Source organism: Myxine glutinosa, chromosome 1 (genome assembly GCF_964187855.1).
Source record: "Myxine glutinosa chromosome 1, kmMyxGlut1.1, whole genome shotgun sequence".
Lineage (NCBI taxonomy): Eukaryota > Metazoa > Chordata > Myxini > Myxiniformes > Myxinidae > Myxine > Myxine glutinosa.
Window position 1 is genome coordinate 385,277,152 of NC_136261.1, and position 72,089 is coordinate 385,349,240.

The 72,089-nt window shown below is 46.7% G+C and overlaps 1 protein-coding gene across 1 annotated transcript; it reads left to right on the top strand.

Annotated features, from left to right (window-relative positions):
* The first annotated feature begins 24,562 nt into the window (after positions 1-24,562).
* LOC137415627 (uncharacterized) lies at positions 24,563-55,836 on the top strand. Its single transcript, XM_078770251.1, has 7 exons — positions 24,563-24,638; positions 27,739-27,859; positions 49,108-49,302; positions 51,205-51,315; positions 53,663-54,258; positions 54,378-54,920; positions 55,060-55,836. Exons 2-7 carry the CDS (start codon positions 27,754-27,756, stop codon positions 55,438-55,440), a joined length of 1,932 nt encoding a protein of 643 aa, XP_078626377.1. The 5' UTR covers positions 24,563-24,638; positions 27,739-27,753; the 3' UTR covers positions 55,441-55,836.
* Positions 55,837-72,089: the final 16,253 nt, after the last annotated feature.

Below are 72,089 nucleotides of genomic sequence, written 5' to 3' on the forward strand. Positions count from 1 at the left end.
GAAGAAATAACAGGAGTAAGAGTCGATAAAACAAATAAGCGAATACATTTAAATATGAATAAGTTAGAGGCTCGAAGAGGCAACATCCCTGAGTGGACTGAAAACTTTAATGGTTGCCAAGAGATTGAGGGGAAAATAATTTACTATAATCTCAAAATGGTATGTGGTTCGGGAGGAAGTCAGACGAGGTCATTAAGAGAAGTTTACCATTTCATATCAGCTCAATGGCGATACCTAAACCAAGAGTTAAATTCTAATATAACATTTATAAATATACTTGATGGTGATGAGTGTTGTAAGAGAATTAAGTTATTACCTAAAAATGAAACACAAATATTTGTTGGGTCTCTGCATGAGCATAATGAAAAATGGGGGGTGGGGGGGAGTTAATAATTTAAATGCAGGGACAAAAAGGGTGTAATTTTTCAAGCCTGGTATGCCTGGCGTTTCAAGCCATGGGAAAGGTTTAGGGAAAGTGGGCAGGGCTTAGTAAAAAGTGTGTGGGGCTTAGGTGGGAGGAAAGGGGCGCAATTTTTTGAGAGAAAAAAGGGGTGTAATATCAGTGGTTTTTAAGGCTTTTGTGTTAAAACAAATAAGACAGCCGAACCACGTGACCTATGACGTCATAATTATCATAAAAAAATTATACGGGTGGAGTTGCACCAGAAGGGGCGCAATATTTTGGGTGAAAATTTCCTGTCAATCGGACCAACAGTTGCAGAGAAAATCATATTTATTCTGTGTGGACAAACAGACAAACAGACTCAAATGCAATACCCCCTCCTCAGATGAGAGTAAAAAGGGGCGCAATTTAATGAGAGAAAAAGGGGTGTAATTTTATGAGAGAGGGGGGTGTGAGTCAATAAGTTTTTCCCTTTTTCCCCATTGACTTCAATGTTAAATTTAATGTGTCCCAGAACCCCCATTTTACCCCCTACTTCCACCCTTCCAGTCGAGGCAGGTGAGATGCTCCACACCTTCCACTGGGAAATGTCTCGGTTGTCCGCCCTTCCAGTGGAGGCTAGGGAGATTCTCCACACCTTCCACTGGGAAATGTCTCGGTTGTCTGCCCTTCCAGTGGAGGCTGGCGAGATGCTCCTGACCTTCCACTGGGAAATCTCTCGGTTGTCCACCCTTGCTAGGAAATCTCTCGGTTGAAATTCAGGGCTAAAATCACATGTTCTGCAGCCAACCATCCAGGTAAAGCCATTTTCGGAGATTGTTGTGAATACCATTTGTAAGGTATCTCGACAGACGACGATCGATTGTGGCACACGTTTATTGACTCTCCCGATACAGGCTCCATTTGCCGCAGCGCCATCCGAGCTGGGCCGTAACTTCCGGAAAAACGGAAATAAACCTGCGGTCACGGTGTGGGGATACAATGGTGAATATTTGCAGCTTCATACATGACATCCTCCCCATTAAGTCCAAAATTACCAAGAGCAATACGTGCTAGACTTCCAAAATTGACATTTCAAAAGCAACATTTCCAAAACATGTGAAAATACAGTCACGTGAAAAAGTAAGTGCACCCCATGTAGAGTTTTGACTTTTTCAACATATTTCAACATACAGCTATTTGATCTTAATTTCAACAATATTGATAGATAAAGGTGATATAATAGAACAAACATCATGAAACATTTACATTTTGTAGTCCATTGTACAATTTAAATAAACATAAATGCAAATTTCGCATGTGGAAAAAGTAAGTACACCTCTACATTTATCACTACTTCAAATACCTAAAATTAGAATCAGGTGCACCAGCTCAGGTACAAATGATTAGAACATCGTTAGAGAGGATCTTGGAGGAACCTGTCTTATTTAAACCTCAGACATTTAGTTTGGTTTGCTCTTTGTTGTTGAAGTGTGCGGTGTCACAATGCCTAGATCAAAAGAGCTCTTTGAGGCCTTCAGAAAGAAGGTTATAGATGCCTACGAGTCTGGGAAGGGATTTAAAAAGATCTCCAAACAATTTGAAATCAATCATTCGACTGTCCGGAAGATCATCTACAAGTGGAGAAGATTCCAAACAACTGCCAACTTGTTCAGGCCAGGCCGCCCCAGCAAGTTCAGCCCGAGAGCAGACCGCAAGATGCTGAAAGAAGTCTCTAAGAACCCGAGAATGTCATCACGGGACCTACAGGTAGCTCTTGCCACTGTTGATGTCAAAGTGCACGTGTCTACCATTAGAAAGAGGCTGCACAAATTTGATCTACATGGGAGGTGTGCCAGGAGGAAACCTTTGCTGTCCAGAAAGAACATCAGGGCAAGACTAACGTTTGCCAATGAACACCTCGGCAAAGACCAGCACTTCTGGAACAATGTGCTCTGGACAGATGAGTCAAAGGTAGAGCTATTTGGCCACAGTACCAGAAGACATGTTTGGCGAAAACCAAAGACAGCATTTGATCACAAGAACCTGATACCAACTGTAAAGCATGGTGGTGGAAATATTATGGTTTGGGGCAGCTTTGCTGCATCAGGGCCTGGGCAGCTCACCATCATATAATCCACTATGAATTATTCATTGTATCAGAGGGTGCTTGAGGATAATGTGAGGCCATCTGTTCGGAAGTTGAAGCTCAACCGAAGGTGGACCTTGCAACATTACAATGACCCTAAACATACCAGTAAATCCACCAAGGAATGGCTGAAAAGAAAGAAATGGAGGGTTCTGGAATGGCCAAGTCAAAACCCGGATCTAAATCCCATTGAGATGTTGTGGGGGGATTTGGAATGAGCTGTACATGCAAGAAACCCCTCAAACATCGCACAGCTGAAAGAATTCTGCATGGAGGAGTGGGCAAAAATTTCTCCCGGTCGATGTCAGAGACTGGTAGACAGTTATAAGAAACGCCTACTTGAGGGTGTTTCTGCCAAAGGGGGCAATACCACCTATTAGAGCCAAGGGTGTACTTACTTTTTCCACATGCGAAATTTGCATTTATGTTTATTTAAATTATACAATGGACTACAAAATGTAAATGTTTCATGATATTTGTTATATTATATCACCTTTATCTATCAATATTGTTGAAATGAAGATCAAATAGCTGAATGTTGAAATATGTTGGAAAATTCAAAACTTTACATGGGGTGTTATTACTTTTTCACATGACTGTATGTGTGCAAACGATTATGAGAATAATAAAAATACGTGAAAATAGAACATGTGTCACCGTGAAAATAGAACATGTGTCATCATGAAAATAGAACATGTGTCAACGTGAAAATAGAACATATGTCAACGTGAAAATAGAACATGTGTCAATGTGAAAATAGAACATGTTCAAGGATTCAACTGGTCGGGTGCTTTTCTCTCACACATTGAGCGTCGCGTTGTACCAGTGGATACAGAGTCCGAGGTGATTACTTTGGTCTCCACGAAGGGTGTAGCGTTCGCAGAGGTTTTCGGGGCATCCGAGCCGACTGGAGCGGCCATGACGATCTCCGGCAGTGGCGGGTCGAACTGTTGTTCTGACTGTGACGATGCTGCAGGCTCTATCGACTGACAGCTGGCTGGAATCCCTTCCATGCACGAGCTGCACGCTGCACCCATCGTGGGATCGACTCTGCGAGGCTGGTGTACCCGATCGCCGCTGGCCGGAATCGCCTCAACGCTCGAGGCTCGATCGGCATCGCTCGAGGACCCGACACTGTCCGGACGCACAGCTTGTCCAGCGCCGTCGTCCCTGTACCAATAGACGGACAGACAGCGAGCTTCATCCGACAGCACGGAAGGCCGATTCTGAGGACATCGTGCTGGATCTTCATAGCCTCCCAGGCACTCGGGCACTAAGGGGGAATGTTGTATCAAGCTAGTTAATGATAGCATGATGTACACGGATGTCCGCCTAACGGTCTTGCCCCTCTTTCGACACGATTTCCTCCATCGACATGGGCGGCTGGAAACGAATTTCGGTGGGAACACTACTCTCTCTGTGTGCGTTTGCGGGAATGGCTACCGAACTGTTGACGCTATTCCCGAATCTAACTCCTGACAAACGCGCCCCGATAGCTATCAAAACGAGACGCTATTTCAGGATGCGCAATTTACCTCTGAAGATACTAGCAGCAGCCTCCTGAAAGAAGGAATAATCACTCACGGCCGATCGTCTCGGCATGCCCAGTGTTGGTTCGACTGGTGGGACAGGTAGCCCAATATGCGGTGCCCATCACCTTCAACTCGCGTAGCACTAATCATCAGCGGCTGACCCAAATCAGGCGTTTGCCCTATGGCGACATTAATGTAATTGCATGCTTCCAGAGTGCGATCGATGACGTCACTGCCGGTATGTCCCAAATCATGCGTTTGCCCTACAGCATCATTAACGTGGTTGCTTTCAGAGTGCGATCGATGATGTCACCGCCGGAGTTTCGTTTATCCAGAGTATAGTTTCCATCTACCTTGGTAACTCCACGGTTTGTGAACATAATTAAGCTGATCGCTCAAGCTCAATATGGGCGTGTCATAATGTTACTTTGCTGCGCTTCCTACAGGCCACGTGCCCAAGCCGCCTATCCATCATCGAGGACACATACCGTTATCAGCTAGGACCATTGTACATTCGGGGAACACGGTGACCCGGGGGGGGGGGCGGGGACGGGGGGACGATAACACTGAGTGCGGAGCACCCGACTCCCTTGCCTCCCGTGCTAGACACGGTGGCGCCACCCAACTGTTCGCCCTTGACTCCCTTGAACAGAGCTCTTGGCTTGTTTTCAAGTCATTCGCGCCGGGACCGAGACTTTGAGACGCCTTGTTCGGTTGTTGCCTGCATAACATTCCCACTGACATAGACAGCGACGGTCACTCTACTTTGGTACACAGAGCTAGCACAACTGCAATTTCGGAGGAGGAGGTGGATGAGAAGAGAACATCCTCTCGGTTTTGTTGATAGGGGGATCCGTCCGGGACATCACGTGCGAGTCCACGGCGTCGGTGAGTCACCTCGTGTCGTGCATGGCTCCATGGCATCAGTGCGTCACTTCGCCATGGAGTGATCCAGCTAGGTCTGAGCCCAACGCAGGGATCCGGCTATGTGGGCTCACCGGCTGTCGCACCCGATTTGATCGGTATAGCTGGGCGGCCTCCATCGTCCTCCACTCTGCCGGCAACCTTAACCCTAATTTAAGTTCCGGAGGACAATTAAGGTTCCGGAGGACAATTAAGGTTCCGGAGGACAATTTAGGTTCCGGAGTACAATTTAGGTTCCGGAGGACAATTTATGTTCCGGAGGACAATTTAGGTTACACGTGACATCGCATGCCGTGCGTGATCCATCTGAGGTAATTACCGATCCACAGAGCGCTGTGTTGCTGGACGAGACGCGGCATGCCCATATGCGTGTTCGAGACGAACGGAGGCCTCGTGGGGCCTTCCCTTATCACCCGGTGTGGGGACCTGGTGTGGGGACCTCGCTGCGGATGTGACAATGTGGGCTGCATGAGTGGGCCTCACCGTAAGCGACATTCTCTGCGATTCTCATGAATTGCCATGTTACGCGAGTATGATGCCTTTGACGTTTGACTTTGACGTGCACGAGGACGCTCGTTGTTTGTGTCGAGAGAGGCCTGGTTGCGAGGGGCTGCGACCGCACGTGTATTAATACTTATACTCTGACTTTAGTTCACGCTAGACGGCCATGGGAGGTATTAGCTATGGGCTCCGAATGGCTCGTATCGTTACTCTCTCTCCCTCGATGTGTACCCTTGTTTGTCCTTCTCATTCCATGACGACATGGAACAACCCTAGGACGGTTCTTCACTGCATGCGGCTCCTGCTTGTTCGGTTGTGATTGTGCATCGCTGCCAGTGATTGGTTGTCATGAATGATCCGCTGTAGGCCTCGTACAGGTAGAGGCCGATGTAGAGGCCTGGATCTGCTTCCTGTAAATGAGCACGTAGAGGCCTGGATCTGCTTCCTGTAAATGAGCACGTAGAGGCCTGGATCTGCTTCCTCTAAGTGAGCTGTGCATCCACGCGATGACGATTCGTTCTTCGCCAAGGTACAAATTATCCGGCCAAGCTACTGTGCCTGTCTACCCCACTGTAAAACTACTGCGATGTTTCATCTCAAGTCTAGCGGGGAATTCGATGGGTCCGGGTCCAGTCCGAAGGTTCCGCCAACGGGCTCTCCGTCTTCTCCTGGGACGCATGGGGTGTGCACTGCTCGCTTTGTTCGATATATTTTTGTTTGGGATTTCCTTTCTCTATATACTGTATATCTAGAAACTGATTGCTAACCAGACTATGAGTGTGCGGCGGAATTGTAGTAACCCCATAATCGGGATCGATGATGCCCCGGGCGTTTTGGCTGGCAGTAACATCCTTTCAGATGCATTCCGATTCTTCGCATTTCTATATACCCTTCTGCTGTTTAATGATACTAGGGCATTGCCCGTACTATATCTATATCTAAAATTATATCCCCCCCCTCTATTTACATGAAATGGTTTGGTCCAAAGCGAACGGCTTCCGGAGTTTGGTAAAGAAATCGCCATCGCGTGCACAAACGCGCAGGAAAGCGAATGAATCGCAAATTCGTTTTTATTAGTTTTAAAACATAGTTTAACGCCAACATAGTTTGCAAACGTGAAATAAATGAATACGCTCTCAAATGTGCCATCCGAGGCAGAGTGTGTCCGCCACGTTCGGCACACGCGATAGTTCGCTGCTCTCTGATTGGTTGAATCGTTTTTTGGACATAGCTCGGTAAGTAATTGTCCGATTAATATGAAACCTTGAAAAGGCACATCCTCGGGTCCCCAGCAATATACCTGGCAAGTTAAAAGTATATCGGACCCGTGGTTGTCGAGAAACAGCGGTCACAGACAAACGTACAAACAGAGATTAGTAGAATTATAGATAGATGTGCCTACTGTTCAATGGCTTGCCAGTAAAGTTTTAAACGTGGGGAGAATGTGGTGAAATTGTCACCTAAGTTACGACCCTGGTGTTATCCTACTCATTGCCACTACGCGGCTCCTATAAAGAGACTGCCCGTTCAGCGCAGAAGGTAGTTCTGTGACATGTAATTCTATGGCATCACCGGGTCTCCATAGAATGGTAAGGATTCTACATTGCGCGCTGCATGCTCGCTTGAATAGACATCACCTGTATGTACCTGTAGTAATACTAATACTATGATTGCTGGTTTTCCTTTTCAGATACTGTTTGAGATCGATTACGATTAAACTCAGCTCTGAGACAATGTTGTATACCCTCATTTTTACAACACAGCCAACCTTAAAAAGCACATGAAAATTCACACTGGTGAATGCCCATTTTCAGTTAAAAACACATCTCTCGCTATGTGTGATCGGTGCTAGTTATAATGTGACTATATATTGTTGCGGTTTTGCCATAAAGGCAAACCCCCTATAGTTAATTGCATGACAACATGTGGCCTGCAGTAGTTAGTTATTTCTTATTGAATGTAAAGATTAGCCCTTTCCCATTGTGTAGTAATCAAGACCAATATGCGTTGAGAGTTAGGCAGGATTTCAAACCTTTGTGTGATTGAAGGAGGACATTTTGATGAGCAGGAAGGCGTGGCCAGAAGCACAGGCCCACGTGACCAATGACATATCGGGAACACGTCGCCAGGATGCGACAAACCTCAGCCAATGGGAGGCTGTGGAACATTTTGGAGGCATGGGCAGGTCTGATAAAACCCCCACCGATTGCATTTCCAGTCTCTTGATTTTCGCTTCGTCGACGACCTCTCTTGCATTTCGCCTCGCTGACAAGATTATTTTGCCTTTGTCCTTCACCGACGACCTTTCTTGCTTTGTGCTTTGCTGATCTCTTGCTCTGATCTGGTGGAACTGCAAGCGTTGGCCCCTCCCGTGACCCATCTTGAAGTGGTCATCCCACCTGCGAGAATCTAGCCCACCTGTGCTGAATCTCGCCCACCTGCACTGAATCTAGCTCAACCTGCACTGAAGTTCATCTACCTGCGCTAAAGCTCGTCTGCCTGCGTTGGAGTTCGTCGTCCAGACACCTCATCCAGGCTGCACGTCCGGATCGAGGATCAAACTGCGCACACCACGTGGCCACTTTCGAGTCAGTCCCTGCGAAGCACCATCGGTACCAATAACCAGCGTGTCATTCCCTGTGTGAGTGTCAGAGTGTGAAGGCACCAGTGGGGTTTATTATTAGGTAAGAGATTGATAAGGTGCATCTTCGTCTTTTTCTCTCTGCCTTCAAAATAAAAGGCTGCACGTTTGGTTATTACTTTCAACCTGTTCGGATACATCTTTTCTCCATTGGCCTAGCATCATCCAAGACCGAATTTGGTGAATTAGGTCCGTAAATCACGTGAGGTAATGCCGCTTTCCACACCGTGCAAATCCGCTCAGCAACCAATAAGGTGTGTGAAAGCGAGGGTTCGATCCCCGGTTTCTTTGGTCACGTGTCTTGAAGGTTTTCGGGAATATTTGACCAGCAAACTCTTCGGCGCATAGCTGGGAGGTTGGCGATCGGAATTGCTTTGCAATCTGTCAATAACGAGCAAAGTCGCTTGCGGTCGGCGGCCTCAGTGGAACTGGAGTTAGTGGGGAAATAGGGCATAACCCCCCCTTAGTATGTCGATGAACCCGGGATCCGCAACAATATATACAGTGGTGTACATATAGAGTCAGCGTGAGAGAAAGCGTCAATCGATAAAATATGATAAAATATGATAACTGTGCTGTTTAGTAAAATTTACAAGAGAAGCTCGGCCCTTCAACGGACCCTGGGCCCCGAGGCAGCCCCCTCCATACCCATTTTCTTGATGCCCCTGTCGAGAGACCATGAGATTGACGCAAAGCATTTTGGGTGAATACAAAGAAAGTAATGAGCACTTGGTTTTCATCTCTGTGTTTCAAAGTTTTGCAATGTTAAAACTGCTCATAGAAGATAACAGATCACAGAGTCTCTTGTTTGCCATCTACTGATCACTATCTGTTGCTTACCCTGTAAATTCCTTAATGTCAGCAGAAATAGGCATGAAGTGATTTCCCCATAAATTGGCACATCTCTGTTTATTACACTTTATTGTTACACTAGCAAGTATACCCGTCTACGACGGGTGCAAATTGTAAGGATTCTTAAAATTCATTAATTAAAGGTGAACGCTCTGACTATATCCTAAAATGCCTAAGATTGGGGGTATTGATATCAGAATTTTTTCAGTAAAACAGACCTAAAATATCAAAAAAAAACTTTGTACATACATTTTATATAAAATATATTCTATAATTTATATAAAATATAAACACTAAACAGCATTATTCTCTTTCGACTGGATGGGAAGATAGTCGGCCTAGAAGCACCAATTCTGGAGATTCGCCTGTTTTGATTTAAAAGTTTTTCCAAAATAACGTTTTTTACAAACTATGAAAGAGCATCCAGTCCAATATGTGCCTTATACAAAAAATATATAGTCACAACTTAAAGCGTTCGTCATCTGTGCCCTAGAGTGCCTCGGGGTAAACCACATTGCGTGTCTGATTGTTGGGTGCCAGGATGGTGAGTTTTACTGCACTGCCGGTCCGAGAGGCAGCCACATACAGCTGACCATGTGAGAAGAGGGGACAGAGAGGTCGACGCCTATTGTCTTGTATGTCTGACATTGATGGTCATCAATGTCATTACCATTGATGGCCTTGTTGATGGTCATCGCAAAGCATGGCTTGCAGGGAAACTGGAGTCTCCGAAACTGAAACGGCTGCTCAGAGTCTGACGGAATGAGGGGGATCCTCGGCAGAAGGACGACTTCTCCTTTGTATGATCCATAGGAGATGGTGGCCTCGATGCCATTGGCATGTAGGCGAGTTATGATGCAGCGTGTACCATTGGTGGTCTTGGGTGGTTCCATGTTTCGCAGGATCATGATGGGCACACCGAGTTTCAACTTGAAGAGGTGTGGTGGCATTCCTGACAGCTCGAGAGAATTGAGAAGCTCAACAGGGTAAGTGACTGCCTCCTTGTCACAGATAGCACTATCCACAGACTTGTAGATCCTCTCATCGCCGGGAAACTCTCCCATGAGCCAGTTGTTGAGCTGGTTGACATTGGTGTTCAGCGGAGAAAGAATTGCACGCTCAGCCAGCTATTCATTCGGACTGGACTCCATTTGTGGTCAAGCAAGGGTAGACTTCAGCCTTCAGCTCCTCCATTGTGGAGACGACCTTGCCTATTTCAGGAGGAATCTCGATCGTGTCTGGTTCAGCCGAAAATGGTATCAGTCCATTGCCAATTTCCAGGAGCAGCTTAGAAAAGTCAGTGGCCCCTTCATCGCCAGACAGGTGAGCTCGCATGTTGGTGGTCAGGTGCTTGACAGTCACATGGCGCCACAGGTGGGATGTCTTCAGGCTGGCGTTGACAATATTGGATCTGGTACCACTCTTGACCACTGGGAGGATCTGTCGGAAGTCTCCGCAGAGCAGTGTGGGAATTCCTCCCATAGGTTTCTTTACTCCTGTGATGTCCTGTAGTGTGTAGTCTACAGCTTCATAGGCTGACTTGTGAGTCATCGGGGCCTCATCCCCAATGATGACAGCAGCATCCTTAATGACCTTGGCCAATGCTGTTCCACGCTTGATGCTGCATGTTGGCTGCTCTTTGAGGTGCGTGTCGAGTGGGATCTTGAAGGTGCTGTGCAGCATTCGTCCTCCCTGGAGCAGTGTTGCGGCAATTCCACTGGATGCAGTAGCAAGAGCAATCTTGCCTCATGAGCGAATTTTCTTCAGAATCGTGTTGATGATGAAGCTCTTTCCTGTGCCTCCTGGTGCATCTAGAAAGATGACGTTGCTGCTCTTGTTGTCATTGTTGATGTTACCTTGCTGCACCAGTTCAAGGACTGCATTGTAGACCTGACGCTGGTCATCTGTCATTTGCTGTTGGAGATCATCAGCTTGGACAGCCAACTGCTCTTGGTTGTAGTCGACTTCCCTGAAGTATTTTCTCTCAAGCCTATCTTCTGTGCCCCTCTCTGGGGTAGGTAGGTTATACGAACTGAGATGATGACTGCCCATCATGATCAACTTGTCTTCGAGAGAGCAAAGCGCAAGGTTGTAGATGTGCTCGTTGTAGTCAGCAGCGGGATTGTCAACATTGCGACGGTGCTGAAATAGGTAGTCTTCAGAAAGGATTTCACGGAACTTATCCCATAGCATGCGTGGATTGCTAGGAAAACATGCGGTAAGGATGACTGCCATGACACTCCGGAGGTTTAGTGCAGACTGGCTGATGCTTGCCTCATCCATAGCAAGGTGGAGGTGCTGGTCGTTTTCCAGGAGTCCCAATGCGAGACAGGCTTCACGGAAGGACAACTGTAGGAACTTTGGCTGACCTGCTTCAGGTGGGAGCAAGCTGCCAATGCGGTGGAACACTTGACCTTGGATACGGAAGCTCGGGTTCCAGCCCTGTACTTCAGCTTCCTTATGCCCGAAGCTCGTCATCGCAAAACTGCCATTATAAGTTCGAATGTTGTCAAGGAAGTGTTTGCTGAGGAGACCTTCACAGAGAGAAGTTCCTTCAGGAAGGGAGGAAGGGCAGGGAAAGGCTCAAGGACGACTTTCCCATTGTTGCAGCACACACCTCTGGTCTCTCTTTCGAACTTGTAAGCAGAGCAGTGAGTGCAGACTTGGTCAATTCGGCCGATGTCTGCGTGAGTTGTTGGGTCAGCCGGGTCATACGTGAATGCCTCCCTTTTGTTCTTTGGTGTCCGGGCCCGAGCTCGTGCTTCTGCAGTGCAGTGATGGTTTGCCTCGTGTCTTGCATCACACTCTTCCTCAGTCTCATTTACTTGCAGTTGTTGTTGCCGATGTGCCTTTTCATTAAGCCTGGTCTATCGCTCATCTTGTGTCTCATTTACTCGCTGTTGTTGTTGCTGATGAGCCTGTTTATTAAGCCTGGCCGATCACCTATCTTGTGTCTCATTTACTCGCTGTTGTTGTTGCCGATGAGCCTGCTCATTGAGCCTGGTTGATCGCTCCTCTTCGTTTCCTGTTGTCTCTCAGTCTGTTTTCGCTGAGCTGAAGCTGTCTTTGGACCAATGCAGCTCTTCCTTTTTGGGGGCATTTCGGAGATTTTGATCAGAAACTGCGTGGAATTAGGCCTGGGTCATCTAAAAGCAGAAAATCGAAAATCCTCATGAAAAAGAAGAAAATAGAAAATCGTGAAGTGAAATTTCATTGAGAAACTGCGGCATGTAAAATCTGAGAATCGAGAATCAGAAAAATCGATCAGAAACTGCGTGGAAGTCGGAAGTCGGAAGTCATTGTCGTCAATTCAATGTAGAATTTATTTTTTATTCCCTGTCAAATGGCATTGGTCCCATGTCAATCGGATGAAGTTGAATAATTAACGTTACGCCTTTATGACGTCATAATTCCGAACCGGGAAGTCGGAAGTCATTGTCGTCAAATAAATGTAGCATGTATTTTTCACTCTCTGTCACATGCCGTTGGTCCCATGTCAATCGGATGAAGATGAAAAATTAACGTTACAAAATACGCTGATGACGTCATAATTTTAAAACCTGAAGTTTTTTTTTTTTACATTTAAGGTGTGCTGTAGTTTCTCTGAGACGTACTGATTCCGAATATGCCTTTGGTTTTGCTCTGCAATGATTAGTTCTCGAGTTATAAGCGGACAAACAAACAAACACACAAACAAACACACGTATTTTACTACTTTATATATATAGATTTGTTTGGGTCGGGGATTTAATACCATCGTGGATATAGAACTGTGCAGGGTAGCATGGACCGTGTGCGAGTAGGAAGCTAATCTCGATGTACATAAATAGAAAAACTTTGAGCTTAAGATTGTTTGCGTGTCACCACATGGACACGGGGGCAGGGGGGGGGGTGAGGAGGATGGGGGGGGGGGGGGAGGTGGTGGTGTTATGTTAACTAGGTAGGGTTAAGATTAGTTTCCCCAGTATGTCATTGTCCCCTGTGACCTTTTCCTACGTTATTATTCACAACTACCACAAGGCCAGCCATGCAAAGCGCACCATTAAACAACAACAATCGACATGAATGCCGACAGAACCCGAGCAGACCCGATCGACAAGTAAGCCCGCCCACATTAACGCGATAGGAAAACGGCCCCGCACAGTGAAGGCGGAGAATCGGTGAGCGGTCAGGGCGGCCTTGAGGCCCCGCCCCAAAGTGCATGATTGGACAATGTGATGTCAGAGCAAGAAGGTTCGAGAGCTCGGAGGAAGAAGAATCGCTCAGGATCTCTCTCGTTCTGGCATTGGTCTGAGGCGATCGCTCTTTGTCTTTTGTCTTGGGTGCGTCCGTGAAGAGAACTTTTTGGAGCTTTGGAACTTTTGCAACGTTGGAGGAGGGGTGTTGCTGACTGTGGTGCGTTTTAGGGGAGGAGGACTGCGTCTCGCTTGGAGGGGGAAGCGAGGAAGGACCGGTTGGCTGCTTGCTCAGGCCTGGGCATTTTCAGCGCCATTAGTTGGAGTTGGACCGTGCTGGCTGCATGGACTGCTGCGACCATCAAGCTCCCAGGCATAGTTTGGGATGCAAAGCTGAGTGCCGGCCAGCTTAAAAACGAAACCTTTTATTTTAATTATCATTCCCCTTGTCTGTTTTTGTGTCTGCGTGGAGGGTCCTCACAGTTGGAATTCTAGTTTTTACCTCACCATTCATTTTTTTATTCATTACATTTATTTTAATTAAATTTGTTACATTAAATTTGTTAAGCATTTGGTTCCTTCACCCGCCTTTGACGGACCAACCGTCAGTTTCGGCTACGCGCCTCGGAATTAAACTTGTTACGGCCATTCGTGACCCAGCGGTGTTAACCGTTCAGGCTGACACAACAGTATATAAGGGGTTCATTTGAAACATTTCACTGGAGAGCATGGTGCTGACCCTGTGTTGTTTTAGCACCTCTCTCTGTGTGCATGTATTTAATAAATGATTCTACCAACCTGTGAACTGGTATGACTTGATCGAGGTTCGAGTTATTCCACAACATCACCCTTAAAACACACATGAGAATTCACAATGGTGAACGCCCATATAAATACAAAAGTTATGGAAAATCATTTAATCAGTCATCCACCCAAAAATATACACATAATAATTCACAACAGAGAATGACCGTACAAATGCACAGTTGGTGGAGAATCTTTTAAATCGGCCAAACCTCCTGAAAAACACGTGGCAATTCACAATGGAGAACAAGGAGATTACCAAAAAGAAAATGTTTATGGAAATGATTTTTTTTTGTAAAATCCTTCATTAAATCATGTGAGCTCTTGAAACACTTTCTCTTGCTCTCCCCTCCCTTCAACACCAGGTCCTCCCACTCCCAACCCTAAGGAATCAATCCCTTCCCCACCACAACTTATCAATCCCCCCTTCCAAATCTTTCCAATCTTTTCTCTATCTTCCCTTCCCTCCACAACTCCTCAAACTCCCCACCCCACCCCCCCCCCTTCCAATCTGTCCAATCTTTGCTCTCTCTTTCCCTCCCCTCATCCTACTCCCGCTAATAAAAGCCAAATGGGCATTCCCAAATCGAAGCAGCAGAATATTTAACACATTTGTTCCTGTATCATGCTATCACCGACTTTACAGAAATCTGTCCCAGTCACCTGTCCAACTCGCAATTTTAAGAGAAAATAGTTGAAAATAATAGCAAAGCCCTGCGCAACTTCTGTGGTAAAAACGCTGCTTGAGGGAATGCTACAGAGGTCATTTGACCAGGCCAGTGTTGCCAACACCCCACCTTAGGTGCCAAATTGGGATCCTTTGGACCAGGCTGACCAGGTGTCCCGTATTTTATGGGGTTGTCCCGTTTTTTACTCAAATGTCCCCCATCCCGTTTCAAACCTTCCAGCGACGCCATTTGTCCCGTATTTTTCGTCCTCCAAACAGTATTTGAAAAGGGAAAGGAAAGACGGAATGCAGGGCTGGCACATACGCTTCCATCATGGCAACAATATGCTGTAAATAAGACCAAGCAGCAGCCGGAAACGAAACAATGTCATGGCATCACGGGACTCGTTACACGGGACTGGGAGTGATGAAACATTGAAGGGCTAAAGTTCACCACAAAAAGGACGTCTGTCTTTCATGACGAATAGCTGCTTTCCACCAGTTATGACTGGTTTATGAAAGATACTGAAAATTGTCATGGAGCTTACTGTACAGTTACAATGTTTCCATAGTTTCTTTCAGAGTTTCTCCATTTCCATGGCGACTTATGCGATATCAAGCAGCATGCTGCAGGAAGCACGCGCAAGTCTAAATTGATGGTTACCACAACAAGCCAAGGGATCAAAACCTTCTTCGCAGTAAAAGACTCTTCAGAAGCAGAAAAGGTAACCTGGATAATAAACAATCTAAAGAAAACTTGGTAATTATTTAATTTTTCACTTAAACATGTTGCGATTCTCATTTTCTCATCAGACTTTATAAGATGAACTTCCAGCATTTTCCCAATTTTTATTGCAAGTTTTCATTTGGAAACACGTTTTCACGTTATTTCAAAGAGTAAAGATGGAATTAACGAACTTTTTGCCTTAACATGTAAATATGGTGATGTTTATCCATTTGATCAAACGAGCAAAGAACCCGATGGACGGTATATTTCCCACACTTTTATAATGTCCCCTCCCTCCACCCCAAACTGCCAGGACTTCTAATGGGTTCAAAAGGGTAATTCTAAAAGGATCTAAAGGGTAATTCTAAAAGGATCTAAAGGGCAATTCTAAAGTGTAATTGTAATGGGTTCTAAAGGGTCATTCTAAAAGGTTCAAAAGGGTAATTCTAAAGGGTAATTCTAAAGGGTAATTATAAAGGGTAATTCTAAAGGGTTAATTCTAAAGGGTTCTAAAGGGTAGTTGTAATGGGTTCTAAAGGGATCTAAAGGGTAATTGTGATGGGTCCTAAAGGGTAATTGAAGTGGGTTATAAAGGGTAATTGCCTAAGTGTCCCGAATTTTCGTTTCCTCGGACCTGGTCACCCTGCTTTGGACTTACCTGCCGCGCCACAGAAAAGTCTGTCACGCCTCATCAAAAATTGGGCCACTTTGCTTTTCATCAAGGCGCGGCACTCTTTTCTATTTCAAGATGCTTTGCAATGCACTCATATACTCAGTGAAAAGAACGGGAGCAGCTCTTAAAAGCAGCACCAATCACGATGACATCACCATTATTGGATCATGTTATTGGGCGGTCTGGACCAAAGATATTGGAGCAGAGGAAGTTAAACCACTCGGCCGTGAACGAGAACTATCCAATGGGCGTGCTCGGCCGCCCAAGCAATTGCAATTTTAGCAAGAAACTGCCCAAGCAACTAAGAGCAAGGCCTGATACAACATTAGACCCTATAGGCCTACCTCCAATCATGTGTGTCCAGAGGGTACATGTCGTACAATTTTTGCCGCCCTTTTAATTTTTTTGCCCTCCCTCTGAAATTTATCTGGCGAATGCCCATGCCTACAACGTAAGTTAGAATCGCAATCTCCATAGCCATGCCATCCAGAAAAATAATAATAACTTGCCATATCTTGTGTAACAGTTGTGGGAGCAGTTTATATTTATCAATATATATCCACTTCTCGTCGGAACCAGGAAGTGTTAGAAAACCTCTTAACCATAAAGAGCCGATCAGTGCAGTTTGTGACATCTGTTCAGCACAGATATATCTAGAAAAAGAGCAATCAGAGATTGCAAACCCTCGCCAGGATGTATTTTCAGTGGTTTTTAAAGCTTTTGTCTTAAAACAAATATGGCGGCAGAACCACGTGACCGATGACGTCATCATTTTTTTTTCCTCCACCAATTTATGCCTACAGGATGCTCAAGAAATTTCATATTGATTGGATGAAGTTTTGTACTTGTCGAATTATGACGTCATAATGGAAGCACATATGACATCATCATTAACATATTTTATTCCACATGGAGAGTTCTTCACAATGAGCCATTTCTCAATTTTTTCTATGCAGTGCTTTTGGGGATATCAAGGTGCAACGTTTTTCGCTTTTTCCAAGATGGCTGCCGAACCACGTGACCTATGACATCATCATTATTTTTTCTCTCCACCAATTTATGCCTACAGGATGCTCAAGAAATTTCATATTGATTGGATGAAGTTTTGTACTTGTCGAATTATGACGTCATAATGGAAGCACATATAACATCATCATTAACATATTTTATTCCACATGGAGAGTTCTTCACAATGAGCCATTTCTCAATTTTTTATATTCAGCGCTTTCAGAGATATAGAGGTGCAACGTTTTTGGGGTTTTTCCAAGATGGTGGCCATACCACGTGACGTATGATGTCATAATTATAATTTTAAAATTATACAGGTGGAGGTGCACCAATGGTGAAAATTTCCTGTCAATCAAACCAACGGTTGCAGAGAAAATCATATTTATTCTGTGCGGACAAACAGACAGACAAACATACTCAAATGCAATACCCTCTCCTCAGGAGGGTAAATATGAAGATGGTTGTGTTCTGCATTATCCGAGAGATCACATCGACATTAAACAACATTTAATAAACTAGATGGTATTCATAGAATACTTACTCTGCTCAGTCAAATTGGTGTGAGCCAAATAACTCTGCTGTTCTTGAAGGATTTTTTTTCTTTGATCCAATATGGCTGCCAGACCACATGAGCGATGACATCATAAATTTATATTCTCCAATACAATTGTTGTGGAGATCATGCTCAATAAATTTCAAACTGATCAGACTAACAGGTGTTGTCACTGTCGAATTATGACGTTAAAGCGCGGCGTTACGCGCGCTGCTTGCGAGCAAGGAGGAAGCGGACAAGCGGTAACTTATAAGCGTCTTTATTTCAGGAGCTCACTGTAACACTGGCGCGCTCCGGGCTGCGCGCCCGGTGTATATCATGAGGCCACGCCTACCCCTCGGGCGTGGCCACCGCCCACTTGGTGCGCGGAATGATGTCACCACGCCAGTGGGCTTTTGTGTCTGCCACACGCGCCCCCCCAGAATTCCCGCGCACCTGGAGGGCCAGTTTGCGGGGCAGACGAATGACCCGGCCGAAGCGCCCCCTGGCGATCGGCGGCGTCCGGGGTGCAGGGATGCCAGGTGGGATGCCCCTGGCTGCCCCTGGGATGGGTGCAGGACCGGGGGGCGGCATGGCGGCGGGGCTGGGCGGTGCCGGGGGTCCGCCCGCAGGGGGGTGGCCCCGACGTGGGGGTCAGGCCACTGGCGGTGGATGGTCCACATCGAGGTGGGCCGGCTTGAGGCGGTCTACCGAAACGCGGTCAGGAGTACCGCCGATGTCTAGGGTGAAGTGCTTCGCCCCGGTCTCCAGCACGCGGAAAGGCCCGTCGTACGGGGGCCGCAGTGGTGTCCGGTGGGCATCGTGGCGGACGAAGACATACTCCGCCGTGCGAAGCTCCGGGGCGACGTGCGTCGGTGGGTGCCTGTGGCATGCCGTTGGCACCGGGGCGAACCTCTGGGTGGTCTCTTGCAGAGCTGAGCGCTGCTGTGCCGCGGACCATGGTGCCGTGGAGTCGGGGAGGAACTCGCCCGGCACCCGCAGCGGTTGCCCGAAGACCAACTCCGCCGCGGATGCACGCAGGTCCTCCTTGGGCGCCGTCCGGAGGCCCAGCAGGACCCAGGGGAGCCTGTCGACCCAGCCGCCATCGCGGAGGGTGGCCCGGAGCGCGGCCTTCAATGAGCGGTGAAATCGCTCACACAGGCCGTTAGCCTGGGGGTGGTAGGCCGTGGTTCGGTGCAGCCGGACCCTGAGCCCCTGCGCGACCGCCCCCCAGAGCTCCGAGGTGAACTGGGGGCCGCGGTCGGACGAGATGTCTGAGGGGGCGCCGAACCGGGCGACCCAGGTGGCGCTGAAAGCCTGCACGACATCGGCCGCCGTTGTCGACGCCAAGGGCACGGCCTCCGGCCACCGGGTGGTGTGGTCCACCATGGTGAGGACGTAGGTGAAACCCCGCGAGGGGGGCAGAGGTCCCACCAGGTCCACGTGGACGTGGTCAAACCGGCGTTCCGGCACCGTGAACGGGGCCAACGGGGCCTGGGTGTGCCGGTGCACCTTGGCGCGCTGGCACGCGAGGCACGTCCTGGCCCAGCCGCGGACGGCCTTCCGGAGGCCATGCCAGACAAACTTGTCGGCGATCAGCCTTTGGGAGGCCCTCGCGCCCGGGTGGGACAGGCCGTGGATGGCGTCAAACACCTGGCGCTGCCAGCCCACGGGCACGATGGGGCGAGGACGCCCGAGGGAGACGTCGCACAAGAGGGCCGCGCCCGCGCCGTCGAACGCCACCTCGGTGACGCGGAGGCCCGTGACGGCGGTCCGCAAGGCCTGGACGTCGGGGTCAGCGGCCTGGTCTGCTGCCATCCGGGCATAGTCGATGCCGAGGTGGACTACGTGGGCGACGGCCTGGGAAAGGCAATCCGCCACCGGGTTGGCCTTCCCCGCGACGTGCTGGATGTCCGTCGTGTACTCGGACACGGCCGAGAGGTGACGCTGCTGCCGGGCCGACCACGGCTCGGTGACCTTGCCCATCGCGAAGATCAGCGGCTTGTGGTCGACGAAGGCAGTGAACGCACGGCCCTCGAGCAGATGGCGGAAGTGCCTGACCACCAAGTGAAGCCCGAGCAACTCGCGGTCGAAGGTACTGTAACGGCGTTCGGGCGGGCGAAGCTGCCGGCTAAAGAACGCCAGCGGTTGCCAAGCTCCACGCACCCATTGCTCGTGCACCGCGCCCACCGCGTAGTCCGAGGCATCGGTGGTGAGGGCGATCGGTGCATCGGGTGCCGGGTGCGCGAGCATGGTGGCGTTAGCCAAGGTGAGCTACGCGCCTGTGAACGCCGTGTCCATCTGCTCGGTCCAGGTAACGTCGCCTTTGCCCGGCTTACCTCGGAGAGCTTCGTGCAGGGGGCGCAGAAGCTGGGCGATACGGGGCAGGAACCGATGGTAAAAGTTCACCATGCCCAGGAACTCCTGCAGCCCTCTGATCGTGTGGGGGCACGGAAACCCCTTCACCGCCTCCACCTTGGCCGGCAGGGGGACGGCTCCGTGCCTGGTGACACGGTGCCCCAGAAAATCGATTATGGTGGCGCCGAACCGGCACTTTGCGGGGTTCACAATCAGGCCATGCTGGCCCCAGCATTCGAAGAGCGTGCGGAGGTGGCGTAGGTGCTCTTCGCGGGACGCGCTGGCGACGAGGATATCGTCCAGGTAGACGTAGACAAAATCCAAGTCACGCAGGACGCTGTCCATCAGTCGCTGGAACGCCTGAGCCGCATTCTTCAGACCGAAGGGCATGCGCAGGAACTCAAAGAGTCCGAATGGCGTGATGACCGCCGTCTTCGGGACGTCCTCCGGCCTGACAGGGACCTGATGGTAGCCGCGTATGAGGTCCACCTTCGAGAAGAAGGACATGCCCGCCAAACGGGCGGAAAAGTCCTGAATGTGGGGAACGGGTAGCGGTCGGGAGTCGTGGTGTCATTGAGACGGCGATAGACCCCGCACGGTCGCCATCCCCCGCCGGGCTTCGGCACGATGTGCAGTGGCGACGCCCAAGCGCTCTCTGAGCGCCGAACGATGCCAAGTCGCTCCAGGGTAGCGAACGCCGCTTTTGCCACCGCCAGCTTCGTCGGCTCGAGGCGGCATGCCCGGGCGTAGACCGGTGGTCCGACGGTGGGGATGTGATGGGCCACCCCGTGCTTGAAGGCCCCCGCCGAGAAGGTGGGCCGTGTGAGGGCCGGGAAGCCGGTGAGGAGGCGGGTGAATGCGTCCGCTGCCGGAAGCGTACAGACCAACGTGGCCGGAACCGGACCGTTCGGCAAGCCGCTTGGCAAGCCGCTCGTTGAGCTGGGCAACGCACAAGCGAGCGAGCTGAACGTCTCGGCCTGGACAAGACGTCTGCGCTTGACGTCGACCAGGAGCCCATTAGCGCACAGGAAGTCCGCACCAAGCAGTGCCATGGGCACGTCGGCGGTGACGAACGTCCATCGGAAAACCTGCCCTCCGAACCGCAGAGAGAGGCAGCATTTTCCGTACGTACGGATGGGCGTCCCGTTCGTGGCAAGCAGCGCGGGGCCCCCACCCGCGGCGTGCTTGTCTGACGTGCCGGCGGGAACTACACTCACCTGCGCTCCCGTGTCGCACAGGTAACGGCACCCGGAGAAGGTGTCCGTTATGAACAGCAGGCTGCTCGAACGGCCGGCGCTCATCGCCACTATTGAGCGCCGACCCAGGCGTTTCCCGACCTGTTGAAGGAGCATGGCGGATGACACTGCCGAGCTACGTGGCCGAACTTGGCGTGGAACCAGCACCAGGTGGTGGAGTTGGAGTAGCGCGGCTGGCTCCGCCAGGCCGGTGGAGTTGGCGGGTTTCCCCACGGTGGCGGTTTTCGCCGCAGCGGTGGGCGGGGCGTGGCGGCGGTCACGAGGTGCATATCAGCATGCTGCGTATGCTGTATAAGCTGATGCTGTGGATCAGCAGCATCAGCAGCAGCATCAGCAGCATCAGCCACGAGGGCCGTGACGGCCACGCCGACTCTCGCCTGTGTGTCCGAAGCGGCAAAGTACTTGTCCTCCTCGGCTGCCAATGCTCGGGGTTCCGTTAGCCCGGTCCCGGCCAACGCGAGGCGAACCTGCGCTGGAAGTTGGCGACGGAAAAGCACCCGGAATAGAGAACCGGGGGCTTCGTCGCCCAACAGTGACAGCATATGGTCCATTCGGACCGACGGGCGCGTGTCACCGAGCTCGGGGAGATCCAGGAGGCGGTCGGCCCGTGCGTCGTCCGTGAGGCCGAACGTGGCTATGAGTAGACGCTTGAGTGCCTCGTACTTGTGGCCGTCCGGTGGGTGGCGAAGGACGGACACAACTCGAGCGGCCGTGCCGGGCCCGAGGGAGGCGACGACGTGGCAATAGCGCGTGTCATCGCCGGTGAGGCGCCGAAGCTGAAATTGGGCTTCGGCCTGGACGAACCAGACTTCGGCCTGAGCCTCCCAAAATTCGGGAAGTTTGATGAAGTTGGCCATGGCAATGGCGTCGCGTGTGGAAGGATCGCTCCGGCAGATCCAACGTCAAGGGGGTCACCAGTAAAGCGCGGCGTTACGCGCGCTGCTTGCGAGCAAGGAGGAAGCGGACAAGCGGTAACTTATAAGCGTCTTAATTTCAGGAGCTCACTGTAACACTGGCGCGCTCCGGGCTGCGCGCCCGGTGTATATCATGAGGCCACGCCTACCCCTCGGGCGTGGCCACCGCCCACTTGGTGCGCGGAATGATGTCACCACGCCAGTGGGCTTTTGTGTCCGCCACAACGTCATAATTAAGGGAAGGGAAGAAGCCAAAGCGAGAAGGGCAAAATGCTGGCAAACCAGTCGTTTTATCGCTCGGCGTCTGACGTCAGCTCTCTCCCTCTACCAACCAGTGCCTCGTTTACTCGCAACTTTTCGCATCTTTTCACGTCACCGGTGCTTCTCCTCCAACCAGTGCGTAGCTTGTTGGTAGTTCGTTCGTGCCTTTTGCACTGATTGGCCGAGCGTCTTTGGTATCACGTCATTGTGTGGCACGTTCTTCATCCTCCATACTCTCCAATAGGTGCTCCGGTTGTTGCTCGCCCCTCCCCCTCCTGTCAATCACGAGATTTATTCGAGGCGTGTCTCTCAGCCTGCCTGCTCGATGCCCATGCCGGCATTGTACGTGGCCGCTTCCGTCTGCTCTTCCGGTCAGTTTTATGGTCTTGTGGCGGAGGGGGGTTTATTTAATGTGTGCACTAATGGATCTAGCTTACGTATAAGAGTGCGTTGCCATAAGGGACATATGCAGATCTACCTGGATATATATATCCCCTACCCAACCGACATAATAATATCTTATTCTATATGGGGAGTACTTGACAATGAGCTATGTTTCAATTTTTCCCTGGAGCGGTTTCAGAGATATAGAGTAAATTTTTTCAAAGATGGCACCCGTACAACATGACCTACGATGTCATAATTATCACTAAAATTCTCCAGGAGGAGGGGCTCCTATGGTGAACATTTCGTGTCAATCAGATCAACGGTTGCCAAGAAAATGAATTTGAAAAATGCAGACACGCCATGTACGCCAAACACACAAACGATCGCCTAACCCTGCTTTTGGCTTCAGGAGCGCAGGGTAATAAAGTATCACTGATTAACTTGATGAGGAGCAAGATGAGGGCACCCTTGACGCGTGCCTCTTTCGGCAAGGTGAGCCCCCTGGATGAGGAGCAAGATGAGGACCCCTTGATGAGCAAGATGAGGACCCTTGATGAGGAGCTAGATGAGCACCCTTGATGAGGAGCAAGATGAAGACCCCCTTGATGAGCAAGATGAGGACCCCTTGATGAGCAAGATGAGGACCCCCTTGATAAGGAGCAAGATGAGGAACCCCCTTGATGAGGAGCAAGATGATGATCCCCTTGATGTGGAGCAAGATGAGGGCCCCCTTGATGAGCAAGATGAGGAACCCCCTTGATGAGGAGCAAGATGATGAGCCCCTTGATGTGGAGCAAGATGATGACCCCCTTTATGAGGAGCAAGATGATGACCCCTTGATGAGGAGCAAGATGAGGACTCTTGATGAGGAGCAACATGAGGACCCTTGATGAGGAGAAACATGAAAACCCCTTGATGAGGAGCAAGATGAGGCACCCCTTGATTAGAGCCTGAGTGGGATACGGATACAGCAGTTGCTGCTTCACGCTGGAGGAATTGTTCATTGATCCAAGTCCGTCCTCCTAACAACTCGTCCATTGTGTCGGAATTTGTTAAAAGTGTGAAAATACACATTACACCATCATGGCTTGTACTAACACTGGATCCGGAACCAATGTCCGTTCCGCGGTACATGCACGACCATTGTCGTTCCAGGGTTGAACCTGAAGATGTCATTCCAACATTCTCATGAAATTCCGAAATGTCATTCACATTTTGAAGATCGTTCTCCCGAATGAGTTCAGTTCAGGCTCCAATTGAACTTTCTGAACTCGAACATCGATCGGAGAAATCCGTGGATCGGGATTTGGGAATGATGTTTGTTTTGATAAATGATAATGAGATGAGAACGACTTTGCTTATTTAAAATAAACGTTATCATCACATGAAATAAAGGGTTTAAACCCCCGCGTGATGTTCCCTCATTCGGTTATTCTTTCACAAGAAAATAAACTTAAGGTGAAAAACATGTTGAAAATCCAGATTATGTTATGAGAATAACCACGTGACGTGTAGAGAGACTTGGAGTCCCGTCTGCCCCGTTAGATGGTAGACATTAAAGATTGCACGGAGAAGGCGAGCTATCGCCGGCATCCCGAATAAATTACAAATTCCTAACCTTTTGCCGAACGTCAGTTCCGAACCGACCGGTTCGAGAAAGATTCCGGCCGAGCTTTCCCGACCAAACCCAAAGAACATGGGAATAATTGTAGCGGTGAAAGAAGAGGAGGGCCGTGCTTGCTGTGAGATTTAATGACCGGGAGATCGCACTCGCGTTTTACGAGGCTACGTCATCGCGTTTTTCATGACGTCACGGGAGGAAGCTCCTCTCTGAGTTCAAATCGCGGGAAGTGTTTCAGTGTTTGTACGTTTCTCACAGTTCATCACCAGGAGAGGTAACGTGTGTGTCTTTGTTCGTCATGGGATCGAGTGATAATGAAGTTATTGGTGATAATGAAGTTATTAGTGATAAATGGACAATGATCGTGTTTCGTTCGTTCCGTCATGGAGGGTGGACATACATTGTTGACCTGTGTGCAAGGTTCGATTGGGCAGACATGTGCTGTCCGCAGGGTGACGGGGGATGTGTTTCGTCAGCAAACGTCAGCTTACTGCTTGGGAAGCGGCTCGCTTGATTCTGTGGTTTGTCAATTCAGTGGTCGCGGTGGTTGGGCCCCGTCGCGGTGGTTGGGCCCCGTCGCGGTGGTTGGGCCCCTTCGCGGTGTTTGGGCCCGTCGCTGTGGTTGGGCCACGTCGCTGTGGTTGGGCCACGTCGCTGAGGTTGGGCCCCGTCGCGGTGTTTGGGCCCCGTCGCGGTGTTTGGGCCCCGTCGCGGTGTTTAGGCCCCGTCGCGGTGTTTAGGCCCCGTCGCTGTGGTTAGGCCCCGTCGCTGTGGTTAGGCCCCGTCGCTGTGGTTAGGCCCCGTCGCTGTGGTTAGGCCCCGTCGCTTGGTTGGGCCCCGTCGCGGTGTTTGGGCCCCGTCGCGGTGTTTGGGCCCCGTCGCTGTGGTTAGGCCCCGTCGCTGTGGTTGGGCCCCGTCGCTGTGGTTGGGCCCCGTCGCTGTGGTTGGGCCCCGTCACGGTGTTTGGGTCCCGTCGCGGTGTTTGGGCCCCGTCGCGGTGTTTGGGTCCCGTCGCGGTGGTTGGGCCCCGTCGCGGTGGTTGGGGCCCGTCGCTGTGGTTGGGCCCCGTCGATGTGGTTGGGCCCCGTCGCTGTGGTTGGGCCCCGTCGCTGTGGTTGGGCCCCGTCGCGGTGTTTGGGCCCCGTCGCGGTGTTTGGGCCCCGTCGCGGTGTTTGGGCCCCGTCGCGGTGGTTAGGCCCTACCGTGGTGGTTAGGCCCTACCGTGGTGGTTAGGCCCTACCGTGGTGGTTGGGCCCCGTCGCGGTGTTTGGGCCCCGTCGCGGTGTTTGGCCCCCGTCGCGGTGTTTGGCCCCCGTCGCGGTGTTTGGCCCCCGTCGCGGTGTTTGGGCCCCGTCGCGGTGTTTGGGCCCCGTCGCGGTGTTTGGGTCGCGGTGTTTGGGCCCCGTCGCGGTGTTTGGGCCCCGTCGCGGTGTTTGGGCCCCGTCGCGGTGTTTGGGCCCCGTCGCGGTGGTTGGGCCCCGTCGCTGTGGTTGGGCCTCGTCGCTGTGGTTGGGCCCCGTCGCGGTGTTTGGGCCCCGTCGCTGTGGTTGGGCCCCGTCGCGGTGTTTGGGCCCTACCGCGGTGGTTAGGCCCCGCCGTGGTGGTTGGGCCCCGCCGTGGTGGTTGGGCCCCGCCGTGGTGGTTGGGCCCCGCCGTGGCGGTTGGGCCCCGTCGCGATGTTTGGGCCCCGTCGCGGTGTTTGGGCCCCGTCACGGTGGTTGGGCCCCGTCGCTGCGGTTGGGCCCCGTCGCGGTGGTTGGGCCCCGTCGCTGTGGTTGGGCCCCGTCGCGGTGGTTAGGCCCTACCATGGTGGTTATGCCCCACCGTGGTGGTTAGGCCCTACCGTGGTGGTTAGGCCCTACGGTGGTGGTTAGGCCCTACCATGGTGGTTCGGCCCTACCATGGTGGTTAGGCCCCATTGTGAATGTACATGTTATTGTTTGTACTTTTGAACATTTCTATTCTGTGTAATTCATATCCATAAAATTGTATGATTTTTTCCGTTAATATAAACGAAATGTAATTTCCTGAGGTACAAAATAATTTGTTCAATTTTGATTACTGTTTTCCATCATCCGGATTCAAATCTTCACCAAAATTAAATCATTTCTTCCTTGTCACACACACAACCTGTCCAACAAGTTTGTCCAAATCCATCCATAACGTTTGAGATATTGTTTTTGGCCCTATCTCCCAATGGTAAACTAATCGCTTAAGTCTTAAGACATTCTACTAGCCGGATCCGGATCCAGATCTTCACAAAAATCGCATCATTTCGTCCTTGTCACATACGATACTTCTCACTCAGTAGAGCATCCTTTTGACCTCAAAAATAATTGGTGGTTGAATTCAGTGACCTGATATGCAAATCGTCTTTAAAATTTAAGTTAATCGTATGAAAATTGAAAACTTTTCGAAACTTGGCCTATGTTGACCTTTTGACCTATGCTGACCTCAAATATAATTGGTGGTTGAACTCTGTTAGCTGATATGAAAATCCTACTCAAATTTCAAGTTAATTGGATGAAAATTGAGGATTTAAGAAATGTGAAAATGTTATTGACCTTTGGTGTTTTTTGACCTTTTGGCCTATGTTGATCTCAAGAATAGTTGGTGGTTGAATTCAGTTTGCTGATATGATAATCCTATTCGAATTCCAAGTCAATTGGATGAAAATTGAGGATTTAAGAAATTTGAAAGGGTTGTTTATCTTTGGCCTAGGTTGACCTTTTGGCAATGCTGATCTCAAAAATAGTTGGTGGTTGAATTCAGTTTGCTGATATGAAAATCCTATTCAAATTTCAAGTCTATCGTATTCAAATTGAGGATTTTAGAAATTTGAAAATGTTGTTGACCTATGTTGACCTTGTGACCTATATTGACCTCAGAAATAGTTGGTGGTTGACTTCAGGTCACTGATATGCAAATCCTATTCAAATTTAACATCCTTCGGATGAAAATTAAGGATTTTAGAAATTTGAAAAAAGTGGTTGACCTTTGCCGTATGTTGACCTTTTCACCTTTTGACCTCGAAATAAATCTGATTCTGTCGGGCCACCAACTCTACCATATGATGAAGTTTTGTGGGAATTAGTCTAAATTTGCGTCCAGTAGGCAAGTCCAGTTTATCTGTCCAGTTTATCTCTGTTCGGATAACCAACGATTCTAGTGTGTGTTTGCAGTTTCTCTATGTGTGGATAACCAACGATTCTAGTGTGTGTTTGCAGTTTCTCTATGTGTGGATAACCAACGATTCTAGTGTGCGTTTGCAGTTTCTCTATGTGTGGTCGTGTGGATAACCACCCATTCTTGTGGGTGTTTGCAGTTTGTTATGGTTATTATGAATGTAGGTAATGATGATGCATGGTTTGCAGTTTCTGCACGTGTTGATGACCAGCGTTGCTTGTTGGTGTTTCCAGTTTCCCCACGTTTGGATAACCAGCGTTGCTCGTGGCTGTTTGCAGTTTCCCCACTGGTGGATAACCAGCGTTTCTCGTGAGTTACCTGAATTAGCCATTAAAGTTTGTATGCCATCTTAACTCAGCTTTGCAATCGCTACATTTGTAAACATTGGTTGCAATGATCCTCTTTTGGGTTATCAAAAAATCCCATCGCAACTTTCATCGAGAATTTTTGCATTTATAAAGCAGTTAAACTATTTTCAAGAGCAAAGTAATTGTTTCCAAAATGATGGTCTGATGCTAAATATACAGTGGAACCTTGACTTACGAGTTTAATCCGTTCCGTGACCGAGCTCGTAACTCAAATTGCTCGTATCTCAAATCAAATTTCCCCATTGAAATGCATTGAAATGCTATTAATCCGTTCCAGCCCGCCAAAAACCACACCAATTTTTTTTTAAATATACAGTATATATAAAAATATCTCGCGCTTTATATTTCACCTGTATGCCAGCATACAAGCTGGCAGGATGGCCTGGACTGGAGGTACGCACACTTGACTCTAAAGTCTAAACTGTCCAGCCTGGGTTTGAATCCCGACCCAGCTATAACCTGTCATGGGTGAATCACAGGCAGGGTGATTCATCAATGTGTGTACCGCTAAACTGCAATGTGTGTACCGCTAAACTGGGCGCCCCGTTTGCGTCCCATTAGTTGTTGGATGTTAAGGATCTCACCGTGTTTTCCACAAAGAGAAGGCGAGCTATCGCCGGCACTCTGAACAAGTTGACGGCAGAGATACTGTACTTGCACGGCAAGATAACCACGTGTCGCACGATCTCTTGTCATGGTCCACAAGATTATCACAGAGAGGTGCAGCTTCCAGCGTTTCGAGATCTGATCCAGGCCTATCCAACGAGACCGGTCCCAGCGTTCTAGGCCCGGTGGTTGTCTCAGACGGACCCGACAACGGCAGTGTTCGTTTTAACTCGATTCGATTCGAGCACCGACGTGCCGGCGAACAAAACCGGTCATATCTTTTGAACGCGTGGCTCGATTTTTACAAAATAAACTTTTTCTTGAAGGGCTGAACCGTGCGCTCAAAACGATACCGAGTTTGACCCTGACAGAGCCGTTTTGCGTAAACTCAAAATAACCGAAATGCGAAAACTAAAATGCAGCGCTATACTACGACAGAGATACTGTACGTGCACGGCAAGATAACCACGTGTCGCACGATCTCTTGTCATGGTCCACAAGATTATCACAGAGAGGTGCAGCTTCCAGCGTTTCGAGATATGATCCAGACCTAACTTTTGAGACCAGTCCCAGCCTTCTAGGCCCCGTGGTTGGTTCAGACGGACCCGACAAAGGACGTGTTGGATTTTACCGCGAGCCGATTCGAGCACCGACGTGCCGGCGAACAAAACCAGTCATATCTTTTGAACGCGTGGCTCGATTTTTACAAAATAAACTTTTTCTTGAAGGTCTGAACCGTGCGCTCAAAACGATACCGAGTTTGACCCTGAGAGAGCCGTTTTGCGCCGGAGATACTGTACGTGCACGGCAAGATAACCACGTGACCGGGTGGCGAAAGCTCGTAACTCGGATCTCGGCTCGCATCTCAAAGCAATAAACTGCCAGAGTGACGGCTCGTATCTCGAAAAACTCGTAAGTTGGGGCACTCGTAAGTCGAGGTTCCACTGTAAATGTTATGCATTGGGAATTGAGGAGGCAATTTGGGATTTTTAGGCTGGAGGAGGGAAAGCTATCAAGGAAGGAACTCATGATATGATGTTATTGTGATTGGTATGGCCAGGTTGGAAAATGAAATTTCAGGAAGGGAGAAATTAAATATATTGTTGCGGATCTGGGGGTCAGCGCTCCCCTTATCAAGGGGGAGGTTAATCACATAATCCCTTGTCCTTTAAGCTGGCCGTCCCCAAGTCCTTTAGAAGATATCGCGCTCCTTCCGGTCGGAAGCAGGGTGATACTCCTGCCTGAGCCACGGACAAGATGGAATATTGCCGAGCGGTTTTAGCAATCCGAAGCTCGAGCCGTTAGCGGCAGTCTAAACCCGATTCTAAGCGGTTCCGATATCGTGCCACAGGTATTCAATTGGAAAAGACTAAAGCGACCGGATGAGAGGAAAACCCAAAGAATAAGAAGGAACAGGTGTAATTTATTAATTATATACAAAACCAAAACCAAAGAAGAAACGAAAGGGAAGTATGTACAGGAAGAGGAAGAAGCAGATACACAGGGCAAACCTTATACAGTCTTATATTATCACTCCCAGGACAGAACAAACACACTTACACGAATGGGGAATAGCAGGCAGAAAGGTCCAGCTGATCAGTGTGGGCCACCGGTCCAGTTCTCGTCCACGCTCATTCCGGCTCACGTTTCTGGTGCCGCGGCGAAACTCTGGCAGGCAGCGCGGTTGGTATGGTCGTTATTGAACGCCAGCTGACCGTCTCTCTCCAACTCTGCCAAGCGTCTCTTTCTCCAGCTCTGACACGTCGCGCCAACCCTCTCTCCTCTCGGCTGCCACGAACCACCATGCTCTGCGCTCTGCTCTGCCCGAAGCCACGAAGCACCAACTCACTTCTCTCTCTGCGACCCTGCCACTCTGCTCGGCTCTGCTCGAAACAGTCCCACACGGCCGCTTATATTGGCCGATCGCGTATTAAGCCGCGGTTCATCTGGATACGCCCACCGAGGCGCTGGCTTCGGCCCTGGTTGGGTGATGAGGGCTACTTGGCTCCACTCTTAACAGGATCCGCCTCGCTCGATAGCTCCTCCCCCCTTTTTCACCGGACTTGACCGCTTGCTTAATGGCGTCTTGTGCAGCAAAACGCGGCCAACAAAAGGCAGGGGAGGGCAGGGAAATGAGCAACCCCGACTGTAGGTGTTAATTGATGGCTGGAGAGAGAGAGAGAGAGAGAGAGAGAGAGAGAGAGAGAGAGAGAGAGAGAGAGAGAGAGAGAGAGAGAGAGAGAGAGAGAGAGAGAGAGAGAGAGAGAGAGAGAGAGAGAGAGAGAGAGAGAGAGAGAGAGAGAGAGAGAGAGAGAGAGAGAGAGAGAAGAGAGAGAGAGAGAGAGAGAGAGAGAGAGAGAGAGAGAGAGATAATGATAATGATAATGATAATGATAATGATAATGATAATGATATAATGTGATAATGATAATGATAATGAAAGGGCCTATCTTATTTGATTAATGCAAACGCAGAGTCAAACTATAGGGAACAGATCCTTAACTAGAACACATACTAATGAGATATCTAAAGAGGTTTCTATGTGTCCTACATGTTGCAATATGACCTAACTAGGGTGCGACCTTTGACCTTTACACAAAAATGGGAATATTTACAGGGGATTATTTAAAAGGGATTATTACAAATATTTACAAAGCGGAGGGTTCTAAAATCCGCAACAATATTTTAAACAAATGCCAAGAGGTTAAGTAATTTGAAAGAGCTTGAGGCCATTGTAGTAGCGATGACTATGATAATGCTAATATGAAAATAATAATCCATGCTAATATGAAAATTAAAATGTTGACATTTATCATTGTTTGCTAATTCTCTTAATTTCCATAGTTGACAGAAATGCCGAAGACAAAATCTTCAAAGAAGCAGGAACCATTAAAGCTATGGAGAGAGAGACAGGCGGCTAAACTGGGCAACGTCCCACCTCTGCCGGCCCACGTCCCACCTCTGCCGGCCCACGTCCCACCTCTGCCGGCCCACGTCCCACCTCTGCCGGCCCACGTCCCACTTCTGCCGGGCAACCTCCAACCTATGCCAGGCAAATTTGCACCCGTGCTCGGTAAAGCCCCTCTTCTACTGGGCCATGCCCCACCAATGCAAAATCAATATGCGCATGAGCACACAATTGAGTACACAAAAAAAAGACAAACAAAAGCACACCAGAAAGCACAAATGAAGTCTTTATTCCTGTAGGAGAGAAAAGGCATAAAACAATTGAAGGCAGGGATGCATTTTAAAGGTTTGCATTAAATCCAATATGGTCGCCATGTCACGTGACCTATGCCGTCATATTTATGATATGTGTACACAATTGGCACTGATTGTACACTGTACAATCACGTGCCATACCATAAGTGGTCAAAGTTTCAACTCAATCAATCGAAAAAGGAAGGCAGGGATGCATTTTAAAGGTTTTCAAAAAATCCAATATGGCCACCATGTCACGTGACCTATGACGTCATAATTATGATATGCATCCAATCAAGTGACGTACTATGAGTGGTCAAGGTATCAAGTTCATCTGACCAACGGTTTGGCCTGTAGGTTGATACAAAGTTCATGGCATCACAATATTGATTAAATAAAAAAATGTAGAGTCAGCACTTTTTTAATTGGCGCGCCGTAGACTAATTAAGCAAAAAATTAAAAATCGGAGAAAAGAGCATTCTTCGCCTTGGGGTGTACTATATGTGTGCCAAGTTTCAACTCAATAGGTTGAAAAATGAAGAAGAGATAGATTTTAAAGATTTTCACTAAATCCTTTCACTAAATCTTTCATACCTGCATAAAATAGTCGAGAATTTCGTGCCACGCGGCCTAGTTGTTCAAGCTTCCGACCTTGAGGCTTGGTTCTCTCCGGGCATCCAAAGCGAAGTTATTTTTTCATTCGTGTGTTTGTCAAATTTCAACTCGTTATTTTATCATCAATGCGTTATTGTTTGTTTATAGTTAGTTTTGGTTTGAATTTCCTGTAACTCATAATTAATTAATTGTGATTTGTGTTCTGCTCCGTGTGTGCGGCCTTGTACCCCTGTCGGTGTTTGTTAACTTAAGTCCCCTACATAGTGTTTTGCTTGGCTCTTAGTTTTTTCCCTTCTACCCCGAACATAATACTCTTTAAAAAAAACAAACAAAAAAAAAACATTTATTTTCCTTTCTCCACGTGTGCTGTTGTCTCATCCTGTACTTCTGTCCAGGTGTGCTGTTCGCCCCACCCCCATTATTTCCTTGCCATCCACCTTTTGCCCTGTTCACGTGATTTGTGGTTGTCCCTCTCGGCCCTCCCCCCGTTGGTATTTTGTGCATATAAGATTGTTCACGGTTCTGTTTAAATATTATTTAAACATGTTTAAACTTTCCCCTTCAGTGTTTTATTCAGTGGGATATCACAACAAGCTGTTTTTCTTCCTATTTAAAAGGCTTTTTCAATTTCCTCTCCAACTCATTCCACGTCAAAAAAAAGAAATTCAATCTCTTATGCGTCTCCCTCACTACATGTTCTAAATTCACATTCATTCCAACCCTCCATCGTTCTGAATCGGATTGCTAACTTGAAAATCACAACAAACCCAATTTGTTATCAATGTTCGTCTTTCATTAATCAGCCACTTTCTAAACTCCCCTCTTGCCCCTCTCCTCCAAATCCCCCCCCCCCCCCTTGCACCTACACTCCTAAACTCCCCCCTTGCCCCTCCACTCCTAAACTCCCCCCTTGCCCCTCCACTCCTAAACTCCCCCCTTGCCCCTCCACTCCTGAACTCCCCCCTTGCCCTTCCCCTCCTAAACTACCCCCCCTTGCCCCTCCCCTCCAAATCCCCCCCCCTTGCCCCTACACTCCTAAACTCCCTCATTGCCCCTCCACTCCTAAACTCCCCCCTTGCCCCTCCACTCCGAAACTTCCCCCTTGCCCCTTCCCTCCTAAACTCCCCCCTCACTCCTCCCCTTCAAAACTCCACCCCAACCCCTCCCATTCAAATCTCCCCCCCATACCATTCTTCTCCAATCCTCCCTCCTCTCCCCTCCTCCTCAAAGCTGCCTCCTCCCCACTTCGTCTCCCTTCTATCTCATATCTCCACCTCCCCCAACCTTCTACTTTCCTCTGCCCCCCCCCTCAAACAACCCCTCACTGTGCCTCATCTCTTCACCATCAAACCTTTCATCCTCCTCATCCTTCCCTTTCTTGTAACTCTTCTGTAATCTCTGACACACTATCAACTGCTCTCCCTACCTCCCCCTCTCATCCTTCATCTTACCATACCCCTCCCCTCCCCTCTCCTGTCCTGTACCCGATGCTCCCCCTCTCTCTTCATTAACGGTATGGACCTCAAACATCCGGGGCCTTCGCTCAAACCTGACTGATCTCTCCATACAGGTTGCTTCTGACAATCCAGACTTGATCTGCTTAACAGAGACTTCCCTCCTTCAAGATGTCTCTGATTCCTTAATATCTCTTCTTGGTTACTCCCTCCTCCGGTATGATAGACCTGAGCCTCGTCCTGGTGGTTGGGGTGGTTATCTTTATCAAAAACTCTCTTCCTCACTCTCCTTGCACTGCCCTCTCTCCTCCTCACCCCCTGGAGTACTTCTGGCTACGGCTTCCTCTCCACTCCCACCTTTTGTTCATATGTGTTCTGTACCATCCTCTAAACAGTGATAACTCCATTTACATTTCACTGTCTGACAACATGGACCAACTTCTATCCACTCATCCCAACTCTCTCTTCCTCATATGTGGTGACTTCAACTGTCATCATGCCAGCTGGTTGGGTGTGGGTTCCTCTCTCACCAGTCATGGCACCTCAGCAAAGGACTTCTGTGACTCACTGGGATTGACACAATCTGTCAATTTCCCGACCTGGATCCCAGCCAATGGGGTATCTTCTCTTCCAGACTTGGTTATGACAAACTTCCCTGCTAATGTCTGCTGCTCTTCTTCTGCTCCAATTGGTTCTTCTGATCATGTGCTTGTTAAAGTGGACATCTCTCTGGCCATTCTCAGAGAGCCTCCTCAGCGGCGACGAGTCTGGCATTTCACTCAGGCCGACTGGGGCGGTCTTCAAGCAGCCATCAATCATCTGGATTGGCCTCCCATCTCCACTGCCTCTGACATCAATTCTTCCTGGGAATTCTTCCAAAGCAAACTGCTCTCTCTCAGGCACAGATTTATCCCATCTCGTCTTCAGTTCTCTTACCCTTCCTCCCGTTCATGGTACACTGAATCTTGTGGTGAGGCAGTTGCCCTGAAACAACTTGCCTTTGCCTCACGGAAGGCTAATCCAACTGAAGGCAATGGCAGTTCCTTCCACCAAGCTCGGAACAAGTGTGTGTCTACCCTCAGGAGTGCCAGGAAGCACTATATCTCCACACTCAAGAATGAACTCTCAAACCTGGCTCCTTCCTCCAAATCCTGGTGGCGTCTGGTCAAATCCGTTTCTGGTGTTTGTTCCCCCTCCATCCCCTCCCTTACCTCAAATGGCTACACAGTTGACATCGCATGTGACAAAGCCGAATGCCTCAACTCTGTGTTTGCCTCAAAATCTTGTGTCCCAAACCCATCTCTCTCTGTTCCCACCTTTCCCAGTCGAACCCAACTGCTCCTGGACTCTGTGGCCTTCTCTCCTGACAAGGTGGAGGAGTTTTTGTCAAACCTTGACTCTGATTCTGCAACTGGACCAGACGGCATCAGCCCACGGGTGCTAAAATCCTGCTCTCCCGCTCTATCTCACCCTCTCTCTGTTCTTTTCTCCCTCTTTTTTGCTCAAGGTCATCTTCCAGCATCCTGGAAATCAGAAAACATTACCGCTTTACACCAAAAGGTGCAAAAATAGATCCTTGCAACTACAGACCAATCAGCCTGCTCCCAATTATCAGCAAAGTCATGGAATCCATCATTGCTTCGGATATGAAATCTTTCCTCTTCTCCAATGGCTTGATCTCTGATCATCAATTTGGTTTCAGACCAGGTCACTCTACTCTGGACATGCTGCTTCTGCTGTCTCAACAATGGATGGAGGTCCTCAATGCCAAACAGAAAATCAGAGCTGTCTCCCTTGACATATCATGTGCCTTTGATACGGTCTGGCACCCAGCTCTGCTCACCAAACTCTCCTCCTGTGGTATCCATGGAAATCTCCATGCATGGCTTGTGGACTTCCTCTCTGGTCGTAGTCAACGTCTGGCCCTGAATGGATTTCTCTCATCTCCCCTTCCTGTTCAGGCTGGAGTTCCCCAAGGCAGTGTTCTGGTCCCTGTGCTTTTTCTGGTCTTTATCAATGATACTCCGTGAGGTCCACTGTCCACAACAGCGTGAGAACGCTCATATTCAGTGAGATGAAGGTAGAGGACGTCGTGGTGAGTTGAAGGGAGAGGACGTCGTGGTGAGGTGAAGGGAGAGGACGTCATGGTGAGGTGAAGGGAGAGGGCGTCGTGGTGAGGTGAAGGGAGAGGGCGTCGTGGTGAGGTGAAGGGAGAGGACGTCGTGGTGAGGTGAAGGGAGAGGACGTCGTGGTGAGGTGAAGGGAGAGGACGTCGTGGTGAGGTGAAGGGAGAGGACGTCGTGGTGAGGTGAAGGGAGAGGACGTCGTGGTGAGGTGAAGGGAGAGGACGTCGTGGTGAGGTGAAGGGAGAGGACGTCGTGGTGAGGTGAAGGGAGAGGACGTCGTGGTGAGGTGAAGGGAGAGGACGTCGTGGTGAGGTGAAGGGAGAGGACGTCGTGGTGAGGTGAAGGGAGAGGACGTCGTGGTGAGGTGAAGGGAGAGGAGGTCGTGGTGAGGTGAAGGGAGAGGACGTCGTGGTGAGGTGAAGGGAGAGGACGTCGTGGTGAGGTGAAGGGAGAGGACGTCGTGGTGAGGTGAAGGGAGAGGACGTCGTGGTGAGGTGAAGGGAGAGGACGTCGTGGTGAGGTGAAGGGAGAGGACGTCGTGGTGAGGTGAAGGGAGAGGACGTCGTGGTGAGGTGAAGGGAGAGGACGTCGTGGTGAGGTGAAGGGAGAGGACGTCGTGGTGAGGTGAAGGGAGAGGACGTCGTGGTGAGGTGAACGTAGAGGACGTCGTGGTGAGGTGAACGGAGAGGACGTCGTGGTGAGGTGAAGGGAGAGGACGTCGTGGTGAGGTGAAGGGAGAGGACGTCGTGGTGAGGTGAAGGGAGAGGACGTCGTGGTGAGGTGAAGGGAGAGGACGTCGTGGTGAGGTGAAGGGAGAGGACGTCGTGGTGAGGTGAAGGGAGAGGACGTCGTGGTGAGGTGAAGGGAGAGGACGTCGTGGTGAGGTGAAGGGAGAGGATGTCGTGGTTCTCAGGCTTGCCGCTGGAGCATGGTGAGGCCTAGCGGCGCGTGGAACCATAAGGACTGCGGCCTTCTCCCCGCACGGGAACGGGGGGCCTGGGCGATTGCAGACGACGCACCGAACGATCAGAGCTAAGTGCATGATAAAACACACAACTTTTATTTTTCATATATCCTCCCCATCTGTATGTGTGTGTGTCTGTAATAGGAGCGCTCCAGTTAGAGGGATTAGACCGGCGCGTTTTATTTTGTATTATCGGCATCCGTGGTAATAAACCTGTTTATTTTTGTACATAATTCCGTTTTCGTTGAGTTCATTGAGCTCACAAAAATGCGTCACCAAAAATATCAGCTCCATCAAAGCAAGCTTACGGCACTGAATGCAACATGGACACCAGGTTTTGTTCAAAATGCTTTGCGTGCTGGTTTCTCTTGGGAAGCTTGTGTCATCTGAAAGAGCAGAGATAAGTCGCCATTTTGTGTCCCTCGCCCCATCTGTGCTTGTGACTTGACGCCTTAGTTTTTATCGGATTATTTTACTTTATTGTATATAGTTATTATTGATTTCATTCTCCGTTTATTTGTTCGGGATTAAACCCGTTTGGTTTTATTCAAAGCTTTATCTCGGTGTGTACCCTGGTTAGAATAGGTACACCGTATCCCTGCGTGTCGTAAGAGGCGACAAAGAGGGTTGGCGTCAGGAAGGGCATCCGGCCATAAAAACATTGCCTCAAAAAGAGAACCATGACAATTACAACTACATATGGGCAGGGTACAGCCCGAAGTGGAGATCGGTTTCTGAGGTTTGGGACATGGAATGTAGGGACAATGACAGGGAGATCAGGAGAAGTGGTGGAAGTATTGGTCAGAAGAAGAGTGGACATATGTTGTGTGCAAGAGACGAGATGGAAGGGAAGTGGTGTGAGAATGGTGAAGGGTAGGCAGGGACAGAAATACAAGTTTATGTGGCAAGGGTGCCCGGAGGGCGTGAATGGTGTTGGTGTCCTGTTTTCTGAGGAGTTTGTAGACAGTGTGGTGAGTGTGACGAGAGTGAGTGATAGGTTGATGATGGTGAAAATGATGATTGGAAAGCTCTTGGTGAACGTCATCTCGGGATATGCTCCGCAGGTTGGTCGGAGCGATGAAGAGAAGGACAAGTTCTGGTGTGCGATAGAGAAGCTGATGGAAAACGTGAAAGATGAGGAAGTTGTTGTGGTAGGAGGAGACATAAATGGACATGTGGGAAGGAGTATGGATGGTTTTGAGGGAGTTCATGGGGGTTACGGATATGGTGTGAGAAATGGAGAAGGTGAAAGGATTTTGGAATTTGCTGATGGAGCTGATTTGTTGATTTGTAACACTCAGTTCCAGAAAGGGGATAATAAGCTTGTTACATACACGTCAGGTGGGTCGACGACAACCGTTGACGACCTGATGGTGCGTAGGCGAGATAGGGGGCACCTCCGGGACACAAAGGTGATCCCGGGGGAGGAGGCTCTTTCACAGCACCACTTGGTTGTCTGCGACATAAGGGTGAAAGGTGCGAGGAGAGCTCGGCGGGTGAAGTACCAACCGAGAATGAAGGTGTGGCGGTTGAAACAGGTGACAGTAAGGGAGGCATTAAAAGAGAGGCTGAGTAGGGTAGGATGATGTGGTTGAGCTTGAACGTGGTTGGATGTCAATGAAAGATAGTCTTTGGGAGCCGTTGGTGAGGTATGTGGATGGACAAAAGGACCACCGAGGCACTCGGAAACATGGTGGTGGGATGATGAAGTTGGAAAGAGGATTGACGAGAAGAGGAAGAAGTTCAAGGAGTGGCAGAAGGCGAAGGGTATGGGAGCAGAAGAAGCAGAGCATGAAAGTTATAAGGCAGCCAAGAAGGCTGGAAAGAAAGAGGTAGCAAAGGCGCAGGAAACATGTAGGAAAATGTTCGGAGAACGCTTGGATTCAGAAGAGGGTCAGAGAGCGGTATTCAGGATTGCAAAGCAGATAGCGAAAGAGAGGTGTGATGTGATGGGGGTGAGTTGCTTGAAGGATGAAGTGGGACAAATCTTTGTGGACCCAGATGGAATTAAAGGAAGATGGAAAAGATATATGGAAATGCTGTTGAATACAGAGAATGAATGGGATGGCAACATAGAGAGTAACCCAGTTTTAGGACCGGCAGAGAAGATAACTGAGAAGGAAGTTGAGGAAGCGATACAAGCAATGAAGAGTAGAAAAGCGGGAGGGCCGACGGGAGTTGTGGGAGATATGTTGAAGGCGGCAGGAAGTTGGGGTGTGAAGAGAATGACAGAGATGTGTAATCTGGTGGTAAAAGAAAAGGGGAAAGTTATTGGAGCATGGAATGAAGGTATTGGAAAGGGTGTTGGAGAGGAGGATAAGGAAGAAGGTGAAGATCGACGAAATGCAGTTTGGATTTATGCCAGGAAGAAGAACAACAGACGCGCTCTTTATTGTGAGGCAGTTGCAGCAGAAGTACATGGAGAAGAGGAAGAAGTTGTTTCTTGGGTTTGTTGATCTGGAGAAAGCATTCGATAGGGTTCCACATTAAGTAGTGACTTAGGCATTGAGGAAGTTAGGAGTGGAGGAATGGTTGATCAGAGTAGTGATGGCAATGTACAAAAGAGCGCGCACAGCTGTAAGGATGAAGGACGGGAACAGTGGTGAGTTTGAGGTGAAGGTGGGAGTGCATCAGGGGTTGGTACTAAGTCCACTACTATTTGTAGCTGTGATGGAGGTGCTGGCTCGGAACGTAAAGGAGGGTTTACCGTGGGAGTTGTTGTATGCAGATGATCTGGTGTTGATTGCGGAAAGTATGGATGGACTGAAGGAAAAGATGAACAAGTGGAAGGAATGTATGGAGCCAAAAGGTCTGAAGGTGAATTTCGGAAAGACGAAGGTGATGGCAAGTGGTAAAGCATGTGGTGAGGTGGAAAGAACTGGGAAGTGGCCATGTGCTGTGTGCAGGAAGGGTGTCGGAGTGAACTCCATTCAGTGTACAATGTGCGCTGAGTGGGTTCATCAGAAATGTAGTGGTCTGAGAGGGTTATTAACCAGTGTGGCAGCTACATTCAAATGTAGGGTGTGCACAGAGGGAGCTGCAGATGGAGGAAATGTTGAGGTGGATCTTGGAGACGGCGTGAAGCTGGAAGGTGTGAAAACATTTTGCTACCTCGGAGACATGCTGAATGGAGAATGTGGATCAGACACGGCAACGGTTGCTAGAGTGAGATGTGCATGGAAGAAGTTTCGGGAACTGAGTGGCGTGCTTATGAGGAGGGGAGTGTCGTTGAATCTGAAGGGAAAAGTGTATGCTGCATGTGTGAGAAGTGTTATGATTTATGGGAGCGAGACATGGGTCATGAATGTAGAGCAGCAACAAAGGCTGGAAATGGTGGAAATGCGAATGGTTCGGTGGATGTGCGGAGTATCGTTGACAGAGAGAAAGTCAAATGATGAATTCGAAACATGATGGGAATAGAGCCTGTGATTGATGCTGTGAAGAGGAACAGGTTGAGATGGTTTGGTCATGTGTTGAGGAAGGATGAAAGTGACTGGTTGAGAAGAGTGATGGAAATGAATGTAGAAGGAAGTAGAGGACAGGGAAGACCGAGAAAGACTTGGCTAAAGATGGTGGAAGAAGAAATGCGGGCAAGGGGGTTAACAAGGAGAGATGCATAAAATAGGGCAATATGGAGAAGATTGTCATGGGGACCGCAAGGCTAACCCCCGCTCTAGCAGGGAAAATGGCCTTAAAATGCATGTTGTTTGTTGTATCAATGATCTCTCCGACTCTCTGGAAAATCCACTCTATCTCTTTGCTGATGACTCCACTCTCTGCCGCTCCATTCCTCTTCCCTCAGATCGGCAGTCTGCAGCCTCCTCACTCTCTGAAGACCTGGACAAAATCACAGACTGGACAAACAAGTGGAACATGTCTTTCAATCCTGACAAATCTCACACTCTTACTATGTCTCTCCGAAAAGATCGACTGGACAACCCTCCCATCTACTTTCTCAACAATCCTCTCCAAGAAGTTCTGTCGCTCAAGCTTTTGGGTCTCACTATCTGCCATGATCTTTCTTGGGAAAACCACATTTCCAAGCTGGCCTCCAAAGGCAGTCACCGACTGGGCATCCTCCGTCGTGCGAAGTCCTTCCTCGGCACACCTGAGCTGCTCATCACATACAAGGCTTTCATCTGCAGCTCAATGGAATACTGTTCTCCCCTATGGGCCGGTGCTCCTGCCTCACACCTAGCTCGGCTTCACGCTGTTGAAACCAAAGCTTTCAGAATCATTGGCATCTCCCGCGATGAAGCTATCTCTGAGGGCCTTTCACTGACTCACCGCAGGCAGGTAGGTGGTCTTTCTGTCTTCTACCGACTCCTCTCCGGCCTTGCTCCCCCAGCTCTCTCTGTGCTCTGTCCCCCAAATATTCCTACAGGTCGCACAAGATCTGCCAGCAACCCTCTGATGGTTAAACTGCCGAAATCTCGGCTCTCTGCTCACCTTCACTCTTTCATTCCTCTTTTCTCCTGCCTCTGGAACAAACTCACACACTCCCTTCAATCCCACTCCTCCCTCCAGGTCTTTAAAACAGCTGTTCACCACCATCTCTTATTTTCCCCCTTCCAAAACCTTGATCTTTTCTACCCCCGCTCATTCACCCCAGATCCACCTTGTTTGAAATTCCAACTTCTTTCGTGGAAGTCCTGGCAGCGTCCATATGTTTTATACCTCTCCCACCCCCCAGTCCCATGCCTCCTCCCCCCAAGCCCTCTCCCTCCCACACATCTCCCGATGTCCCTGCTCTCAAATGTTGTGTTTGTGTTCTTCCCCCTCTCTCCCCATATTGTCTACTGCTCCCGATGTTATATGTTTTATGTGTCAGTTTGTCTTTCTGTGTGATTAATGTTCGCTCTTTCACGAGCCTCGATCTTGTATACAAAAAAAAAAAAAAAAATCCAATATGGCCACCACATAACGTGCCCTATGACGTCATACTTAGGATATGCATCAAGTCATATGGTATCCCATACATGGTCAAAGTTTCAAATTCCTTCGATGAAAGGTGTGACCTGTAGGTCGCCAACAAATTTTCATGGAATCAGAATAATAATAATAATAATTAAAACTGCGGGCAGTGATCATCCGGGGACCAGAGAACTCCATCCTAATTGGAGGGGTGTTCGCCAGAGTCGTTGACGACAGCCCGGATCCGATTGTTCAAAGTTTCAACTCAATCGATCGAAAAATGAAGGCAGGGAGCCATTTTAAAGGTTTTCATAAAATCCAACATGGCCGACAGGTCACATGACCTATGACGTCATAATTAGGATATGCATCCGATCGAAAAATGAAGGCAGGGATCCATTTTTAAGGTTTTCATAAAATCCAATATGGCCGCCAGGTCACATGACCTATGACGTCATATTTGTGATACGTATACAATCACATGCCATACCATAAGTGGTCAAAGTTTCAACTCAATCGATCGACAAATGAAGGCAGGGATCCATTTTAAAGGTTTGCATTAAATCCAACATGGCCGCCATGCCACGTGACCTATGACGTCATATTTATGATACGTATACAATCACGTGCCATACCATAAGTGGTCAAAGTTTAAACTCAATCGGTCGAAAAATAAAAGCAGAGATGCATTTTAAAGGTTTGCATTAAATCCAAAATGGCCGCCACGTCACGTGACCTATGACGTCATATTTATGATATGTATACAATCAAGTGACGTACTATAAGTGGTCAAGGTATCAAGTTCATCTGACCAACGGTTTGGCCTGTAGGTCGATACAAAGTTCAGGCATCACAATATTAATTAAATAAAAGAAATGCAGAGTCAGCACTTTCTTAATTGGCGCGCCATAGACTAATTAAGCAAAAAATGAAAAATCGGCGAACATAGCCTTCTTCGTCTTGGGGTGTAGTATATGTGTGCCAAGTTTCAACTCAATAGGTCAAAAGATGAAGGAGGAGATAGCTTTTTAAGATTTTCACTAAATCCAACATGGCCGCCGCTATACATTACCTATGACGTCATACTTAGGATATGCATCAAGTCAGATGGGGTCCCATACATGGTCCAAGTTTCAGATTCCTACGATGAAAGGTGTGGCCTGTAGGTCGCCAACAAATTTCATGGAATCATAATAATAATAATAATAATAATAATAATCCGGACGATTTCAAAAGGGTACCTCTGGTCCCCTAATAATCCGAGCGATTTCAAAAGGGTACCTATGGTCCCCTAATAATTAATACTGCGGGCAGTGATGATCCGGGGACCATGCCGCTCCATCCTGATTGGACGAGCGCGCGCCAGAGTCGTTGACAACGGCAGCCCAGGTCCGATTGTTCAAAGTTTGAACTGAATCGATCGAAAAATGAAGGCAGGGATCCATTTTAAAGGTTTTAATAAAATTCAATATGGCCGCGAGGTCACATGACCTATGATGTCATATTTATGATATGTATACAATCACATGGCGTACTATAAGTGGTGAAAGATTCAACTCAATCGATCGAAAAATGAAGGCAGGGATGCATTTTAAAGGTTTTCAAAAAATCCAATATAGCCGCCATGTCACGTGACTTATGACGTCATAATTAGGATGTGCATCCAATCAAGTGACATACTATTAATTGGTCAAGGTGTCAAGTTCATTTGACCAACGGTTTGGCCTGTAGGTCGATACAAAGTTCATGGCATCACAATATTAATTAAATTTAAAAAATGCAGTCAGCACTTTTTTAATTGGTGCGCCGCAGACTAATTAAGCAAAAAATATAAAAAATCGGAGAAAAGAGCGTTCTTCGCCTTGGGGTGTACTATATGTGTGCCAAGTTTCAACTTAATAGGTCGAAAAATGAAGGAGGAGATCGATTTTTAAGATTTTCACTAAATCCAATATGGCCGCCACATAACGTGACCTATGACGTCATACTTAGGATATGCATCAAGTCATATGGGAACCCATACATGGTCAAAGTTTCAAATTCCTATGATGAAAGGTGTGACCTGTAGGTCGCCAACAAATTTTCATGGAATCAGAATAATAATAATAATAATCCGAGCGATTTCAAAAGGGTACCTATGGTCCCCTACTAATAATCCGGGCAATTTCAAAAGGGTACCTATGGTCCCCTAATAATCCGAGCGATTTCCAAAGGGTACCTATGGTCCCCTAATAATTCAGTAAATATGACCATAACACTTTAATCCCAATGTCATGAATGCAAAGTTCATGGATTGAAGCGTTGTATGGTTCATGAATCAATGATAAGTGGTGTGCGGTACTTATAACTGTGGAAATGAGGAATTCGCCTTGGATTTTTAATCGTAATATCTTTTTTGAAACAATGATGGTGTAACGTTAATATTAGAGTAAATCTAATCGTAACATTAATCCCTTCGTAGTGACTACAAAGTTACTGGAGGTTAAAATATTGTTGCAGATCTCCAACGTCGGCCTTCCCCTTATCAAGGGGGGGATTAATCCCCTTGTCCTTTTACTGGCCGATGCGATCCCGGGGCTATCACGTTCCTTCCGGTCGGTGTTAAATAGGGTTGTTGGTCGAATTAGTCCTATTACCTAAGTACTAACACCAGCCGTGAAGCAAGGAAATAACACCATCTGAACCACAGCATTAGTGGACACGCCGAGCGAAGCGAGCCGCGATTCGTGCCATTATCAGGAACTAACCCGATTGGAGCGGTTATGGTCGTGCCACGCTTACCCAATGGAGAAATCACTAAGACCGTCGAATTAAGAGGAAACCAGGAAGAACAGGTAATTTATTTACAATTGGATGGGAAGGAAGAGAAGTACACACTTTGTACAAAGAAGAGGAAGAAAAAGGAATGTACAGGGAAGAGGAAGAAGCAGATACACAGGGCAGCCTTATACAGTCTTATACTTATTCCCTGGACACGGCCCCTTTCACACTCAGACTCACTCTCAGGCTCACTCACACAGGGTTTGTAGATGGTCGGGTTGAGGGTCCACCGCTGGCATCCACAGCTTGTCCGGTCCCCGACTCATTCCGTGCAGGCGACGTAAGACGGCAGGCAGCTCTCCGTGTGGCGTTGGCGCGAGGCGGACAATTATATATCGGGGAAAGGTCGGTTGGCTGGCGATTATATTGCGTACACAATAGGTGTACCGGCGCCTTGATACGCGCTCCCGGTATCGTTATGTACAATGCACCACTTCCCCAATGATGTTACCAAAACGCCTTTCCACACATGTCCTTCTGCACGAATGCCAATGCTTGGCTTCCTTCGCGAGTCCTTCACCACGCTGCAGTCCTCCTCAATCCTCGAGCGCCCGCCTCTTAACTCAGGCCCACAGCACGTTTCTCCTCCTGACTCTGCAAGCGTCTCTCCCATAACCCAACTCATTCAACGGAGGACCCCGGCTCATAACTCAACAAGCGAACCCACGTCTCATAACTCGAGCTCTCTCCTCATAACTGAGGTGGGGGCCTCGCGCGAAGGGTTTTATTGCCACGCCCAGTGAACCCTCTCAAATCTCTAGCCACACCCTGTCAGGCGATCTCACGCGAGCCCTGGTTGGTTGATGGGGTCTTACCGGCTCCGCCCTTGATGGCTGCTTGACGTGGCCACATCCTACCCTTGCGCTCCACCCCCTTTTCGGGCCTTACCTCGTGGCCTTTGGGCTGGTTTGAGCGAGCAAGAGCAGCAAACGCTGCTGGCAGCCAAAGCGTAACAAACTGCGAGGGGCAATGGGGTGCAGACAGGATAGGCGCAATGGAGTCGGGTGGAGGGAGGCTGCAAAATGGACGGGGTCTACTCTTATTTGTTCTACACAACGCAGATGCAACTATTGGAAATGGCCTTATCCTAAACACATACTATGAAATAACTAACGTTTTAATAAAACGTGTTGCATGTGGCCTTGCTATGGGGTGCAACCTTTAACCTTTAATGATGTTACCTGTGTGGGTTCTCAAAACCGCAACAATATATCATCTTCTATATATTAAAGTGGCTATATATTTTTGTGTCCGGCCGTCACACTACGTCATTACGTCTATAATGTCATTACGACGGCTGACTCCACCGAGAGACATTTTAATTTCCGAGTACACCTGCTCACTGCGGGAGCGGCAGGAAGGGTCATTCCTCTTTGGGGTATATAGATTACAGTCGATCTATGGTCGGGTCTCAAGAACATTTGGTGTTTTCATTTACCAAGTTTCTTGTGGAGAGATCGCCAAGTGGTTGAAGCATTCGAGCAAGCACTCCATGCAAAACCGTTTAGGAACGGCTGGCTTGGCAAGCGCTAGCTAACTGCTTGGTAAATGAGCACACCCCAAGTTTCCTCCCTTTCAGTTTCGTGTTAAACAGCAGGAAAAGTGGGTTTCATTGGTGGTTTTCATTGGTGTTTTTTTATTTAAACAAAACCTTAATTGGTGGGTTTCAAAAGGCCGCTATGAAAAACGCCACTTTAACAGCGGGAAGGGTCATGTTATTTACCCAACCTTTGTGGGGTATATAGATTACAGTAGATCTGCGCTCAGTTCTGTATATAAACGTTCCTCAAGGATGTCGGGATTCCTCCAAATTTCTTTCTTTAATGTTATAAGCAGCATTAACGACTGTTTAAAAAGCTAATCATATGCGTTTGTGGTTTAAATATTTTACAAGACCGGCTACACCGCTGTTAGACTTTCGGTCTTCTTTTTACCTTCGCAAAAGCGGAAGGTTATGTTTTGATCGCTGTGTATTTATTTGTATGTCTGTGTGTGTGTATGTTAATCGCATAACTCAAAAAGTATTCAACCGAATTGCATGAAATTTGGTGGGATGATTGGTTATTATACGGGACACATTTGATTAGATTTTGGGAGCAATCGGGTCAAAGGTCAAGGTCAAGGTCACGAAAAGGTCAAAATCGTATTTTTGTTGTTCTGTTCCCTACACTCCCATGCCAAGTACAGAACAGTAGCTGCGGCGAAGGTATGCGCTCTACCGAGTGCCCGTTCTAGTTTGTCAAGTGATAAACAGACAGCAATGAAAACATAACCAGATAAAGAGACAGAGGTAACAAGGTTGCTCTCAACGAGGTCTGATGGTATTTGAATTTTCTGCTCCCAGTACCATGTACATTAATGGGTTGAGACTTGAAGCTGAGAGGAAGAGACTCGTCCAGGTTTGGGGGGGATTACATGGAAGACGGCTCATCCAAGAAAAGCAAAGGAAGATGAGATGGAGTGAAGAAAGCAAAACAAAAGTCCGAAGAGTCAGAAGCATGTTTATGTACCTTGATGACTATATGTTCGTCGGACTCCATGAAGCCTTTATACGACCTTGTTTGTCATATGCTCGCTCTGTGGAGTCCGTAGAAGTTAATATATATTGGTTCCTTCAGAAATATACAAAGGAGAACAACAAGATTTGTCCACATCCCTAAAAGGCCTCATTTATGATGAAAGACTTGGGAAAACTGAATCTATCAACTCCAATATATTGAGGTGCACCTGAATGCATGGACATGGAGACCTTTAAGATGCTCAATAAACGTGACAAGGTGAAGATTATCTACAGCCCAATGCTCCCGGAAACAGAGGATACTCTATCAAACTGCCAAGTGATCTCCCAGGTCAAAGTTTCTTGTATAACTTTATTGTTATTGTATAGGAGCTTATGGGAAGCATTGGAGAACATTGACCTTTCCACACCAGAGGGAAGGTGTTGGAGACTGCTTATGGAAGAGTTGCAGATCCACTTCGTAATTTATTTATCTTATTCAAAATTATTAATTTATTGTTATTAATTTATTCAAAGGGAGATTGTGTTTAATAAATTCAATGAAAAACTAGAACGGCACTCAGTAGAGAGCATACCATCGCCTGGTTGGCCATATCACTCAATGGTAAGGAATCACTGAAAAAAAACAAATAATTCTCATATCCGAATCCATTTTCAGATCTTCACCAAAATCGAATCAATTCTTCTGTCACACACACAACCTGTCCACCAAGGTTCGTCCAAATCCATCCATAACTTTGAGATATCCCGCAATGTATCGTTTTTGGCGCTATCTCCCAATGGTGAAGAATCACTTAAAAAATTAAATAATTCTCATATCCGAATCCATATTCAGATGTTCTCCAAAATCGAATCTATTTGTCCTTGTCAAACACCCAACCGGTCCACCAAGCTTCGTCCAAATCCGTCCACAACTTTTTGAGATATCCTGCTATGTATAGTTTTTGGCACTATCTCCCAATGGTGAAGAATCACTTTAAAAAATTCTCGTAGCCGGATCCGAATCCAGATCTTTACCAAAATCTAATCATTTCGTCCTTGTGACATACGCTACATCTCTGCCAAAATTTGTCCGAATCCGTCCACAACGTTTTGAGATATTTTGTTCACAAACAAACAGACAGACAGGGGTGAAAACATAACCTCCATCCACATTTGGTGGTGGACATAAAAATCACAAGCTGGTCAAACACTTGAAATATGTCTTTCAATCCTGACAAACACTTCTCTCCTGTCCATCTCTGAAAGTACTGTCTGGCAACCTCTTCTCCCTCGTGTTGAGTTTTGGCGATTTTATTCTTGCTCTTTCCTGTGCAAATACGCTCATTGAATTTCGAAAGAAACTTCTCTTTACTGCAGTATTCAATCTATCTGATACAAACGGTCTTCCTTTAAATCTTAAATACAGGTGACTCAGTACTACTTGCCAGTGTGATGAACATGAACTGAATTCAGAGGAATGTTCCAGAGGAATGTTGTTGTTCCCTCTGATTTTCTTAAAAGTGGTTTCTTCTTTATTACTTGAAAGTTATTGATGTGGGGAAACTGTGTGCATATTAGCATATCTGTGGCAATGTTATATCTGAGCACAAATACCCAGGCTTCATACACATCCCCTGTGCTTGTGTGTAAGGCCTTCTCACCATTGAATGTCTTCATCCTAAAATTGCTGAATAGCCCGAGATTTTACCTAAATATCTAAACTTTTGATTGTTTTATATGTGACCAAATCAACATTCACATCAACATGTAATACAATTACAGCATTGTCTTAAGACATGTAGTTTTGTTTTTGGGGGTCACAGGGTGTGCGTTAGTGTGTGGTGAAAGTTAAAAGTACTGTAACTGATTTAAACAGAAGATAAGGCCTCAAGTACAGAGGCACTTCACGTATCGGAACTTTGTCAGATTAAGGTACTCGGAGTCGAACAAACATCAGGAATAGTGGGATGTTTTTTTGCCTCTCTAAAGGTTCACGCACCATGTACGCTCAAGTTGGCTGTGAGAAGGATTCCTGTGATGTGCAGCCGGAATCAGAACAGCCGACTGTGCTCGTGTGTGGAATGAAGGTTGAGGAGCTGGAAGCATTTCCTGATATTCTGCAGATAAAAATAGAGGATGTGAACTCCATTGGTCTGGCAGAGGAGCAAAGTGACCAGCCGAATGGTGAGTTGTGTGAATCACTTCTGATGATATCTGTGTTTGTTTAGTGCCTTTTTTTTTGTATACTTGATAGAGGCTCCTGAAAGACCAAGAGCAAAATGGAAGGGAATAAAATGGAAAGAGGAAACAATAACAGCAGAGTCTAAGTGAGAGTGAGATGAAGGGGAGGGGACATGGACACATGGGGGTGAACAAGCTGTGCAGAAGTTTAAGGAAACACAGGAGGAAGAGGAAAGTGTGGATGATGAAACCAATCGGCGAACAAGCAAAGAAGGTGAAGTGAGCCAGAGTGAGGTGAAAGGATGTGAAAGAGGAAGAGAAAAGATGAGAGGAAGAGGTGATGTGAGATGGGGGGGGGGGGGGGGAATCACAATGACCTGGAAAAAGGGAATGCTTTGAAATGGGGTCACTTGGGGTGGAAAAGATAATGGTTCGTTGGAGGATGATCTGAGATTGTGATGAACAGATCTCTTGAAGACTTCTGAGGGGAGGAGGGAGGAATGGGATTGAAGAGAATGTGGAAGTTGTTTCCTCGGGTGGTTAAAGAGGGGAATGAAAGTGAAGGTGAACAGTTCTCCTGTATTTTGGGAGTTTCACCAAAAGGAGGGGTGGGGGGGGGGGGGGGGTGGGGACGATTGATGGGGGTGGGGCAAGGGTGGCGAAATGCGTGGAAGGAGACAGGAGAAGAAAGAGACACCACTATCCTGTCTGTGCAGTGAATGTGATAGGTCCATAGACTCTGCTTCATCGTGGAAGATTCCATCTATCTTGAGGTCTTGGTTCCACAGCATCCAGCTGAGCAAGGTGTGAGGCAGGGCTGCCAGCCCATAGGGGTGGATGTGTATATGAACGAGTTACTGTGTATTTTGAGCTGTGGTTCCATCCTCCAGCCCAAGAAAAGTATCCGCGTTAGGTCAACTGCATGAGCTACTGTGTATTTTGAGCTGTGGTTCTATCCTTCAGTGTGAGACAATCCCCTTGTGAAGCCAACTGTGCGCACTGAAACGGCAGTGTTGTGAAATTTGTGAAACAATAATAGCATTGTGATGGATTATTCACGCGTTGTTACTTGCATTCGTCTCTGCTCGGCGTCTTGGAGATAATTGCCCCCAAAATAGGTATTTGCTTTATTCTCAAAAATTACACAAGCAATTCTAATGAAACTTGACCACAACCGTTTGTTAAAAGTCTTATGATTATGTTAGTATAATTGTTCATGCTGCCCTGTCTTCCATCATCCATTCGAATTGGTTTAAAATACCTTTAGTCAGTGTAGTACACTGCTTTATTGCACCAGGTGAGCACCCAGGGGTATTGTCCCTATTTTTCCAAACCACTCCTGAGCTTTTCTCCACTTTCTGACTTTTAATCCTTTCCACTCCCCTTATCATTTGTTCACGTGGCAAGGCTTTGGCCTATTCATTCCATTCTCTGCATTTGTCGATACGTTAACCCGCCACACTCTTTTGAGACAAAAATGATCAACCAGTCATATGTTGGATCACAATTGTCTAATTTGATAATAAAAGCAGTTTGGTGGGAAAAACCTCTATTTTGCCACTGTTTATTTTTTCTTACCTTCTTTGTTTTGTTGGTTGTGATTTTTGGTGGTGTTGAAATTCCCCCTGGAGATGTGGTCAGGGAGGAAGCATTTCATAACATCGAGGCAGTTTGTACAGAATATAATGCTTTGATATCGTAATGGTTTCACATGACGCCATTCCCGAGGGAAATGTTTTATTTTCTCTCTTCAAGGAAGATTTTACTGTTTTGATGGAGATTTTAATGATTTTAATTTTTTTAAAAGATTTTAATGTCATATTTATTTATCTATTTTAAGAGTGTGGACCCAGCTATACATGTGACATAAGAGTCCCTGCATTTAATAAAAGTTACTTTTTCCAGATTTATTTGTGAAAGTGGAAGTGAAAACTGAGCACGACATTGATGTCCACCTGGATCGACCCAAACCAAATGATGCTGAAGCTTCTTTACTCAAGAACTATCCCCATGAAGGTTTCTGTCAATAGCTACACATTTTGATTATGAACAGTTTGATGATGAACTCTGGTGCTAAGAAAAAAAACACCACATTCTGATTTCATTGCTTTAAGAAACTAGATGGTATTCATAGAATACTTACCCTGGGCGCAGTCAACTTGTTGCGAGCCAACTCTTCTGTTTTTGAACATTTTTTTTTTCTTTGATCCAATTTGGCTGCCAGATCACGTGAGCGATGACATCATCAATTTATATTCTCCAATATAATTGTTGCATAGATCACCCTCGATACATTTCAAACTGATCAGACTAAGTGTTGTCCCCGTCGAATTATGACGTCATAATTATGACACAAATGACGTCATTGTTAACACCTATTCCCCATATGGAGTTCTTTACAATGAGCCACGTTTCAATTTTTCCATGCGGCAGTTTTGGAGATGTGCAGGTGCAACATTTTTCGTTTTTTCCAAGATGGCACCTGTACCACATGACTTGTGACGTCATGATTATCATTAAAATATTCTAAAGGAGGAGACGCTCCTATGGTGAAAATTTTGTGTCCATCAGACCAACAGTTGCAGAGAAAAAAAATCGTACTGATTGGATAAAGCATTATACTTTTCTAGTTATGACTTCATAATGAAGGTACCAATGACATCATCATTAACATATCTTATTCTATATTGATATGGGGAGTACTTGACAATGAGCTATGTTTCAATTTTTCCATGGAGCGGTTTCAGAGATAAAGAGTGAATTTTTTCCAAGATGGCACTTGTACCACATGACCTATGATGTCATAATTATCACTAAAATTCTCCAGGAGGAGGTGCTCCTATATGGTGAACATTTAGTCTCAATCGGATCAATGGTTGCCGAGAAAATGAATTTTGAAAAATGCAGACACGCCATGTACACCACACACACAACCGATCGCCTGACCCTGCTTGGAAAAAAAAAAAAATTCCCCCAGCTGATTTTTTAAAATAATGATTGGATGGATAAGTGTTCTATTTGTTGAATAATGTCATAATGAGGTGGATGGTGATAGGAGGGATGTTGGGGGAGAGTGGCCAAATTTGGGTCTTCAGGGACTTTTGGGTATTTTGGGTCTTTGGGGTATTTTGGGTCTTCAGGGTATTTTGGGCTGACGGGGTATTTTGGGCCTTTGGGGCCATTTCCTCTGGGTCTTTAAGGGTCTTCGAGGTCTGCTGGTTCTTCGGGGTGTTTTGGGTCTTCGGGGTGTTTTGGGTCTTCGGGGTGTTTTGGGTCTTCGGGGTGTTTTGTGTCTTCGGGGTGTTTTGTGTCTTCGGGGTGTTTTGGGTCTTCGGGGTGTTTTGGGTCTTCGGGGTGTTTTGGGTCTTCGGGGTGTTTTGGGTCTTCGGGGTGTTTTGGGTCTTCGGGGTGTTTTGGGTCTTCGGGGTGTTTTGGGTCTTCGGGGTGTTTTGGGTCTTCGGGGTGTTTTGGGTCTTCGGGGTGTTTTGGGTCTTCGGGGTGTTTTGGGTCTTCGGGGTGTTTTGGGTCTTCGGGGTGCTTTGGGTCTTTGGGGTGTTTTGGGTCTTTCGGGTGTTTTTTGGTCTTTGGGGTCTTCTGGGAGTAGTGGAGAAAGGGGGGTTCTGGCTCACCTCAAATTTACCATTAGAGTCAATGGGGAAAGAGCTAAAAAAAAAACTTAATAACACTGCTTTTTTTATCCAGATTTCACCCTCTTTTTGCCCATCTACAAATATTAAATCCTCAATGGACCCAACTATGAAAACACATTAAATATAACATTGAAGTCAATGGGGAAAATGAAGCTATTGACTCACACCTGCATTATGCACCTGCGTTATTATTATGCACCTGCATTATGCATTATGCACTCACACCTGCATACCCCAGTCCCACTGTGGTGATTTTTTAAGCGAACCACAAGGAAACAGCACGAAATTGTTACAACGATTTAGGCCACAAATAATTTCAGAAAATGCCACTGGGATTGCCAGATCTGGTTGAGGAACGAATCAACAGGACAATATTTGCGAATCAACTTGATTAGCAACAAATGTAGTAGAATAAACTCGACGCAGAAAGAACTAGAACGAGGCAGTGCGACGTGCGAGCTGAAGTAACATGAAGTAGGCGAAGACGTACAACGACGTGTTACGAAACGCAATGGAACAGGTAGACGGAGAACGGAAGCGCAACTAACTAGAACGAACTGGAAAGAACTGGAACATGTCAGAACGATGCAGTAAGAATTGTTCGGAGGCTATAAATACCGCGCATTTCTGTGGCGCTTCGCCAGTCCTTGAGAACATTTCCTTCGTATCACATCTCCTCTCTCTGCTTCGAGTTTCCTTGTCTCTTCTTCCAGTTTCTTCTTTCGCAATGCCAAAAGAAGGATCCAAGGGAGGCCGCAGGGGTAAAGCTGTGAAGAAGGCTGCCAGGGGTAAGAAGACACTCACCCCTCCTCCCACCCCGACTCCTGCTACTCCTTCTGGAAGTGAGCCTGGTGATCCCAGTCATGAAGGTAGTGGTCTTGAGGAAGAGGAAGTGCTTTCTGACACACCTAAGTCTCCAAAGAAAGGAATTGAAACCTGTGATGACTTACCTGTCTTGAGGAAGAGAAGGAAGAAGACTGCTCGTCTGAATCTGAGTGATGAACAGGAAGCGGAACTGGTGGAGTGGCTTCAGTCCCATCCAGAATTGTTTGATAAGGGTAACAAGAAGTATATGGACACTGTACTGAAGAACAAGCTTTGGGAGGAGAAGGCAGCCGAGCTTGGTGTGGAGTCGGGAGAGCTGCTCCATGTGTGGTACAAGTCCATGAGGACAAGATTTGGTCAACTGAAGAAGCTCAAGTCCGGGGATGGGTGTAAGGAATTCACCTCGAGGGATCAGTGGATTCTGGGACACTTTGCCTTCATGTCTGCACACATCTATGACTGCCCTAACAGGGGGGCTGGAATTGTAAGTATTAATTATAATACAATAATTAATTTTTCATTACTTTTATTTTATTTATTGCTTCTTGCATTTGGCTGATTGCATTCTCATGTTTTATTTTCTTTTCTTTTCTGTATTTGCAGCTAAAGCAGAAACTGCAGTCAAGGCCTTGTGGTCCTCAGCCGACTCCACAACCAGACTCCGGCTCGGAGGATGATGACGATCATGATGACCTCAACAACCTTCCCACCACTCCATGCAGCACTCCGACGCCCTCAACTTCTGCCACTACCTTTTCTGCTACAGCTTCAGTGAGAGGCAAGGGTCCTGGGAAGAATAAGTCCTCCAAGTCTGCCACAACCCCTGACACCACCGATGCCCTGGTTGAGCAGCTGTCCCAGTCCACCGCACAGGCGATCCAGCTTCAGGCCAGTGTCTCTGCTCTCTTGTCTGGCCAGAGCGACAGCATGGTCAAGGGATATGGTACCTCCCCCTCCACTTTTGTGCCATCCTTGCACCCATCGCTGTTGACGCAGTTCTATCAGGAGTCCTGGGGCATGGTGATGAGATACCGCATGCAGAGTGAGAGGCTGAAGGAAGAGGAGCGACAGAGACAATCCATCATCCCTATTGCAGTCAGGCCTGTTCGCCCCTCATCACAGCTGCCAGTGTCTCATCCAGCACAGGTAAATATCATAATATACTTTCTTATGTCCTAATTATTTTTAATTATAATTTTTTTCTCTTAAAATTTATGCAATGTTATATTGTTTTGCATTTGCATGATTGCATTTTAATGTTTTGTTCTCTTTTCTGTATTTGCAGGTCCAGTCGGTGTTCTCACAGATTCAGTCTCAGCAGCCATCAGCATCACACCTCCAGCCAATCTATCAACCTCAGCAATCACCACAGGTCCAACAGCAATGCGCTCAACCTGGATACAGAGCGTGGCCCAAAGGCGCTCATGTGCAATTCAACATTCACAGTGACCCTCCTCCCAGGCAGCTGAGCACTGCAAGAAGTGGTGTTAGTGGTGCTGGTCCTAGTGGTAGTCAAGGTGTGAGCACTTCACAGTCTTTCTATGACACCCCCATGCCTTCAGCTGGACAGACGCAGGCCATGCCAGTGGAAGACACTAGCATGTCAAGCATGAACATTTGTGGGAACCTATCGGGATTTCTTAACGAACTGAACACTGGACAATAATGACAGTTCCAACAATGCCTGATGATTATTATTATGTGCTGCTTTATTACCTGCAAAGTGCTACAAACTTTAACCATTCCATTATTGATTTATAATAGAAATGTCTCCCTTTTGTTTTTATTTCAGAGATGCGATTTGTGTCATTCCTAATCATAAACAGTATTGTAATTCTGTAATTGGCAAATTGCTGTAAACATAAATGTGAATCATAGTATAATGGCATTGTTTTTTTGCATCATCTGGTAATTTCTGTAACACTCTTCTTATTCACAGTTTGTCAGAGATTACTTACTGTAATAACATTAAACCCATTGTATCATGCACTGTGTCATAAGTATTGTCATGGATGTCCTATTGCCATTAAATAAATGCTCAGATATATTTTTTAACTTTAAACTCTTGTGTCTTAAACTTTATTTAAAAAGAAACTGTCCTAGTACAAATTTAATAAAAGAAACATGCAAAACTTAAGCTTAAGACATATTTATTCAAACAAAAATACATTTTATAAATTTTTCAAAATCCACAGAATCCAATTTGTGGCAGTGTCACTCCATCTAGACCATTCGGTCTTGCCATTCAACTCTTCCTATTGGAGAGTTGTAGTAATGCTTGAGGTAGGCACGCTGAGCCTTGGCTGCCTTCGTAGCTCGGTTACCGCCCTGTGGGTTGTCGACGTCTTGCATCTGAAGACCAATTCTCCACTCACCTGGTACCACCTGGTGATTATCGTCTTCCTGGTCGACAGCTACTCCTGGAAACCACATCCGCATCACCATCTGCATCACCATCACCATCACCGACATCCGCAAGGCAAGCGCACGCAGGCCTCAACAACCTGCACCATGTCAGGTTCTTGCTGCATAGTTGTCAGGAGGCACTGGAAGCGGTTGGCCAAGATTAGAAAGCCATTCTCCACGATACAACGACACCTAGACAGTCGGTAGTTCAGGATGTGCTCATCGTGTGGCAGGTTGCGTTGGGCGTACGGCTTCATCATCCACGTCTGAAGGGCAAAGGCATCATCTTTACGAGGAAGTACGGTACGGGCTTGTTACGGGGAAGAGGTTCAGCGGGTGGGAAACCGATAGTACCATTGTCGATGGCCTCCTTGTGTTCCGAGTGGTTGAAGACTTGGGCGTCTTAGTGGGCGCCGGGAGTACCAACGTCTATCCAGATGAAATTATAATCAGCGTCAACCAGAGCCATGAAAATGATCGAATGAAAGCCCTAAAAATGAAATGAAATGTTTTATTTACTATTTTGCATATAAAAATAAAATTAGATGAAAAATATACTGTTAAACAGGAAAGTAAATATATATAGGCATATGTGTAGCTAGTTTATACCTTACCTTGTAGTTATAATACAGGGAACCACCGTTGGCCGGACATTGATGTGAACGTGCTTGCCATCCAGGGCTCCAAGGACATGGAAGAACTGCCATCTGGTGGCAAACAGGTCGGCAATCGCCTGCTAGTCCTGCGGTGTGGTTGGACAAGAGATGACCTCCATGGCAAACTCCTCAACAATGGCGGTGCTAACCTCACAGACGATCTTGGAGATAGTGTTTTGGGCAACCCAGAAGCTGTACATCAGGGAGTGGTAGCTGTCTCCAGATGCAAAGTAGCGGAGGGCGATAGACAGCCTAAGGCCAGGTTCAATTGCCTTTCTGTACCAGGTGTCATGTTTCGTGATGCGGTCACCGAGTCTGTTTAGGACTTCGTAAAACCTGGCCTGTTTCATCCTAATGAAATTCCTGAAGCCTGCGATGTCTTCACGCTCAAGTTCACCCATCAGCTGCTCATACATCCCGTACAGAGGTCTCCTCAGCAGCCACTGTCACACCCAAAATCTTCTCTGTGCTCTCTGTCGTGCTCGATGTCCACGTTGGACCAGGTGGGCGACACCATGGATGTTCTGAACATTCTGTAACTGGACCTACAACAAATATGTAGGTAGAGTGAATGATACTGTATAAAAAATCCGAGCTGTCAATGATGCAAAAGTACTGGGCTAGCATGATGCTATATATTATTTTTAATAATTTCAAGTAACTAATAACTTGCAGGAGGTCGTGTGCTAGTTGTAGTCTCTGAAGAGGGGTGAGGATAACAACCGACAGGAGGCACAGTGACTTTAAGAACCACATAGTGACGAACCACAGTGATGTGAGCTACTCTGGAAACTGACTTCGAGGAGAATCGGGCCCTTCTTATATACCCCTCATACCAAAAATCGTGCTGGGTCTACTTGCATCATTATATACCATTCTACATCGTCATGGTCGTTCTGTATTCTTTCTTCATCTCATACAGCCGTTGTAACTCTTTGTGCCTCGTTCCTTTGTCGCATAGCTGTTCGTTCTTAATCTTCTCTGCTTTCTGCGATTACCAACGACTGTCGTTCTTCCTCATTGCACATCGAGTCAGGTCGTCCTACCACCGTTCTGTCTTCTCTCTTCGCGGCAGAAATTGAACCAGAACCACAACGGAAAGCGGGGATCTTAACGAAGTGGTGAGAGACACAAAGAATTGCAAAGAAGAGGAAGGATTACACGCAAATACACAACGACAATGGGCGAATGTGATTAAATCGTTGCGGCACAGCGACAGTTTTGAACATTTCAAAACTGTCATAGCGTCTCTGCGAATCGAGACTATCTGCATGATGCGCAAGGAAACTTTAACAGAACAAGAACGAACTAAAAAGAATCAGAACGTCCAAAGCGATTTTCTCCACGAATGCCAGATCGTTGTGGTTCGCTTAAAAAATCGCCACAGTGGGACTGGGGCCTTAAGGACATTGGTTTAATGGTTTCCCTCATTGTATTGGTTAATCGAACACAGTTTTTCTCCAGTTGTTTTACAAACTCACGAGAGGCATCTTCTCCTCTTTAAAGTTCTAACTTGTTGTATTTATCACCTACGGATGATTTGATATAATAACATAAATCACAAGGAGTATGTTTTTGATATTTGTTTGTGTGAGGCCCTTTAGGGTCTGGAGAAGCAGCATCCATCTTTCCAAGGATACTTTCAAAGTCAGCATATATTACAAACGGATGTTTTATGGATTTTGTTGAAATCTTTGAATGATATACCCGATCCTGCTTTTGGAATATTGATTGCAGTTGATTTATGATTACTACAATATTTTGAATGTTGATCTAATCGTTCTTTTGTTTGAAAGAAGTTTAGGCATCGCTTACATGGATATGTTTTACATTTTTTATTGATTACTTGTGAAGTGATTAATCGTGATAAATTTTTGATGTAAGCATAATGTGATTTTTCTTTTGAAGCAAAGTAGAGAAGGTCAATATGTGTTTCATTATTTATATTATCAGAAAATTTTAATATCTGAACTTTGTTTGTATCCATTAAGCCATATACATTAATAGATTTATTCATCTTTTCAAATTTAGAAATATCTATTAAAGACATTGGAAATTTTAAATCTTTAACATTTAGTGTATTCTCATATTTCTTATAATGATATACTCTTTCTTGGTTCTTATTTTGAGGATGAAGGTGGTTGAGAACAGACCATAGGAAACATTTATTATCTTTCTTTTGAATATTAACAACTGCTTTTTAAAGTTGAATTTCTCTTGGTAAATCAATATAAGAAGCATTAAGAGGGTCTGATTTTAGAATGTGTATATCTAGGAAAATGATTTTACTAATACTATATCCGCTACCCACCACAGTATTATCTACATCCTGCTCCTGTTTTATAAGTTCTTCATAAACACCGGATGATAAGAAATCTCGGAATGATGTGATAAAGTGAGGGACTGTTCTCAAATAAGGAGTTTCTTCAACACCATCTTTTACCATACCCATTTTTACCCCCATATAAAACTTCAAAGTATTCATCTCGGTCAACGTATCTTTTATAAGTGTTTCAACAGCAGGTTTAACCATCTCAATCGCATCAGCTATTGATTTTGGTCCAGGAGTTCCAAACTCAAAAACCCTTATCTTAATATGTCCCTTAAATGCTTCATCAGAGTTTTTTTAATAGAGTATCCAGACATAGTCTTGTGTTTGTGTGATTGAAGGTGAGACCTGAAGCCTTCCTTTTTAGTGTCCTTATTACAGACATCACAGTGTTTAACATCAGACACGGGAGGTCGTTCTCCCGCATTTCGTCTCTGCTTTTTTGTTATAATATGTTTGTTATACCAGACCTTTTTAATGTCTTTAGAGCAGACATCACAGTGTTTAACATTAGACTCTGGAGGTAGGTCTCCTGCATTTTGTCTTTGCTTTTTTGTTGTTAGATGGCGTGTCAAAGCACGCTTATGATATTCATGATTACAAATGTCGCAATACGTTGTATTCACCATATTTATATAGTAAAAAGACGATGAAAATATCGTGGTAATTTAAAGATATTTTTTCGCTTAAACTAAAAATGGGGTAATTTCTAGATATTTCTTCGCTTAAAATGAAATAGTATCAATGATTTCAACCACTTAAGAATGGTATCTTTTACAAGTACTTCTGTGCTTAAAATATAAATCGGTTCTTGGCACAGATCCAAATTATTATGGCTCCTTGGAGGAGACTGTTTAACCCTGTAACTTTTTTACTTAATAAATACAATGTTTCAAAACACAAAAGACAAATTTCAATCAATTTCCTCATTTAAAAAGGATACTTAAATATATTGCACTGATGTAAAATTGAACAAAGATGATTACAATAACTTTGTGATTAAACCTATTATGAAAGATAATATGAGCTACTCAATCCCTTTTAAAGGAAGAGCATTCTCTGTCTTTGGGAAACCTTCAATTAAAGTAGTTATAACAAAAGTTTCACCACTATTTATGGAGATCTATAACAAACTAGAGGAGGTAATGAAAGATGTGAAAGTATCAAAAAAAAAAACTATTTTTACTGAAGCTACCGAGAAGGAGGATAAAACTATTAGCTCCAAACACTGTGAATTTTTTTTTTTTAACAACCCCAAAGATGTTAATCTTAATGAAATGAAAGATGTTAATATATTATAGTCTGGGATCCGAGGCCTGGAAATGTGTAAAAAAGTGATTTTGAAGTGACACCTCTGCTATAAAATGTTTGACCCCTAGATCATGTCTGTGGGGGTGTTAGCCACCAGAAAAGTGACTTTAGCAAGGTAGTTTGGATTGCGCGAATTCTGTAGGGACATTTTTTAACTTGGGGCGTCAACTGTAAAAAAGCAAGAAATTTAGGGGTAGGGGAAATTCAATTGACCATATATCCCATAATACAGGGGTGAGTGCAACAAATTACCACTCATTCTTTTTGTTATAAAGTTGGCTTTTATATGAAACATGATTCAACGTGATTGGACCATCCATGAGGTCAGCAGAGGTCAAAAGGTCACGGAAAGTGGGTTAAGCTGAAAATTTAGCTCCTTTATCAAATAATTCACATATGTATATGTCACAATATGTTCTTTGCATCCCTCTACTGTTTCTGGCCTATATTGATCGTAATAGTGATGGTTTACTGTGGTGGTTGATGCTTTTCATCTTTTGTGTGGTGCTTGTGATTATTATGCTACATTTGTTTCAGCAACTTGCTTCACTCTTGCTGATCTTTATGATTACCATCGATCTTCAGCCTCCCTAGCTGGAGCAAGCTTCCTTCTTGTCAATTATTATTTACCACTCAACCAACGACATATCGAAATTCCCGTGTGGAAGCACTGAATGACATATCGAAAGTGAAACCGGTAGCCATATTCCTTTTTCTGTCAGGAGCTGAATGGAATGCTGATTCCCGTCCAAAAACCGTAAAGTAAGAGCGAAATATGAACTTAGAATAGTTAGATAAGAACATTATATAGTTAGGAATATTTTGTACATATTTTCCTGTCATTCAAGCAATTATCGGTTCACTAGCGTTCGAGAGAAAAGTCTTAGTAAATTTGACTCGTTTCCTCATTGATTATTTTCCACATGTTTTCCTGTCATTCAAGCAATTATCGGTTTATTAGCGTTCGAGAGAAAAGTATAGGTAAATTTGACTAGTTTCCTCATTGAATCTTGAAATGTTATAACGTTGTGAAATCATGATATTTACGAATCTAATATATTTCACAGTCGACCCTGATTTACTACACGTGATGGTGTTGCTTGGTTTTGTGTGGCATGGGGAATATGTTTCATTCTGGCCTGGCACCAGGTTCGCCCGAAGATTCGCCTGACGCGAATACAACATTATTAATTTTGTTCCATTTGTGGATTGTATGAAGTCTTAGAGTGTCTTTTTATTTCTTACAGGTGCTGACCCCTGGCATATAAAGATGGAACCTGTGGCTGTGATAGCTGGTAAAGGAAACAAACGCAAACTCTCTTCTAGTGTAAGTGACTATTTGAAATGTATCGTCTGCCAAAGTACAACAGATGATCAGGGACCTCTGTATAACCTGACGAAGAGAGGGTTCACAACATTCAAGAACGCGGTGGAAATAAGGAAGGATGACGTTTACAGCAGAGTGTGGGGCGATCTGCAGAATCAGGACCAATTTCTTTCAAAAGGACCAATGTGTCACGAAAAATGCCGCAGTAGTTACACCCTCAAACGGACTTTGGACAATCTAGTATCCGCCAAATGGTTTAAAGCTGAGCAAGGAGAAACATCAGGTGAATGGGAGGGCAGGAGGAGTTTAACGGACTTTAAGGCAGTGTGTTTCCTGTTTGAAAGGGAACGCGATTCCAAAGGCGATAGGACATTAACTTTAGTCAGCACAGTTGACAGGCAGAAGTCAATCCATGATAAGGCCAAGGTGTTGAGGGATGAGGCGGTCCTTTTGAAAATTGAGGGCCATGGTGATTATTGTCTTGACCTCATAGCTAACGATTTCCGCTATCACTTGAGGTGTATGAACAATTTCATGAACAGACGATGTAAAGCTTCGGAACAGACATGTGACAGTAAAGGTGTCACTGAATATGACAAAGGCTTCCAAATGCTTGTTTCAGAAATTTCACCTGGACTTCTTATTAACAAGCATGTCTACCACCTTGGCCAGCTGACCAATAGATTTACGGAACTTCTCTCACAACAGGATGTAGTCAGTAAGAAACCCTACAGAACTGATAGGTTGAAAAAGCGATTGTTGAAGCACTTTGAGTCTGACATTCAGGTCATCATATTGAAGGGTAGAGATACGTTAATATGTGCATCTTCTTTGACCGTCAAAGATCTCTGTGATGAAGTAGTCTCTCTGCAGACTGAATTAGATGAGTGTGAGCTTCTTCCAGATGACGAGGAAGAGGAGGTACTGCTCACAAACGTGTCAAACAGTTCATACCACGTGGCAAAACACTTGAGGGCTGAAGTGAAAAAATTCGGAAAGGTAGGGTGTGCAATCCCAGTCAGTGATGAAATTGAAATATCATATGAAGGTGCCTCTAGTCAAGTCCTGGTCGACTTGTACAATCACTTGGCATGGTTACTAACAGAGGGAGATGAGTGTCTTGGTGAAGATGGCAAAGTCGAGCTTACCAAAGATGATGAAGAGAAGGTACTGAATTTGGCACAGGACATTGTAGGATGTCTTAGCAGGCAGCCACTTCCCAAACACATCGGTGTTGCCCTACATATTCTGAAGCAAACACGTAGTAAAAACCTTGTGACAATGATTAACAAATTTGGACACTGCATCAGTTATCCCACTGCTCAGCGACACATCACAACAGCCGCCAATGATGTTTCTGAACGAGAAGAAAGGGAAGGGTTGTTCATTCCAACAAACATCACACCAGGACACTTTACCCACTACGCATTGGATAACTTAAACTTCCATTCAGAGACACAAGATGGTGGTAGTTTTGATGCTACAACAAATATAATTTATCAGTACACATTTGAGGGAGAAGGAAGTGGGGAGGTATTGGGGGCAGTGCCCCTTAAGAAAACCAGGAAACTGACTATCAGTGAACCAGACAAATTCGTTCCAGTAAGTAGTAAACTGACACTGAAGGACGGAAGACAGGCTAGGTCATTACGTGATATTGAACTTCCTCATGATGACAAGGGGGAAGCCTGCTTTCTAGCTGACAAGAACATCGTTTGGTTCCTACTGAGGATGTATCCAACACAGTTGATGACGGGTGAAAACGACAAGGACACTTGTAGCCTGACATGGAGCAGCTTCTTTGAATACAGTTCTGGGCAACATACAGAGAAAACAAAGATTGGTTATGGACCATTGCTTCCACAAAACCCAACCAACGCAGATGTAGTCCAGACCTCATTGGACTACTTTGTCTCCTTGAGTCTTAAGATGGGTCAGGCTAAGACAGTGGTGACTTGTGACCAGGCGATATATGACATAGTAAAGGGGTTGTTTAGGAAGGAATCGGAAAAGTACAAAGATGTTATTGTTCGACTTGGAGGATTCCATATTGCCGAGAACTTCTTGGGATCTATTGGATTTTTCATAATGGAGAGTGGCATAGAGGACATTCTGGTTTCTAGTGATATCTGTGGTCGAGGTACAGCCAATAAAGTAATGGCAGGAAAAGATTATTATAAGACTAGCAGAAGTACCCGGCATTGCCGGGTGGGGAAGGGGGAGGGGAACGGGGGGGGGGGGGGAGCCAGCCCCTTGGCAAAGCGAGCGATTTTTTTTTTTTTTCATAGCGTTTCATAGCGTCATAGCGATTTTTTTTTCATAGCGTCATCATAGTGTCATAGCGTCATATCGTTCATAGCGTCATAGCGATTTTTTTTTTCATAGCGTCATCGCGTCATAGCGTCACAGCGATTTTTTTTGTCATAGCGTCATATCGTTCATAGCGTCATATCGTTCATAGCGTCATAGCGTTCATAGCATCATAGCGTCATCACGTGATCGCTCTGAGCGAATCAGCGCCCACCTGCTCTGATTCCGTTGATTCCGTACGCTGAAATGCGCTGAGGTAAATATGAATAAAAAATATGGATCGTCAAATATTTTGAGTTCGGCCATGTTCGTCCCACGCTCAATGGCCATGTCTATGTCAAATATCAAGCACGTAAGCCTCTCCGTTTAGGAGTCTATCGGTAACATTACACACACACACACACACACACACACACACACACACACACACACACACACACACACACACACACACACACACACACACACACACAAACTGTGTTATATATATATATAGATGGTCCGTTATCATTCATGGTTGAGTGAGGCATTGTTCATGCTGAAGTGGGAGGCATTTGAGAAATGACTGTTGTTCGAGAAGACTGAGAAGACACTTTCTTTGCTTTCGTCTCTGCTTGAAAGTCTTAGAAATGCCTTTGACAGGAAAGAGGACGACGAATTTGCTGCACTCATGAAGGAAGTCATGAAATGCCTAGAGTCACTGGAGTCGCTCTGGGGAGATTTTGAGAATGGATTAGGAGTGACAGCCCATCTTTGGAGCATGTACAATGTACATAGACATGGTGCTTATCCTAAGGCGTTACATCCATGCTGAGAGAGCTGGGCTGTGGCAACAGCACTTACAAGAGGTACAGAATATGCTACCCTATACCATTGCTTCGGGCCATAGTAAGTACATGTCCTGCCTTCCGATCTATCTCAGTGAGATGCAAAAGCTTCCAGAAACAGCACCAGAAGTGCACGAGGAGTTTGCAACTGGCAAATTCACAGTTCACCAGACTGCAGGAGACTTTAATGGTGTGTGGACAGACCTTGCCCTTGAACAGACCTACAATAGGGAAGGCAAAACAAGCCTCTTTAAGGGTATAACACAGTCTGAATCAGCACGAGAAAAGTACATCAAGGCTCTACCGTTCATGACCTCTGTCTCTGAAAGTGTAAAACAGATGGCACACATGGCCTCGCCGCAATCTGACCACCACGAGAAGCTGAGGAAAGACGACATGGAAGCCGTGTTGCAGATCAAACGGACCGTGGAAGAGAAGATGCAAAACCCATTCGATCCTTCACTTGCGACAGATAAACTAATGAACATATCCACAGGTCAGATTCTTGCAGCAACTACCCTGGTAGATGCCAAACGTCTAGGCTTGGAGGCAATGGATGCTGCCACGACGACGAATGCAGACAAGATTGTCCAACCGAAGATAGAAACATTCGCCATGCATCTGAAGAAAAGTAAGAAAAAGATGGACACTGTGAAAGAAGTCATCAGAGAGGAGAGTGCAGTGACAAGGGCACTTTGTTTCGCACAGGACCTGAGTGATGAGGCACGGACTGAGGCATTTAGTTACGAATGGCTTGAGTACCCTCCCTCGTTATTTGAGCCAGAGAAGAATGGAATTTCCATGCGCAAAGGTTGCAAATCCAACTATCTATCCACTCTACAGGCAGAGGTTGCCGAGTCATGGGAACCGTTAAAAGAGTTGCCTCCTTCTGCATCTGATGCAGTTTATGTAGTCGATGCAATGGCATTCATCCAGCGGTTCAACACACTTGGTTCGAGTACATTTGACCAACTTCAGGAAAGGTACAGGAACAAACTCTTGAACATGAAACCCAGACATTGCACTGAAGTGCATTTCGTGGGTGATCAATATGATTTTGGGTTAAAGAGTCTAAAAGGGGATGAATGCCAGAGACAGGAGTCAAATACCAACTTGCCAGAGTTTGTTCCAGCGGACATCATGAAAATCCCTGATTGGAACACATTCCTGTCAAACCCTTGTAACAAGACCAATCTGCTGTTGTATCTTGCTTCACGTTGGTCCCAGGAGTCATCCTGGCCTGATGGCTTCTGCCTGGTCCTTGGGGTCAACGCCCAGGCAACTCGTGTGACGCAGACGGAACATACCAATGTTGATGAGCTGTACTGCCCTAACCACGAGGAGGCGGACACCAGAATCTTTGCTCACATTGCTAGCTGTGACAACAGCGTAGTTGTCATTTCAGGCTACAGATACAGATATCATCGTCTTGTCAATGTATCATTTCCCTCGGTTGACAAACGTTGTTGAGTTATGGGTGGAAAAGGATGATCTGTTCCTCCCCATCCATGACTTGGTGAATGAGTTGGCCAAAGCAGTTGGAAAGAACGTATTGGCACTCACAGACACATTGCTTATCTCCTACATTCTGTCAGGTTGTGATTCGGTGAGCTATCCTTTCAAACGGGGTAAGAAGAGAGCAGTGAAAGTCGCACTCCAGCATGTTGACAAACAGCCAGCGTTGTCCAATTTCATCCGACATGAATCCGGACCTTCTGCACATGATCAGGTGATAACTGAAGCACGAAGCTTCTTTTGTGATCTCTACGGCAAGCCAGGGTATTCATCCCTGGATAAGCTCCGCGCCCACTTGTTTGCATCTAGCAAACTAGATCTGCGCTCCCTTCCTCCAACAGAAGATGCTTTTCACTTCCACGTTCTCAGGAGCCTTTGTCAGATCAGCTTATACAAGTATGCTTCACTCAGCAATCCAGTGCTTCTTCCACCTGAAGAGTATGGCAGGAGTGTGGATGGTGACAGGTTAATTCCTGTCATGAAGAACAAGCCATCAAAGCCTTCTGCTGCGCAGTTGAAGTACTGCAAATGTAAGAAGAAACCGAACTGCCTGAGGAATTGCCCTTGTGCGAAAGCTGGAGTACCATGCATCATTGCATGTGCCTGCAATGGCGACAGAGAAAAATGTGGACGGCTTCTGACTGATGACGGTGATGATGATGAGTAAATAGAGGTAATGACACTTTTCCAGACGGTATGTGGTATGACTTGTCGTTTTGAAACATGTTGAAGAGTACCGTGCAAATAGATAGTGTGAATGCCCGATTTTGGTGATTTTTTTAAAGTTATGCAAATCTAAAGTGACATACATGCCAGTAAGTTAAGTTCAGTCGGGGCATTTATTTCCCAAAAACATCAGAGGGGTACAAACAACATATTTTGGGTGTAAAAGTTTGGCTATATTGAGCGTGAAGTAGGAAAAATGTGATTTTATTTACTAAAGGAGCTAAACTTTTAGCTTAACCCACTTTCCGTGACCTTTTGACCTCTGCTGACCTCATGGATGGTCCAATCACGTTGAATCATGTTTCATATAAAAGCCAACTTTATAACAAAAAGAATGAGTGGTAATTTGTTGCACTCACCCCTGTATTATGGGATATATGGTCAATTGAATTTCTCCTACCCCTAAATTTCTTGCTTTTTCACAGTTGACGCCCCAAGTTAAAAAATGTCCCTACAGAATTCGCGCAATCCAAACTACCTTGCTAAAGTCACTTTTCTGGTGGCTAACACCCCCACAGACATGATCTAGGGGTCAAACATTTTATAGCAGGGGTGTCACTTCAAAATCAAATTTTGAGGTCTCGGATCCCAGACTATTAGGAGAAATGTCATTTCGCTCAATAGTAGTTAGGAATCATTTTAAAATTACCTTTAATATTATTATGTCTGGCGGGTAGTGATATGTAGAGCAGATAGAGCTGAGTAGGTAACATGCTTTGAGGTGTCGCGGTAAGGAAAACTACCTGTAATTTCATGTGTAGGCGTTTTGTCGGTTAAGATGTATACTTGTGAATCTACCAGGAGGTTAGAGTGATAAGTAGTGTAGGGATTAAGGAGTAGCGCCCCTGTGTGTCCTCTGTGGGTGAGCACTGGGGGGGCTGCGGTTCTGTGGACTTGGGGACGAGACGGCGGCGTAGGTGACATGAGGGGAATGCCACGCACCGCGACCGTCTCCCCCATGGCCGAGGTTGTGTGTGCGGTAGTGTGTGTTGTGGCAGCAGGTGCTCACCACATTGGCCAGCTGGGGCTAGTGCAGCTGTGTTCCTCGCAGGGGGGCCGAAGGATGGATGGTGGGTCGCACCCTTATGGACACTCATGGGCCATGTTGGCGTTTTGACTGCTCACCTTGTCCCGATGACCCTTGCACGGTAGAGGTGCAGAGCTGTCATGGCCACAGGTAGTTGTGTTATGATGATCACCGTTGGATGTGGATCCGCATACCTGCCAGTGTAGTGGGGGACAAAATAGAAATTTGGAAGAATTTGATAGGCCCAATGATAAATTTTGGGATTTTGTGGGTGGATTGCACTTTGGACCTGACCAACCGGTAATTACCTGCACTTGAGGTGAGTGTTTTGAGGAGTACTGTCACAGGCTTCAGGACTTGCTTGTTAAATTGGGGACATGTAATTTGTAGTTGGGAGGCGGGTGAGAGTGATGACATGGTCGGTGAGGGGGATGGAATGTGTGCCACAGAGTCTTGTGGGTGGCGTTTGTTTATGTGTAGAGGTGATGTGTTTTGATGTGGTCGTGAGGGTGGAAACTGGAGAGTGAGTGATGATTATGGAGTTTTGGAAATGTGCTTTTGGAAATGTGTAATGGTTTAAATGTGAACTGGGGAATTTCACATGCAGCAGGCCATGGCAAGCCTTGTAACATCTTTTGTACCATCTTGGAATTGTGCTGAGTTGTGTTGAGAATTGAATGGCAGCGGGGGAGGAGGTGTGTTTTGGGGTCTTGTGGGTGGGGAAGGTGTGTGTGTCTGCAGGTACGGATCAAGCTCTGAGGAGCGATGCCTGCGGCCCCTCTCTGCGGCAATTACCCCTGGCAACCGGTGGTATCTGGATATTGGAGCTCGTCAGTGGAGGGTCTGGTTGGGCACCCTGGGGTAAAGGAGACCCCCGGCAACCCGTGGAGCTGCGCGGAAGCAGGAGGCAATGGAGCCTGGTGTGTGTGGAGTCCCTCACCGGCGAGGTAACGGCGGAAAGGGGCTGTTGGGCTGTCACGGGGGCAAGAGGTAAAGGGGGGGGGGGGGAGGGCAATGAACTTGTAAGTCGGTTGACATGTTTTTGGGACTGCGGGCACCACAGCCTGAAGCGCCCCCACCATCTATTTGTGCGGTACCTCCCCGCTGCCTAGTTGAGGAATGCACACGTGTATATGACATCAATGCCATGGTCCTGCAAGGTGTGGGGGGGGGGGGGGGGGGTGAAATAAGTGCTTGTTGACTTTTGAAATGCCTTGATGACTTATGGAATGTGTATGAGTGGATAAGGGGTTTGTGTTGCATGAATGTGGGCGAAATTCACCGAGCCATGTCACTCACCTGCAACATCTGGACAGGGCCCGTTTAAATTTAGGGGTGCATTGGAGATGGCCCCGCAGGTAAGGTTGCGTCTTGTGGCATCCACCGGGGGACGCGGTCTGTAGACCGGGGTTGTAAAAATGTATAGAGTTTTTGAATTTTGTAAGTTTGATAAGGTTTGTGGTTAAGGTAGATTTTTGAGTGTTGTTTGTTTCATCCCTCCGCAGGAACAAAGAAGATCAATGTAAATACATGATTGCATGATTGTTAAGGGGTTTAGCTTGTTAAGGACGTGTAGTTAAGTAGTCCGACTCACTTCCCACAGCCCTCCTGATTTATTTCATAGGTGAATTAAGTGTGTGACAGTAAGCGTTAAGACTGGGATGGTAGCGCCTGCAGTGAACCTTGCAGGAGCTACGGTTCCGGGGGGGGGGGGGGGGGTGGGGAGGGGCTGTGTTATGTCTGGCAGGTAGTGATATGTAGAGCAGATAGAGCTGAGTAGGTAACATGCTTCGAGGTGTCGCGGTAAGGAAAACTACCTGTAATAAGTTCATGTGTAGGCGTTTTGTCGGTTAAGATGTATACTTGTGAATCAACCAGGAGGTTCGAGTGATAAGTAGTGTAGGGAATAAGGAGTAGCACCCCTGTGTGTCCTCACCTGGTTAGCCAAACCTTTGTCCCTTTTGGCACTGCACACCACATACATTCCGACGGATCCTTAGTGCAACACTAAATAACGCCCTCCCCCCTGACATGACTTAGGAAGAAACCAGGCCAGGACACCGCCGAAACGCCGCCGCCATTTACACCTCCGAGAGGCCTGTCCACCTCGAATAGCACACGCTATGACACCAGGAGCAGAGAGCGCGAGTGGGAGTGACTCAGTGGGCGTGCACCGGGGCAAGTCGGTGGAGGAGACTGATTGGTTGGCAGTGCGCCAAGGCTGACGTCATGGGCCGGCAGATATTAACGAGCGCCGAACACCATTTTCGGGGAGACGAGTTGGAGTGGAGAAGGAGAGTTGAGTTGGTTTGAGGAGTTGGTTCGAGTGAGTGACTCGGCGAACAGTTCGTTTCAGGAGTTGGTTTGCCGATCAGATTCCTGGCAGATCCCTGGCCCTAGTCAGGTTCACTGTCAATAAATTATATTTCGTTCAAAATCATGGTAGATTAGCAAAGCTATACATTTTTGGAAAGGTTTTAGCATAAGGAAACTAAAAATCAATGTTTACATTTGGAGAGATACCTGTATGGTGGCCATTTTGGATTTTAAAAATGGCCACTGTAAAATACATATTTTGTTCTATTTCTGCCTCTAATTACCCTAAAAACTTTAAAAAATATACTAAACCAATATTTTCAGGGACAAGGAATCCAATGAAAGTATCAAATTAGTGCTATGGGGAATGGTAAGACACGAATCAAAGGTTTTGAATTGCAAAATACTGTCTTTATATTCGCGATAAGTTGCATAATCAAATACATGTTATCATTTTGTACAGGCAGTTAATAACATCAAAATGTGTCACAATAATTCATATCACCAAACATACACAGGCAGTCAGCAAAATCATATATACACATGCAGTCAGTATAACTTCACATCTACACAGGCAGTCAATGACAAAATATACACAGGCAGTCAATGGCATCAAACATACACGATTACAGAATATGCCATTTAGAGTTCATCATCACTGTCCTGTGTGTCGTATCCGACAATATAGTCTGCATCGTTTTCACAGTCCGTTCCACACAAGCAAAGGTCGGTCAAATTGATTGGCAAATCAAATTGGTCGAATGGTCGATCGAATCGAATTCAATGAATCGAATCGAATCGATCGAATTGGTTGAATGGTCGATCGAAGCGATTGGTCGAATGGTCGAATTGGTCGAATGGAATTGGTCGATTGGTCGAATTGGTCGAATCGAATTGGTCGGAATTGGCAAATGTAAACGTTGATTTTCAGATTTTCCATGTAATAACGTTTCCAAAAATGTATAGGTTTGCTAATCTACCATGATTTTGAACGAAAAAACATAGTGAACCTGACTACCCTGGCAGTCCCGGTGCGATCCCGAGTTGAGAGAGTCCTGGCCCTGGTTGAGTTCAGAGTTGGCTTGCTGGTTGAGTTGGCTTGAGAGTTGGCTTGTGAGTCAGAGCCTGAGTGGAGTTAACTTGCTTCGTGCAGCCCTGTGTTGGACCTTTGGTGCATGGACCTCGTGGGGGTCGACGAGGAGCCTGGAGTGGGCACTGGCCCGGGCCTTCGCGGTGCTGGGGCGCTGGAGCAAGGGACCTCGTGGTGTGCAGCGGAGATTGGATGGACGAGACAGATAAGACCGCACGCCACATACACTTTACATAACGGACGCGTTATTTTGGTATTCATATCCCCTTGTCTTGTATTTGATATCTGGTGTGTGGGATCCCGATTTAAGAATTAGATTTACCGGCGCGTGCTTTTCCTGTCCCTGCCTTTATTTAATAAACCCTTGTATTATTTTTATATATATCCTGAACGCAGTTTTCTGTGTGCTTTATTTAATTTGCAACAGCATTGGAGACGCCCCGAAAACAGGTACGGCTGCAGGGCTCTCGCCGCT

Excerpts from the sequence above, each read along its gene's own strand:
- LOC137415627 (XM_078770251.1), top strand. The coding sequence starts at position 27,754 with ATGACCAGCGTTGCTTGTTGGTGTTTCCAGTTTCCCCACGTTTGGATA. Across the intron at positions 27,860-49,107 it reads GTGGATAACCAGCGTTTCTC|GTTCACGCACCATGTACGCT; the intron begins GTGAGTTACCTG and ends GCCTCTCTAAAG. Across the intron at positions 54,259-54,377 it reads CTAACAGGGGGGCTGGAATT|CTAAAGCAGAAACTGCAGTC; the intron begins GTAAGTATTAAT and ends CTGTATTTGCAG.